Source organism: Arachis hypogaea, chromosome 7 (genome assembly GCF_003086295.3).
Source record: "Arachis hypogaea cultivar Tifrunner chromosome 7, arahy.Tifrunner.gnm2.J5K5, whole genome shotgun sequence".
NCBI classification, from domain to species: Eukaryota; Viridiplantae; Streptophyta; class Magnoliopsida; order Fabales; family Fabaceae; genus Arachis; species Arachis hypogaea.
This window is the reverse complement of record NC_092042.1, coordinates 67,944,020-68,016,108: the sequence shown is the minus strand read 5'-3', so window position 1 is coordinate 68,016,108 and position 72,089 is coordinate 67,944,020. Positions and strand designations below refer to the sequence as shown.

General features: G+C 34.3%; 2 protein-coding genes and 2 long non-coding RNA genes across 13 annotated transcripts in view; 1 reads left to right on the top strand and 3 right to left on the bottom strand.

Annotated features, from left to right (window-relative positions):
- Positions 1–2,823, bottom strand: part of LOC112703335 (uncharacterized) — a 3,444-nt gene extending 621 nt beyond the window's left edge. For 2 of the 3 annotated variants that reach the window (XR_003154566.3, XR_011864108.1), the window contains exons 1-2: positions 2,352–2,823; positions 1–2,127 (exon numbers count right to left, since the gene is read on the bottom strand). The exon at positions 1–2,127 is cut by the window's left edge and continues 88 nt beyond it. This is a non-coding gene — a long non-coding RNA (uncharacterized lncRNA). Of the gene's footprint in view, positions 2,128–2,339 lie in introns of all 3 variants that reach the window. The other variant, XR_011864107.1, reaches the window with a different exon arrangement.
- Positions 2,824–31,064: 28,241 nt separating this feature from the next.
- Positions 31,065–45,269, top strand: LOC112703334 (uncharacterized). 8 transcript variants are annotated; one of them, XR_011864106.1, is made up of 21 exons: positions 31,188–31,343; positions 31,822–32,658; positions 32,816–33,022; positions 33,181–33,242; positions 33,496–33,952; positions 34,429–34,629; positions 35,730–35,985; positions 36,757–36,997; positions 37,090–37,259; positions 37,344–37,907; positions 38,574–38,743; positions 39,430–39,646; positions 39,725–39,925; positions 40,556–40,672; positions 40,905–41,147; positions 41,280–41,484; positions 41,860–41,918; positions 42,017–42,228; positions 42,876–43,027; positions 43,807–44,053; positions 44,598–45,269. XR_011864106.1 is itself a non-coding variant. In XM_025754736.3 (20 exons), exons 2-20 carry the CDS (start codon positions 31,841–31,843, stop codon positions 44,850–44,852), a joined length of 4,995 nt encoding a protein of 1,664 aa, XP_025610521.1. In that variant the 5' UTR covers positions 31,065–31,369; positions 31,822–31,840; the 3' UTR covers positions 44,853–45,269. The 8 variants fall into 8 exon arrangements, 6 of the variants coding, with proteins under 6 accessions (XP_025610521.1, XP_025610523.1, XP_072055644.1 ...); XR_011864105.1 differs by having other exon boundaries at positions 31,208–31,369; XM_025754736.3 differs by lacking the exon at positions 41,860–41,918 and having other exon boundaries at positions 31,065–31,369.
- A 3,169-nt stretch (positions 45,270–48,438) lies between these two features.
- On the bottom strand, positions 48,439–49,308 carry LOC112704120 (uncharacterized). Its single transcript, XR_003154787.2, has 2 exons — positions 48,987–49,308; positions 48,439–48,762 (listed from the first exon to the last, which is right to left on the bottom strand). It is a non-coding gene; the product is annotated as an uncharacterized lncRNA (long non-coding RNA).
- Positions 49,309–67,534: 18,226 nt separating this feature from the next.
- Positions 67,535–71,476, bottom strand: LOC112703333 (rhodanese-like domain-containing protein 7). The gene is made up of 5 exons (XM_025754735.3): positions 70,908–71,476; positions 69,976–70,227; positions 69,750–69,848; positions 68,972–69,259; positions 67,535–68,072 (listed from the first exon to the last, which is right to left on the bottom strand). Exons 1-5 carry the CDS (start codon positions 71,325–71,327, stop codon positions 67,695–67,697), a joined length of 1,437 nt encoding a protein of 478 aa, XP_025610520.1. The 5' UTR covers positions 71,328–71,476; the 3' UTR covers positions 67,535–67,694.
- Between the last annotated feature and the right edge of the window lie 613 nt (positions 71,477–72,089).

The window sequence follows — 72,089 nt, the reverse complement described above, 5'->3', positions numbered from 1 at the left end:
AGAATCCCCCTCTTCTGCGCAGACCCCCTGCTCTGAGACGACCTTGAGCTCTCTGACGCCATTGCTGCGCTCGAACCCTAGCCCTAGCAGACGTGTTATGCTTCTCTTTTGGGGGTGACATTTTTTATTTACAATAAAACTTATTTTTCTATATCATTATGTAGGTAAATTACCAGTAACAACCTCAGGGGCAATTGTGTCCAAAAAATTTTGTAATTGGGGGGGAGGACGATTTTAATGTGTTTGTAAAGATTTAGGATGATTTTAATAAAAAAAACTTTTGGGACGAAATTGATTTCGACCCCAGACCTTGGGGACGAAAAAAGTACTTATCCCTATTACAAAATTAAAATTTATACACCTCAACAATATTTATTTTCGTAGGCTAAGCCCTACAAACAAGAATCACCTACCCCAAATCCACTTTCCTAACTTGAGAAGAGAAACACTTTTCTTCGCTACTGTTAATGTCCAATGAGACGGTCTCTAAAACATCAATAACCTATCTCTTTTAATGCTTGATTGCTTGATAAAACGTCTTTTTTGCCTAATTGTAGTACACCTAAATTAGAACCCTCCATTTTGTGGGTGCCAGACCAAACATGCCTAATTCGCATGCATCGTCATTGACATAGCCTGTCATCACAACTTTTTTATTTCATGTGGACTAGGGTAGAAATGGCTTCCATTTCGTGGCTACTATCAAAGAAATGGCTATGCCAGGCCTGACTCTCATTTTGTAGTCGGTGTTGTGAGTTGGAGGCCAAATCTATTTTGCAGGGGTTTCATGAGAATGGCACTGCGTATTTTCATCAATCTTTCTTACAGTACGTATTTAACGAATTCAAATATTTTTTTATATTTATTTAAATAAAAAGCTGCTTTTTCTCTAGAGAGAATTAATATTATTTTTTAGACATTGATTTATTTAACTACTTACTTTAATTATTCATATCAAATGATAAATATTTTCCCTTGTTTTACATTTAAAATAAGATTCGCATCAAATTTAAAGTATTTTAGTATAACCTTAAAAATATTTTCTCTCAATAATAATAGAAAAACGGTTGAAAATATAACTATAATGGCTACATAACTTTTTTCTATTTTGTGCGAAAAAAACCTCCTTCTTTTTTGTTACACAAAACAAAGCAAAACATGACTATTCAAGGAATTCAAATTCACAGAAAGTGTTCGACTGTTAATTACTTATTTTTTGCGGATGACTCCATTCTTTTCTATAAGGCTATTGAAGAAGTGTGCTCCAATACTTTGGGTTTATTCAATGACTATGAGAGTTTCAGCAGTCAAAAGGTAAATCTTAATAAATCTTTAGTTTTCTTCAACCAAAATAACCCCTTTCTTTCAGACACCAACTAGCAGAAAGTCTCAACATTATTGATACTAGGGCTCAGGACAAATATTTAGACCTATAATTTGTTGTGCATAAATTGAAAAAGACTAATTTTAGGACTATTAAGGATAAAGTTTAGAAGAAGGTATAAGCTTGGAAACAGAACTTCTTCTCAACTACTGGGAGATATGTGTTAATTAAAGCAGTGGATGAGGCGATACCGGTGTATACTTTATCATGTTTTAAGCTATCAGACTCATTAGTGGATGATATTCACAGAATCCTAATGCAGTTCTGGTGGGACAATGAGGTAAAGAACGAATGATGGCATGGATCAACTGGGATAATATGACGAGGCTTAAGAAGGAGGATGGACTTGGTTTCAACGATTTGAAAGCCTAGAATCTAATGCTAATGGATAAACAATTTTGGAGGATAACAATTAAATCGAATTCACTACTCTCACATCTTCTTAAGGGAAAATACTTTCGATATAACTCTCCTATCTCAGCAAAAAGGATTTTCAATCATCCTGGGGTTGGTAAATTTTATTAGAAGGGAGAAAAGTAGTGAAAAAAGATGGGTGACAGTGTCTAAATTTGGCGAGATTCTTGGCTCTCGCCCCCAAACCCATTCTACCTCAATCCAGATAGCAACATATTTATATGTTTCAATCGAGTTAAAGAGTTACTGAAAGAAAACGTATCCAGAACTAGGAGTTAATTGAAACGTCCTTCCCCCCAGGCATGGTAGCCTGTATCCTGAGTGTCCCCCTGAATGAACAAAGATGGAGTAGATAAGCTAATTTGGACCTAGAACAAGAGCAAATAATATGATGTCATTTTTTGGTACAGAATAGCATACACCTTCTATCATCCTCCAATAGAACAATATCCCCAAGTGATGCAAAACACACTAATTTGAAAAAGGGTATGGAGCTTAAAAATTCCAACAAAAGTCAAACTCTTTCTCTGGCAAGCCTTACATGACAAATTACCTATGTTGGTCAACATCCACCACCGGTTTCCCTCAACTCCTTCTTTGTGTTCAAGATGTGGCTCTGAAGATGAAACCACCAACCATTTCCTCCAGATATGTAGTCTGGTTGGAGAAATTTGGAGTACTTTACCATTAGTCTTCCTTTCCAATCATAATGAACCAGAATCATTTGTAGATTGGTGGCTAGAAATCTAAACACTGGCCAGAAATGGGATTGATAGGGATTAGAAGATGCGCTTGTTCGCAGCTATTTGTTGGGGTTTACGGAGGGCCTAAAGTGCAAAAATCTTTGAAGGGAGAAAAGATCAAGCTTAGAATGTTTTTTATCTAGCAAGGAAGCTTACCATGGAGATTTGTGGTGGATTAGGATAGATGGGTCTGTGTTCTACTCTTCCCTAAGATATTTTCTTTGTTTATCTTAGATCAATAGCTCTGTTTGTTGAAGACAAATGGCGTCTAGTGATATGTGCACTGTATGCAGTTCTTTTTGAGTCTTTATTTTACATTCTTTGCTATCGTAAGATTGCTCATAAGATATGGAAGAGCATTTACAATAGTTTGAGCTCAGATAATATTTTCATAATTTCCCTCATCCCTTGATTATTGGTGAATTTATCTTCTTAGTTTCTCATTAAAGGCATTTCTTAGCCCCCACTATTTGCAAGTATTTTAAATTACTTATGGTTTTGACTCAACAAATATATATTTGAGAGAGATAAAGCTATTGATGAAGACAAGATTCATGACTTTGCTATGCATTTGACAAAAGATTACTACATGGCCAAGAAGGAGTGTCAATAATTTTATGGTAAAATAGGTTCATTGGATTCCTACTAAGCATTTATTTGTTAAACAAAATTCAGATGGTTCAATTTGTAAAGACGATAAAACAGCCTGTGATGGCATACTTAGAGACTATAATGGTAGATTCTTAGCATGCTTCAGTGCAAACCAAGGTAGCTGTACTATTATTATGGAATTTCTATGGTGCTGAAGGAAGATACCTTCCTCACTTGTTGAACATGCGTATCAAAGCTAAGAAGTTTTACACGTGTATCCTGCAATGAAAAGGTCACCTGAACCTTGGTCAATGACACTCAATAGTTACAGAAGTCGGACCCACAATACATAGTTTTTGTCTAATAATTAACAGTGGAGGAAATATAATCATCCCATTAAGATGTTTGAAAAAGTACTGATATTAAATAATTTTTTAATATTGATATGATATTTTTGTTGTATTTAGCCCATGATTTAGGATACACAATTTTTTGACATGTAGTTATTTTGGACTACATACAATGTAAAAAAATGATAGAATGTGTTAAGAAATAAAATTTTCAAAAAGTATATAAGAGGGTCTAGAGTAAAAAAAGAAAAGACTTACATTCACTTAGATCTATTATGGTAGATATCCACCATACAGATAAGGTCCATTCCAACTAATGTGCGTGACACCCATTTATTATTTTTAGTGTGCTATACGTATGTAGCGAATGGAATAAGCAATGATATTTACGTCTCCCGATTATGTTGTTGAAGTTGACCCGATTATTTATAATAATTTTTATTTTACATTGGAGAATGCATATGAAATGTTTGTTATCATGTGGTAAATTTAATTTGTTATGGGTAGTAGGGTTGTTGAATTCATGAAACAAACTTATGTAAAAGATTAAATTTTTATAATTATATAGTTTAGGATAGTATAAATCTGGATTTAGGTTGTATGATTACCTAATATTCTATTTTATTATTTAGGATGTCAGCTTTAGTTATCAGGGAGTAATTTTTTAAGTTTATGGTAAAAGATTTAATGAATAGTTATTTAGGTTTAGGGTTTTGATTTTATGATTTAGAGTTTAGGATTTTGGTTGTTTAGTTCATGGTTTAAGAGTTATTATGTAGGGTTTAAAGTGATAGCATTTTTTTGTTGAATATGTAGGGTTTTTGAGCTCTAGGGTTTAGGTAGGGCTGGAAGTGAGTCGAGCTGAGTCAAACTAGACCAAGTTCAAGTTCGTCTCACGAAAATTGAGCTTGCCTCATGGCTCGACTCACTAACAATCAAGCCTATTTCTTAAGCTCAAGTTCAATTCACCAAAAGCTCACAAGCTGACTCGAATTCATGAGCTGATTCAAATGACAAGAACATAATCTATAATTCTATATCAATAAATTATAACTTCTATATATTAAAAAATATTAGTTTTATATATTGTCTATTTATCAATTATAAATTCTTTATTTATATTCTACATAAAAAATATAGATTAAATGTATATAAGATATGTGTATTAATAATTTAATATATATATGTGGCAAAACGGGTCGAACCCCACCAGGTCAAATTGCCAAAAAAGGCGGGTCGGGGCAAGATTTTGGACCCGTCAATCTTTAAAAATCTGCCAAGCCCGCACCGTCAAATCACAGGCTTTGGCAGAGCAAGGCGGGCGAGCCCGGCAGGCATATAACTCTTTTTTTAGGTTATTTTAGTAATTTTTTAGCATGATATAAATTCAAAAATTTGGGATTGGATTTTCAGTTTCACAATCTCTCTCGCAGCCCCCTCACTCTTGAATTCCCTCTCTCGAAGCAGACAAGTGGTGCACAGAGCCTTTGGCCTCTAGATCAGAACACCGACGGTAACCATCCTTCCCTCTTCACTCTTGTCTCTCACTCTATCGCATTCCATCTCTCTCTCACATAGTGGCAGCAGTGTAGAGCACCAGCGATGACAACGACTTAGAGCATTGGCGTCCCTGGCTCAAAGCTCTCCTTCTCACTAGCTCAGCGTCCCTCGCACCAGTAGCAGCTCAGAGCACCGATGTCACTAGGAATCTCCTTCTCGTTCCTGGTGCTATCTCCCTTACATCTATGAAGGCGCTCATCTCTCCTCTCTCAGGTCTACGCTTGTCTCTCCTCTTCAACGAGAGGTTCTCTAGTAGCAACGGCGATGTGAAGCTTCAACAGCGGCGAGCCTACCGCACCTTCTCCAGCCCTACTATTTTCTTATCTATTTCAATTCTTAATTTTTAGGTCATAAATATATTTCAAAGTTTGAGTGTGATTTTGATTTTGAAAGTTTATTATTTGTTTTATTTTTTATTTTGTTGATCTATTATGATATGTTGCTGACTTGTTGCTAGATCTGTTGTTAACTTGCTTCTTTTTTCTCATTTTCTAATCTATTTGATATGAATTCTGATTATTAATTTATTATTAATTTATTTAATTAATGAAATGAGAAACTTTGAATATGCTGTGAATCAGCTTCATGGTTTGTGATTTGGAGGGATTTTTTTGTCATAATTTTGGGTTTGAGTTAAAAAAAAAAAGAAGGTGGGATGTCCACCCTTTGGCGTGGCAGAATAGCAAGTTTAGCCCATATCACTTTGGTGGGGCGGGCATTTATGGTAGATTTTGGCGGGACGGGACAGACTGGCCCGCTTTGCCACCCCTATAAAGAAATGGGGTATAAAGGGTATAAAGTTCCCTAGAATTTCTACTATTTAGTTTTCTTTTGTTTTGGGGCCTTTGGCTCCGGTACCATCAAAATATATATATATATATATATATATATATATATATATATATATATATATATATATTATATATATATATATATATATATAATCAAACTAACTTACGAGTTAATAAACTGAGCTTATCCAAGCTCAAGTTCAACTCATTTAATTTATGAGCTCAATTTTAGGTTCAAGTTTGGCTCACCAGCTCACGAATTCAACTTATCGAGTTATTAACGAGTCAAACTTGAACAGACTCATGAGTTAACTTGACTTACTTCCAGCCTTAAATATAGGATTGATAGTTTACAGATTATGATTATGTATTTATGATTTGTTGCTTTTAAAGATTTAGATGTTTGTTTGGTGGGATTTTTATATACATCCCAAACAACAAAACTATACTAAAAGAGTTTTCAAGTTTTAATTCAAATATCCAATTTTCCAATTATAATAAAAGAACCCAAGAAGAATTAGTTTACCTTTCGATCCATTAATTCGAATGAAGAACAAATAACTCAATCATGAAATAGATTAATGTAAGACCTCAAAATAAAATGAACATAAATTAATTATCCATAGAAAACATAAACAGAGCTCCTAACCCTTTGATAGAGAATTAGTTATCCATGAAAAAGTAAGAAAAAAAAGAAGAAGAGAAGTAGTCTGAGGACTTGATGCCCTTCTCTGTGAGCTATGCTCACTTATTTATAGCCTAAATTCTAGAATTCAAATTCAAAACTTAAATTAATCTTATCCGTCGGAGAGGAAGATAAGATAACTAACCTAATCTTATCTTTTGGAAAAAAAGATAAGCTATAGACTTCCATTTTAAATTCAAAATGAAAACTCAATCAAATTTGAAATGACCAAATCTCTTATGCTTATAGAAAGAATAAAAAACTAATCTTCTAGATCTTCAAGTCTTCTAAGAGCCCGTTCAGGAAGGAGCAAAAGCTACTTTATTTTTATTTACTTTTGGATTATGAAAAGTTATATTACGCGTGTTTGGCACCATTTTTTAGAAACGCTTTTAACTTCCCGAGAAGTTAATTGAGAGCTTTTGAAGAAATAGAAAAATATGACTTTCCTTCTCAGAAGTTATTTTATCACTCCCATTCACAAAGGATACCAATATTGTGCTACTTTCATTCTTGGCTATGTGAAAAAATATTTTCTATTTCTGCTGGAAATATTGGCCCTCCACCGCTATTTTCACGCAATAGTCCATCTGCTAGAAGTACTGACCTTCTACAATTTTCATGCAATATTTTATCTGTTGAAAGAACTGGGCTTCTACCACCATTTCACACAATATTCCATCTGAGCCACCTGCTACATATGTCCCTTCCAAGTATTCTTTTATTATTAAATTTATATTTAACATTGTGTGTGGTATGAAATCTCAATTTCAATTCTATTTTTTTTACATGTGGTTTTGTTTTTATATAATTTGCTATTTTTTTCAATAGAGTCATTTTTTATTTTGCAATATCTCTCTATTCTTTTACGTATCTCTTAATGTACGAAATATTTGTTTGATTTTTTTATCTTCTTCCTCAACAAGTTCATAAAAGCGGCAAGTCCGGAAGAAAATTTAAAGTTGATTGGAATGAACGAAATACTATTATATTCATGAAAATATGTAAAGAAGAGATGGTAGCTGAAAATAGACCTGGAACACATTTTAACAAAGTTGGTTGGGAAATTTTGAAAACAAAGTTCTTGAAACAGACTGGTTTGAGTTATGAGTATAAACAACTTAAAAATGAGTGGAAAGCTGTAAAAAAAAAACAGTGGAGACTATGGGCTAAACAAAAAGGAAAGGAGATCGGTCTTGGTTGGAATCCTACTAAGAAGACCACACAAGCAAGTGATGATTGGTGGAAGGCTAAGATTCAGGTATGTTACATTTTTCAGAATATCAATTCTACTGAGACAGATTTTTAATTACTATTTTATCATCTTATAGAAAAATCTTGATGTGTCAAAATTTAGAAAGAAAGGTCCACAACTTCTTGATGAAATGGAGTTCCTTTTTGAAGATGTTGTAGCTACTGGTATAGGTGCATGGACACCCTTTCAAGATATAAATGATACTTATAATGATAGAGATAACGAGGAAGATAATGATGATGAGGAAAAAAGTTTAAAGAATGAGTTAAATGATGAATCAACACCTTCTAGTGCAATGAGACAAAAGAGAAGAAAGGTTGGGAGGGGCGAAAAAAGATTGGGAGCCTCTCAACTTTCAACTCAACTAGAACGTATAATTAATGTGTTTGAAGAACAAAAGGTCAACGAAATAGCTCATAGAAATAATGTAACAAGTATATCAACTTGTTTAACTACTCTCAAATAATTGTCTGAGCTAGAAGTGGGGAGTGATATATTCTTTATAGCTACAAGACTAATTGCAAAAAGGACAAATAGAAAGATTTTTCTGAGGCTTGAAGACTCTGCCTTAAAACTTGGTTGGTTAAAGACTCATAATTTAGCAGATGTGTCTGGTTCTTAAAGTTTTTTGGCTAGAATGTCTCTCTTAAATATGTTTATGTGATGTTCAAAAAATATTTTCATAATTATGTTTTTTTATTGCTTCATATGGTTGTTTGTTATTTTATATTTAAGATGTGAACTAGTGTTTATTTAAAAATTGTGGTTTTCTTACAGGTGTGGTTAGTGTTTATTATTTGATATTAATTTAAAATATTTGTATGACAGGATATCTAATAGCTCAACTGAAAGTTTATCAACTGAAAGTTTGATATCAAGTACAATTATGTCAGATGAAGAATTTGAAAGCAAACAAAAAGTCACAGCCAAACATAAGAAGAAGACGGTGACTTTAATAACAATCGCGACTTGTGTTGATTATTTTCTAATGTATGTTTTCAAAAATCCACAAAGAACTTCAAGGTTGACAGGAAATAGTTAGGTATATTAACTTTTAAATGGGCATCATATTCGTTGCTACCAACAATTTAGGATGAAAAAGCATGTATTCCTTCATCGCTGGATGTTTTACAAAATACTTACAATCTGAGAATAATAAAAGGTATTGGAATTTATGAACAAGTAGGTATATTTTAATATATCATTGGACAACCAGGTTCAATACGTAATGCAGAAGAGAGATTCAAACATTTAGGAGAAACCATTTCTAGATAATTTTATTATGTATTGGATATTGTTTGCAAGCTTGCTCAACATATTATTCAATCGACTGATCCAAAATTCATAAATACTCCAGTAGAAATTAGAAATGATAAAAGATATTATCCATATTTTAAAAATTGCATTGGTGCAATAGATGGAACTCATATACCTATTGTTGTTTCTACCGATAAGAAAATTTCATACATTGGTAGAAAGGGGATCACAACTACAAATGTGATAGCAATATGTGATTTTAATATGTATTTCACATTTGTATGGGTAGGTTGGGAGGGATCTGCACATGATACTAAAATTTTCAATCAAGCCGTGCGTAAATCAAGTCTTCATTTCCCTCTTCCTCCTGAAGGTTCGCACATTTGAGACTACTATTATGTATATTAGATTAAACTCTTTATTTTTATTAATTGATTTTGTGGTGCACTAAATTTTTGCTAGGCAAATACTACTTGGTAGATTCTGACTATCCATGTCTTATGGGTTTCGTAGGTCCTTATAAAGGTCACAGATACCATCTTCTGCACTTTAGATTGGATCCAAGAGCAAGAGAAAGAAATGAAGTGTTCAACTACTATCATTCTAGTCTTAGATGTACAATTGAACGCTTATTTGGATATTGCAAAGCAAGATGAAAAATATTATGTGCCATGCCATCATTTTCCTTGGAAACACAAGTTAGAATCATTGGCGCTTGTATGGCTTTACACAATTTTATTCGACGAAATGACACAAGTGATAAACAGTTTAAAGAATTTCATAAAAATTTTAATCTTATGGGTGAAGGTGAAGAAGAAGAATCAATTTCTAATGATATTACGTGAGAAGAACCAAATGCTGAAAGCGTTAGAAAAATTAAACTAATAAGAGAGCAAATAAAGAATCAATTACCTAAAAGGTTTAGGAATTTTTACCTAATATTTTGTTGGGAGTTGTTTTTGAGAAATAATAATTAAATATAGTAAAAAAATATTCAATGACAATGCAAATTATAGATGAAAAATTAAATTTTAAATATTATTTTATTACAATTGTATTTTATTCCTGTATAAAGCCTCTGCATGGAAGACATTTTGAAAAGTCAGAGTGATAAAGAGTTGCACCCATAAAAAATGGGAGAAAATGTTTCTATGCTGGGAAGAGGGGCCGTCGGCCAGGTATCTACACTAACTAGGATAACGGGAAGCGTCAAGTGTATGGGTTTAATGACAACGAATACAAAGGTTTCTGTTACAACAGTGATGCGAAGGCTTGGCTAGGTCAAATCTAGGAAGATTTGAATAATGAAGAACAGAAGCCACGCAGTCCAGATTTGGGGCCAAATGGTTTGGCTGTTCTACATCAGAGTCTGAAAATGGGTAAGGTGTTGTCACTCAGGATAGCAATGAGTGAGCTGTAACCCAACACAATGCGAAAGGCGTTGGCTTTATATCTGTTGATGATTTTTGTTTGTTGTTATTAAAACTAATAAAATAATTTATTTATTAATAATTTAAATTACCTCAGCTGAGTATTGAATATGATAATCACTTTGTAGACAAAGTAAATCTATACATGGATGTCATATGGGTTTAATGGTGGGCCTCTTGTTGAAACGGCCCTTATAAATAGAAAAGCCTACCTCGTATCGTTTCATCAAAGCATGAGAGTCATTGCATCTCATATTTCCACCCTAGAGCAATACTGAAAACTCACGCTGCAATGCCAATGGACCACCACCCACAAGGTGTAGAAAAGGTGATGGAAAAGTTGAAGGCAAAAATTGCTGAAGCTGCTAATGTCAATGCCTCTATAGCCGAGTATAATACCTGATTATTTTCACATTCCACTTATCTTGCTTCATTTGAGATGGTTCAAATGAAAGTAACAGTTTCATTTTGTTTTGTCTTATTCGGTTGCAGCGAGGTTGCGAAAGAGATTGATAGGGGTGAACGTAGAATCATAGAGGACCACGTGCTGAGCGTGCTAAGTAAGATTCAGGAGGTAAGTCTGGAAGTGTTTATGTAACACTAAAAAAATATAGGAAAAGTGTGTGTGTTCTTTTTTTAAAAGAGAATGTTAACTTTTTTTATTTTTCGACACAGTATATTCTTAAGGATAACGAGACCACTAAGGCAATTCAGGATCTTATCAAAGTAGTTACCACATCTACTGAGACAACAGCCTTGGCGACTAAACCAATGCCAACTAATGTAACTGTGGCCAAGGGTGAGACCTCAAAGCCAAAAAGAGAAAAGAAGGGTGCCAAGGGGTCGAGAACACATAAATGCAACCGAGACATAACGCTGTCGAAGAGAAAGGCAAAAACCACTTTGTCACGTTAAAGGCAGAGCTAGAAAATGCTTTCCGTAGAGGGTTCAACATCCCCGACCTTAAAGGTATTCCAACAACCACTTTGTCACGTTAAAGGCAGAGCTAGAAAAAGCTTTTTGTAGAGGGTTCAACATCCTTAGCCTTAAAGGTATTCCAATAACCTTCTGTGTGAATGTTTTATTATGGATTAGGAAGGTGTGAAAGTGTTTTGACGAGTTCTTATCCTATTTCTTCCTTTTCCTGGCAAGCACAAGCTTACATTTGATGAGCATGAGACCTTCTCTCAAGTTGGCACCAACATCAGACATATTGAACATGGGTTGCCATTCATGTACCACACCCATGATCCCAGTCATGTAGTTAAAAGATGCCTCAAGTGACCTTTGTAACTCGTTCAAAACTTGCAATGCAACAATTGACTTTCTACATAGATTTTTTTGTGAGTTGACTTTTTCAAAATATTTTTGCTTGACTAGTGCTTGGACCTCAACTTCCGACCACTAGAAGGGATGAATTTCAGAAGCTTGGAGTTCGCTGTTGCGATGTACATCTTTGCCATAGGCCTCAATGAAAGGTAAGAGATCGACCCCTTTGCTTTTGTGTTTCTGTACTGATGCTTGTCTCGTTTAGGGTTAACGGTTTTATACTTTTTTGTCAAGCCTATTTTCAGTGAGATTCTTGTTAGCAATGACCATTTAAGGGGGGATCGGCAAACCTTTGAACCTTATGTCTTAGAGTTGAGGTTTATGATGATGTATGATATATATGTGTTTTTTTATTTCCTATCATTGTGTATATTTAGTTTATGTTGGAAGATGCATTCATAGAAGATAAGTTTTGTAACGTGTGATTCCATGTTAGGTGATAAATTTGGTTGCTCCAATACTTACTCATGAAAATAAATCTCAGAGGTGGTTTCTATCCACAACCTTCGCGGTATCCATTTTTAGTATCTAAAGTATGATATTTCTAACATGTTTGAACATGTTGGCTCTCAACTCAACTAATTTTTTCTTTCCACTATCACAACAAATTGCTTTCAGTCCTGTGAACCACAACATCAATATATTTGAATTCATTTAAACTCGATTCATGGGATTCACTGATGAGTTGATGTGGGTATGTCTATCAACCGTTGTCATTCATACCATATGCCTACCAATAATATGGATAGGGATACCATTGCTATTACTTGGCTTCATTCACTCTTCTTTCTTGATTGGCAGATATTAATGAGCAAAAATTGAAGATCATGGATACAAGCAAGTACACCGAATTGCATAAGTAATATCACAGTGAGTGGATCTTGTTCCCACAAAAATTAAACGATTGAACAATCAAAGGATAGATTAAATACCTAATTAGATTAATAAAACCTGATTGATGATCGGAAAGGGTAAGAGAGTATCTTACTGGGAGTCTTGAGACTCTTGAATGCTGAATGCTTGGATGCCACGGTTAGGGAGCTTGAATGATGAATCGAGAGAAGATACTGATGATAAGAGTCAAGGGCTTTAGAGATGCTTACGCTCTTAGGAAAACAATCTTGTTTATCATTTTGAAGTTTGCAAAGATCTTTCTTGACAAAACATTTAGTAACTGGTTTTCAATTCATTGGCTCCTCAGTTTCTCAAGCATTAATTAGGTGTCAATTAATTAATCAACAGATTAAGTACAGAAACTGATTTTAAATTCAAATAAGATTTAAAAGTAGTCTTTAGGTCGAATTATATGTCAGGTATTCAAGCTAGTCTTGTCTAGTTAAATCTTAAAATAAAACATAATTTTCGAAAGTTGTTCTAATTTGAATTATGTTATTTATTCAAAATTAGAGTGATTGAAAATCATGTATGTGTCACACACTAATTGAACAACTATTCCTAGCCAAATTCAAATAGCCATGTGAAAGAGTTTTCTAGCTTTAATTCAAATATCCAATTTTCCCATTATAATAAAAGAACCCAAGAAGAATTAGCTTACCTTTCAATCCATTAATCCGAATGAAGAATGAATAACTCAATCATGAAATAGATCAATGCAAGACCTTAAAATAAATTAAACATAGATTAATTATCCATAGAAAATAGAAACAAAACTCCTAACCCTTTGATAGAGAATTAGTTACCCATGAAGAAGTAAGAAAAATAAGAAGAAGAGAAGTAGTCTGAGGACTTGATGCCCTTCTCTATGAGCTATGCTCACTTATTTATATCCCAAATTCTAGAATTCAAATTCAAAACTTAAATTAATCTTATCCGTTGGAGAGGAAGATAATATAACTACCCTAATCATATCTTTCGGAAAAAAAAAGAAGATAAGCTACAAACTTCCATTTTAAATTCAAAATGAAAACCCAACAAATCTGAAATGACCAAATCTCTTATGCTTCTAGAAAGAATAAAAAACTAATCATCTAGATCTTCAAGTCTTCTAAGAGCCCGTTTGGAAAGGAGCAAAAGCTACTCTTTTTTTTTTTTTTACTTTTAGATTATGAAAAGTTATATTACGCGTGTTTGGTACCATTTTTTAGAAATGCTTTTAACTTTCCGAGAAGTTAATTGAGAACTTTTGAAGAAGTAGAAAAATATAACTTCTTCTTACTCAGAAGTTATTTTATCACTCCCATTCACAAAAGATTCCAATATTGTGCTACTTTCATTCTTGGCTCTATGAAAAAATATTTCCTGTTTCTGCTGGAAATATTGGCCCTCCATCACCATTTTCATGCAATAGTTCATTTGCTAGAAGTACTGACCTTCTACCATTTTCATACAATACTTCATCTGTTGAAAGTACTTGGCCTCTACCACCATTTCACACAATGTTCCATCTGAGCCACTTGCTATATATGTCCCTTTCAGTTATTTTTTTTATCATTCTACCACTCTATTTTTATTAGTAAATTTATATTTAACATTGTGTGTGGTATGAAATCTTAATTTCAATTCTATATTTTTCACATGTGGTTTTGTTTTTATATAATTTGCTATTTTTTTCTGAATAGAGTCATTTTCTTGTTTTGCAATATTTCTCTATTTTTTTATGTATCTCTTTATGTACAAAATATTTTTTTATTTTTTTTATGTTCTTCCACAACAAGTTCATGAAAGTGGCAAGTTCGGAAGAAAATTTAAAACTAATTGGAATGAACGAAATACTATTATATTCATGAAAATATGTAAAGAAGATATGGTAGCTGGAAATAGACCTGGAACACATTTTAACAAAGCTGGATGGGAAAATTTGAAAACAAAGTTCATGAAACAGACTGATTTGAGTTATGAGTATAAACAATTTAAAAATAAGTGAGAAGCTATAAAAAGAGAGTGGAGACTATGGGCTAAACTAAAAGGAAAGGAGACCGATCTTGGTTGGGATCCTATTAAGAAGACCATACAAACAAGTGATGATTGGTGGAAGGCTAATATTCAGGTATGTTACATTCTTTTAAACTATTTCAGAAATATCAATTCTACTGAAAGAGATTTTTAATTGCTATTTTATAGTCTCATAGAAAAATCCTGATGTGGCAAAATTTAGAGAGAAAGGTCCAAAACATCTTGATGAAATAGAGTTCCTTTTTGAAGATATTGTAGCTGCTGGTATAGGTGCATGGGCACCCTCTCAAGATAAAAATGATAGTTATAACGATAGAGATAATGAAGAAGATAATGATGATGAGGAAGAAAGTTTAAAGAATGAGTTAAATGATGAATCAACATCTTCTAGTGCAATGAGATAAAAGAGAAGAAAGATTGGGGGGGCGATAAAAGATTGGGAACCTCTCAACTTTCAACTCAACTAGAAGGTATAATTAATGTGTTTGAAGAAGAAAAGGCCAACAAAATAGCTCATAGAAATAATGTAACAAGTATATCAACTTGTTTAACTACTCTCAAACAATTGTTTGGGCTAGAAGTGGGGAGTGATATATTCTTTATAGCTACAAGACTAATGGCAAAAAACACAAATAGAAAGATTTTTCTAAGACTTGAAGACTCTGCCTTACAACTTGGTTAGTTAAGGACTCATAGTTTAGCAGATGTGTCTCGTTCTTAAAGTTTTTTGGCTAGAATGTCTCTCTTAAATATGTTTATGTGATGTTCAAAAAATATTTTCATAATTATGTTTCTTTATTGCTTCCTATGGTTGTTTGTTATTTTATATTTAAGATGTGAACTAGTGTTTATTTAGAAATTCTGATTTTCTTACAGGTGTGGTTAGTGTTTATTATTTTATATTAGTTTAAAATATTTGTATGATAGGATATCTAATAGCTCAACTGAAAGTATAGTTATCAAAACCGAACCGGCAATCGACCCGATAAAGTTATTGGGTCACTGAGTTAGTGGTTCAACCGATGGCTCAGTGGTCGAACTGTTTAACCCGGTAATAATTAAATAAATATATAAAATTATAATACAATATTTATTGAAAAATAAAAATTAGTGTTTAATATTTCATATTATTTAAATTTAAATAAATTTTATATCAATTTCATTAGCTTATTATTTTAATATGATATATATATATATAATTTATATAAATTTTTAGTCTTTAATTTAATGGGTCTAATCTAATTAAAAGTTACATATAAATAAAATTAATATTACACATATGAACTAGAGTATGGTTGTAGATTTAGAGCATTTTCATGTAAACTTTATTATTATATGGAAAAGTCTAGGGGGCCAGCAACTTTTATATTTTTTGGCCAGCACTTAACCATCAAAAGAAAATTGAGTGATTTGTCACCATTGGATGTAATCTCACACCATTAAAAATACTATTGATGGCCAATTAATGGTTATAAGATACCAAAGTTGTTGGCCCCTAGCATTCCTCTTATTATATATTTTATTATTAGCCTATAATTTTCAAAGAAGAGTGTCTTGGTTAGTGGCAAGGGTGGTGACCTAGTTCGAGTCCCAGGTGCTGCGTTTTTGTGAATTAATTTACAAGGTACTTCTACTGTGATCCAGCATGCCTGCCGGTGCACCGTAGAGACGCGCGGGTCATGCGCCTGAGCCGCATCGGTTCGTGTTGAACTGTCCGGTTTTCAATGGATTTGACCACCGTTGACCAGGTTAATTGCAGAAACAGTCTGCATTGTAAATCGAACTGGCCAGACCACCGGTTTACTGGGTTTTCGGTCGAACCGGCTAGTCCGATCCGGTTTTAATAACTATGACTGAAAGTTTACCAACTGAAAATTTCATATCAAATACAATTGTGCCAATTTTCAAAAATCCACGAAGAACTTCAAGGTTGACAGGAAATAGTTAGGTAAATTAACTTTTAAATGGGCATCTTATTCGTTGCTACCAACAATTTAGGATGAAAAAGCATGTATTCCTTCATCGCTGGATGTTTTACAAAATACTTACAATCTAAGGACAATAAAGGGTATTGAAATTGATGAACAAGTAGGTATATTTTTATATATCATTGCACAACCAGGTTCAATACGTAATGTAGAAGAAAGATTCAAACATTTAGGAGAAACCATTTCTAGATAATTTCATTGTGTATTGGATATTATTTGGAAGCTTGCCCAACATATTATTCAATCAACTGATCCACAATTCATAAATACTCCAATGGAAATTAGAAATGATAAAAGATATTATCCATATTTTAAAAATTGTATTGGTGCAATAGATGAAACTCATATACCTGTTGTTGTTCCTACCGATAAGAAAATTCCATATATTGGTAGAAAGGAGATCACAACTACAAATGTGATAGCAATATATGATTTTAACATGTATTTCACATTTGTATGGGCAGGTTGGGAGGGATCTGCACGTGATACTAAAATTTTCAATCAAACCGTGCGTAAATCAAGTCTTCATTTCCCTCTTCCTCCTGAAGGTTCGCACATTTGAGACTACTATTATGTATATTCGATTAAATTCTTTATTTTTATTAATTGATTTTGTGGTGTACTAAATTTTTGCTAAGCAAATACTACTTGGTAGATTCTGACTATCCGTGTTTTATGGGTTTCTTAGGTCCTTATAAAGGTCACATATACCATCTTCCGCACTTTAGATTGGGTCAAGAGCAAGAGGAAGAAATGAAGTGTTCAACTACTATCATTCTAGTATTAGATGTAAAATTGAACGTTTATTTGGATGTTGCAAAGCAAGATGAAAAATCTTGTGTGCCATGCCATCATTTTTCTTGGAAACATAAGTTAGAATCATTGGCGCTTGTATGGCTTTACACAATTTTATTCAACAGAATGACACAAGTGATAAACATTTTAAAGAATTCCATGAAAATTTTGATCTTATGGGTGAAAGTTAAGTAGAAGAACCAGTTTCTAATGATATTACGTGGGAAGAACCAAATGTTGAAAGTGCTAGAAAAATTAAACTAATAAGAGAGCAAATAAAGAATCAATTACATAATCGATTGTAATCTTGGTGATAGTTAACATTCAATATTGAAAATGTATGAGTTATCATTGTTATTTAAATACTATTTTCTTGTGTACAAAAAATTGTATTTTTTTGAGTCATTTATCCAAACACTACAAATTTAAAATAAGCACTTCTATAACTAAAATCCAATCACGAAATAACTTATTCATAAGCTGCTAGTAATAAAAGTTCTTATATTTTAAGTTTTTTTTTTTCAAAAGAGCTTATTTAAGAAGCTTAGGCAAACTGGGCCTAAATGTGATTAAGGCTTTTGATGTTATGGATCATTAAGTTTGGGCCTCAATTGTTGAATCTTGGGAGTTGTATTTGTGTTTAATCTAGGCTTGTATTAGAGAATTTGAGCAAAGAGCCCAACATTCACACTTGCAAAGGAGCAGGTCCGTCAGGCGTGGGCTTCATCCGCCGAGAGTGGGAGAGGAAACAAAGGGGGCTCCGCCAGGTGTGATGTGTGGGCCGTTGGGCGTGGGGAGCGTTCGCCAAGCGTGTTGCTTTGCGTGAATGGAGTTCTCCAACGTGCGTTACTTTCTTTTTCTTTAAATTATTTATTAACTTGAGAAATCTTTCTTTAATTATTATATTATATTATAATTTTTCTTATTAGAATATAAGAATTTTTATATTTTTAATTATATTATATATTATATAACGGAGAAAATGTGAAAAACAGGACAAAGATTCTTTACAATGACACAAGAAACAAATTGAAGACTCGCTTTCGCTATGGCTTCGGTGGTTTTTCTTAACCAAGCCACTACCTATGAGTCACCGGCTCATTCTTCAACAGGCACGTGGTTAGAGCTTTGGACTGGGATCTTCTCATTGCTTGGAAGCTTACAGTTTTATGTTCATTCACTCCTTTCATTGCTACAAATATGAATTATTAAAAAAGACATGTATTTGAATATTTTCCTGCAACTTAAAACTTAATATAATTAACGTCTTACTTTTTTATTTGACATACATGAATAGGCTTTAAAGCAAAGACAATTTATTAATATTGTTCCGAAAAAAAAAATTTTCGAGAAAAAAATAAAAGATATCTTGTTTTACCATAGAAAATTTGTTTTTTAATTTCAAGAATTTAAAGTTATAATAACCCGAATTTTTGAAACTTTTATTATAAATTATTTATGACATATTTTATTAGTTTGAATTATTTATTTCAAAATTATTTTATTAGACATAATTAAATTAATTTTATAATTATTTGAGTTTGATTTAATTAGGATTTTTGTATATAATTTTATTTTAATGAAATATTTTATACAATTAAAATTAGAATTTCAGTCATTTATAAATAATAAAAAAAACTATATGATTTAAATTGAGTAACAGATGGCTTGAATTTTAAATTTTTATTTTATAAAAAGATGGTTAATTTAGTTATTACAATTCTTAAAATTAATTGTTTGAATTTATTGATATGTTAATAAATTAAATTTTATATATTCCCAAAATAATTTCTGGTATCATGATTAAATTCTAAATTATTATTTTTAACTTAAACATTTTGTAAATTTTTTATACTATTAGCATGCATTTTTCTAAACATAGAATTAGCTACACACTCACTAATTATACTTAGCCTCAGTAAAAACACGCATTCTTTTCTCCTCCCCATCACCATGACTCACTCCCAGTGACACTTGTCCCTCACCCCCTCAACCACGCTCAACCTCTCCTCACCACTCATTGACCACCGCCATTCCTCCTTTGCCTTTACGCACACCCTATACACAGACACACACGCACACTTTTGATACAAAACACAACACATCCACACCAGAGAAAGAAAGGGAAAAAGAGAGCAGAGGGGATCAGAGAAGAAGGAAGGGAGGGGGAAGCTCCACTATGCCGCCAGCTCGCCACCAACACGCCCACGAATAGCCGTCGTTGGATAAGCTTCGTGCTGGTCACCATGCTTCTTGGTCACCGTTGAGCAGAGCCGCAAGAGGAGAGAAGGTCGTGCGGAGGAGGAAGGGACCGCTGGGTGCCGTCGTGCCTTGCTTCCGTCACCACCACCATCACCGTCGCTAGGATTACCGCTGCCACCACTATTAAAGACGAACCAAGTCATGCCCTAGCTATCGGAACTAATCAAGTTAGTATTGTTGCCATAGCCATGACCATTCTTGCTTATGATTTCTGATCTTTTGATTGTTGGAGGTTGCTACGGTGGGAGCCGTTGCTAGGAGGTGTTGCTGTGCCAGAAGCCAACAATAGGGCGGCTGCTGCTGCTGCCATAGATTTAAAAGAAAAAAGGGACTATCGCATTTAAATTCTGTAGTTTTGACTAACTGAGGTAGGGGGTTTTATTTTAAAATCAACCATTTTCAATTAAGAATGCCCAAAAATATAGTAGATAATTGCAAATATGTTAATAATTATAATGTTATTGAGTTTGGATTTTTGGCTGTGAATGATTGGCTGTGACTATGATTGAATTCTTGGTCATGAATATTGGTAAATTTGGTGTTGCTTGTTAAATTGAAACATGAAATGAGTTTTACGTAGTCAGTTTGAAAACTGGGTATTCTCGTGTACGCATGCATCATTCGTATGCATGTTTCCAAAATTTAGCCAAACTTGTGTATGCGTCCACCCCATGCGTACATGAAGGTGTTGAAACATAAGGAATTCTCGCGTACGCATGCCCTGTATTGTTCAAAAAAGCTGCTAAGTCTCCAGAAATCACTTTTGCACACCAACTTTCAACGCGCATAACTTTTTTGTTAAAAATCATTTTTAGTCCATTCTTTAAACGGCATAAACTTCACGAACTCAATTTTCATTTGAAACAAGTTTGAAAAAATTTGAGGGTCCAGAAGCCAAATTATGGCCCGCCGAAGTTTGGTAAAAAATTAAGTTTTACCAGAAATACCAAACCTCTATTTTTACCAAAACTTCCATTTTAAAAACCAATGAATTACACCACAAAACAACACCAATTGAGTTCTAAACACTTCTATATTCATTCCATCTCTTTCACATATACCAATTACTCAATTATATTCCCTTCCATTCTAAACAATCCAAAATCAAAACAAGATGACTCATTATTCATCAAACTATCATCATCGTAACTCATTGTTATCATCAAACATCACAATCATCATTGTTCAACACATTCTCATAATCAATTTCATCATTTCACCAAAGTCACTAAACTTTCATAAGTCCTCATAGTTTAACTTAACCTATGGTCAACTAGCCTACGTTTTTACGTTACATTACACATTATCTACGAGAAAATAAAATCATACCTTGGCCAATTCCTCCCTAAGTTCGGAACACTTCAAATATCCACAATTCACAAGCTCTAAGCCTCCACCAAATGGACTTCCAGCTCCCAATACTCAATTTAAGTCTCCAACTTCATCAATTTGGTTACAATCTACATAATTCAATCTAGTTCAACATAAACATCACCAAAATCAACATAGGGAGTGCTATTTCAACAATTTTACAAGGGTTAGAGGTTTCTTACCGTTCTCATGGATGTTCGAAGTAAAAACCCAATAATTCCTTACTATTGGAGCACACCTAACATCATTAAAACACAAAATCTCAATACCTATGAACCCAACATTTTCAAAATTGGGAAGGGAAAGGCTAGGTGAGAAATATCAAATTTTTTACCACTTTTTTCTGATGGATTTGTAAAGAAATCCAAGATGAACGCGTGACTACAAACGGTTCATCACTTGGAGCTTTGGATTGAAAGATATGAAGAATTGAAATTGGAAGAGGAATGGGGGTTAGGGTTCATGGCTCTTCTCTCCCTCAGCAGTATGATTCATATGATTTGGGGAAGATAAGGCTGAGTTCTTGTTATATATATGTTGGGCCTTAGGCCCAGTCCAATCGGCTTGACCCTTTTTTTTGCCAAAATCTTTAAAATTAGTGTTAAAATTCGTATTTTAATTATTTCTACTTCCCTAAATTATAAAATTTAATTTTCTAATTTTTTTAATAATAATTAATTTATTAACTAATTAATCATTAATTACTCAAATTTATATAGTGGACCTAGTCTGCTATAGATTGGTGTATCTTGACTCTGCAAAAAGCACCTTAGATCATGGTGCGGTGATTACACAAATAAAATATGTGGTAACTATTTTCATTATGGTTAACGCTTTGTATCATTCGAATAAATCATATGGGAGTGATATTTACAATTTGTGAGTCCATTCACAAACCTTTTTTTATAGAGACTATGCTAAATGAGAAGCACTTTTGGCAAAATCTTGACCATCTAAAACCGCATCCGTCCACATACGATGTGGAAGAGTCTACAGTTGGGCAGCGGAGCTATGGTAGTAATGACTACAATGTGTGGGTAGCTTAATGGATGATGCAGTCGTAGTTGTATCATGGTTTCATACTAGAGGTAACTGTGCTACATCTTCAATGCTTCTTCCCTTATTTTGTTACTATAAAAGTTCTTTCTTTCTCAAATTAGACATGATTTATCTGAACCAGGATGACAATGACCAAACTAGGGTGAGGTTAGTTCTAGACTTAGTGATAGGGCATCATAATCCAATAGCTCATGCAATATCTTGCAAAGCCAATGGCTCATTGGGATCGTATCATGTCTTGCTCTAATAGGAAACAAAAGAATGATGAGGAAGAATCTGCAAAGACACCCTCACCAAATGGCAGCCTCACTTTTTGATCCTAAAAATTGCATTATAGTTGGGGAGCACACACTCTTTTGCTTATTTCTCTTTATTGTTGTATGGATGATGAGCGGATAATTTATACGCTTTTTGGCACTGTTTTTAGTATGTTTTTAGTACATTTTAATTAGTTTTTAGTATGTTTTTATTAGTTTTTATTTAAAATTCACTTTTCTAGGTTTTACTATGAGTTTTTTGTGTTTTTCTGTGATTTCAGGTAATTTCTGGCTGAAATTGAGGGACTTGAGCAAAAATCTGATTCAGAGACTAAAAAAGGACTGCAGATGCTGTTAGATTCTGACCTTCCTGCACTCGAAGTGGATTGTTTGGAGCTACAGAAGCCCAATTGGCGCGCTCTCAATTGCGTTGGAAAGTAGACATTCTGGGCTTTCCAGCAATGTATAATAGTACATACTTTGTCTGAGATTTGATGGCCCAAACCGGCGTTGCAAACCAGCCTCAGAATTGCCAGCGTTTAACGCCGGAACTGGCACAAAAATTGGAGTTAAACGCCCAAACTGGCACAAAAGTTGGCGTTTAACTCCAGGAAAAGTCTCTACACGTGAAAGCTTCAATGCTCAGCCCAAGCACACACCAAGTGGACCCCGGAAGTGGATTTTTACGTCATTTACTCATTTCTGTATAGCCTAGGTTACTAGTTCACTATAAATAGGATATTTTGACATTGTATATGTACCTCATGACACATTATACGTTTCTTATTGTATCTTCTACGACATGAGTCTCTAAACCCCATGGTTGGGGGTGAGGAGCTCTGTTGTGTCTTGATGGATTAATGCAATTACTACTGTTTTTCATTCAATCACGCTTGCTTCTATTCTAAGATATCACTTGTTCCTCAACTTGATGAATGTGATAATCCGTGACACTCATCATCATTCTCACTTATGAACGTGTGCCTGACAACCACCTCCGTTCTATTTTAGTTTGAGTGAATATCTCTTGGATTCCTTAATCAGAATCTTCATGGTATAAGCTATAATTGATGGCGGCATTCAAGAGAATCCGGAAGGTCTAAACCTTGTCTGTGGTATTCTGAGTAGGATTCAAGGATTGAATGACTGTGACGAGCTTCAAACTCCTGAGGGCTGGGCGTTAGTGACAGACACAAAAGAATCACTGGATTCTATTCCAACATGATTGAGAACCAACAGATGATTAGCCATGCTGTGACAGAGCGCGTTGAACATTTTCACTGAGAGGATGGGAGGTAGCCATTGACAACGGTGAAACCCTACATACAGCTTGCCATGGAAGGAGCCTTGCGTGTATGAAGAAGAAGACAGTAGGAAAGCAGAGGTTCAGAAGATAGAGCATCTCCAAAATCTCAACCTGTTCCCCATTACTGCAAAACAAGTATCTATTTCATGTTCTTTTACTTTTCGCAATTAAACCTGAGAATTATTGATATCCTGACTAAGAGTTACAAGATAACCATAGCTTGCTTTAAGCCGACAATCTCCGTGGGATCGACCCTTACTCACGTAAGGTATTACTTGGACGACCCAGTGCACTTGCTGGTTAGTTGTGCGGAAATGCAAAAGTGTGATTGCAATTTCGTGCACCAATGGATTGTGTTTTGAATATATCTATATTTCTGATTTATGGGTGTAATGTTTGTTGTCTAATGTAGCGGCATAGTAGTCTAATGCATTATTAGGTGCAACAATATATTTTGGAGATGCCTTAGTGGGTTTAGGGCGGTTAAATATGTATAACAAAGAGAAGCTGCTACTACCAACGCTTTCCAACGAGTATGTATTTTGGTTCTAAACCCAAATATAAGACACAAATGCCTCGTTTAATTTAAGTTTCTCTTTTGCTAGCCGAATTTTATCTTCAATCATGAAATGAAATTCATTTTATGGTTATTAACTATAGTATAATCCTTCACGTAAATTCTTCATGAGGAAAAAATAACAGTTGCCCAAGATTTTCACAATATAAGCTTAGCATGGAAGACATGATCTAGGCAACATAATGTTCCTATTTTCCATATTTAACCAATCACAATTAACCTAATATTTAACTCTTAAGCAAGTGTATTGACAAAAAAGACCATGCAGTTAAAGCAACAAAGAAAAAAAAAGTAAAATTAATGTTTTCGGGCAGAATGCTATCTTAAACGCACATAAAGATCAAGCACGTACACCATCATGCACAACAAGGTCATTGTGTTTGATTGACTATCCAATATATCTGAAATTTGTGCCATTTATGTTGGAACCTTACTAAACTTGACATAGCAACTCCATAAATTGCATGAGTAGCAACAAGAATCAACGTCAACTTAGATGCAGCAATATAGGAAACACAATTCAAACTCAATCAATCAGACACAACTTAGATGCAGCAATATGCAAAATACAATTCAAATTTAACAGCAATACATGACAATTGATTCAACTCACCTCTTGCTCCCAATCCGTTTTGGGAGATGTCTCCGCTTTCTTCTCACTTAAATGTAGGTCATCTTTGATTGAGGTCACAGCTTGAAGGTTGACAATGTCTATTGTCCATTGCCTCTTACATGTTTTTGTGACGCATATGCCTCATCAGGCCTATATATCAAAACTTAACAATAGTTGCACAAAAAAATCACAATGACAGATATGTCACCCATAATTGAATTGAAATATGATCAAGTAAATAAATTAGTGAACATTGTGTAATTATATTTCTGAATAATAAATGCACTAACATTCAACTCAACCTGTGTTACAACCCCATCTACCTCTATTTACGAAGGATCCACACATTTGTTCTAAGCTTGAGGGTTCTTTCTGACCCTTCTTTCGGGACATTTTCTTTTTGTGTGTTCAGTGTGTTTATAATAGGTGCAATCCCTACCCTTCCCATGCATATGCTTTGGTATCTTAGATGCTCCCTTTGATTTAGCCACCTATGGGTCCTTAACAACAGTTTTTACACCCTTTATCCCATTTTCTAATGTGCAACCCTTACAATCTACTTCTAGCATTCCACACAGGCTAAGTATTCCATCCATTGCCTTGTGGAACATCGCTAAGTTATGAGCCCCAAGAAAAAATAGCCATTATGATGTAAAATATAGGACATCATGACGTAGTAAATAACCCCTCTTGCTTGACTTATCCCAATTCTCAACATATTTGTCAGGAAACTTTGCATCCAATCTCTATTACTTTAGAACTAAGCAATCTGGAATCTCTGCAAGATGCTCAACTATCATCATGAAAAATATACGCCTACAAGGATAACCATTTTTATGCCAAAAGTTACACTGGCATTCGAGTTTCCTCGAATCGCTACCAAAAGATGCCATTATGTGCGTGTCTGACTTCTTGTATTCCTTTAAAGTATACACCATTGTATTGAGACACTTCCTTTTCATCACAAGATTAATTGTTCCAGCTCTTTATATCTCTTTCTTCACATTCGAAAACACTTCCTTCGTACACACCTTTGCTGCAGCCGACTCAATTGATCTAAGACAAGTGGTCATCACAGGCACCATTTATATCGAGTTGAACTGGAAGATCATTTCCTTATTTTTATATTCCCTCACAACTAGTTCTAAGTTCTAGATCATCTTAGATATACTGTGGGTTGACTTGTAGAACTTGTTGACGAATGCATTAATTCCCTCATAATGTGATGTCGTTCGAAATCCAGCACAAAATTTATTGCACAGGTACTCTGCCCACATTTTTCTCTTCTCATGCATTTGGTTGGCCAACAAACTATGCTTCAACCCAAACTCCTCAATCGCCTCCTCTCAATCTGCCTCAAATTTCTCAATCTCCATGTCTGAGTACAACCATCTCTTGAACAAGGTGTTCAAATTTTCATCGTTCACATTATAGGTCACATTCTTCTCCACATACCACACACACAACCGATGTGACACTTCAAGTAATACTTTCTTGACAGCTTAATCACCACTTTATCTCCATTAGTAACAATTACCAATGGCTTCTTCTGGCACATCACCTCTAAACGATTCTCTAACATCTAACGATACGATGAAACACTTTTGTCGATCAACAAGCCAAACCCGAAAATTATCGTCTAGTTGTGGTTATTTTCACTTGAAAAAATAACGAGCCTATTGTACTTGTTTTTTCTATAAGTAAAGTCAAAGGCTAACACATTGCTAAAGTATTGGTAGTCTGATTGACCTGATTTGTCAGCTCATATCAAATTTTCCAGCCTTTTATCGGCAATCATGCTGCATCTAGCAACTAACATCGGGGTCAGAACCAGCCTTTCCTTCAAGATATACTAGGGTTGTATTCGCATTACCATCTGCTATTTTCGCCCACCTCGCATTGTCAATACAGTTGTACATATCCTTCTTCAAGAACCCAAACAAAGAGTACGCTCCATTGTAATCTTTGTCAAAATCACCCTTTCGCACCTCCAAATTCATGACATCTTCCATATCTGCAGTAAACTTTATAGGCATCATTAACACTATCCTAAACCTGCTTTAATAAATCAACCACACTTAAACTGGCAACTTCTCCATATTGAATCATTTCATCCTCATTAACATCCTCAAAGCTATTATCATCGTCAGTAAATTTCACTTTTGAATTGCCATATGTTCCACCAGCATCGCCCCCACCTTCTCCAACTGCTTCGCCACGACTATCATCCATATGGATATCTATAAACACACAAATAAGATAACAACATAATACAATTTTTCCAACCAAATTCAACACTAAACTGCAGTTCTAATATAACATACAATTATATTAAATTACCACAATTCATATAACTTAAAGTTTTAGCCCTTCCTGTTGTTATGTATCCTTGGAATAAAAAGCACGCAACTCTAATGCTTTTCATGCACAATTCAAAGCTACTCAACTCTACTTATTTCACTTTCACACAAAACAATTCTAAATCCTAAAACGTAACTTTTCCCCACCCCCTTAGCAGAGCAAGCCCCAACCACCCCACAATTAGTACCACTACTTCGCCCTTTACCTATTTTTTACTAACTTTTTTCTAATGGCGTCAACTACCGGGCGGCTCCAACATATTTGACAACACTACAATAGAAAGGGAACAAAAGCTTACACAACAATATAGACTGAACAATTACCTCATAATTGGTGTCCTTCACAATCCCCAAACATAGAAAATCAAGTCTAGGAGTAGCATTTACATCCGTCGATATCACACCACTTTGGTTGATGATAGCTAAAGCCTTTAACGATGAACCCCAATGCCCCTCCACTCACACCTACCACCAAGGTTGCGAGAATCGAACTGGTCAGTGAACCTTTCAAGTGGTTAGTTCAATGGTTTAATTGGGATCGAACAGTAGTTGAACCGGTTGAGTTAAATATAAAATAAAATTATAAAAAATGCAATATATAATTTCAAATATTTAAATTCAATGGTTTTTAGACTAATAAAATTCAAAATTTTACAATTTCATCTAATAATTTGTCTAAAATTTAAAATTAAAAGTTCACAAACAAGTTCAAACATAATGACAAACACACTAATTAACTTTTAAAATAGTAAACACACTAAACTATCCCATGAATGATGATGTGTATAATCCTTTTATGTTTGGAAAATAAACATTAAAAAGTCATTCCATCTTCATTGTGTTTGAAAATTCGATTCCGATAACTTCACATAAACTTAAATCCAATGTCAAATTTCAAATTTCAAAACAAAATAAATAAATGTAAAGAGATATATAATATAAACGAAGACTTGGTGAAGCATCACTTCCCGTAAATCATGATGTGTATAATTCTAAGCTAGCCCTAAGAATAATTTTAAGGAAGGATTTAAACTCCTGTTAACTCAAAAAACACATTAAACTTAGAAAAATTTACAATAATCAACACTAATTAATTTAGAAATTTATAATAATTTAGAGCAAAATCAACAATTAACATTAAATCAGAAAATTAACATTAACTCAGGAGTCAGAACAAAATTAACATTAACTAAGAAGCAACGAAAGGCTATGAATGATGAGAGAGAGTGAGCTTAAAAAGAGAGAGAGAGAGAGAGAGAGAGAGAGAGAGAGAGAGAGACAACGACGGCAAGACGACTGAGCGCAAGCAGAGACGTTTGTGGTGAGAGATTGTGAGATTAGATAGAGAGAGAGAAAGAGAGATTTCGAGGAGAGAACAAACTATCACTATGTTGAGAAGAAGATTCTAATGGAGAAACGAAGAGCACTAGTGAAAAAGCGGATGATGGGAGCGACGTGAGAGGTGGGAGAAAATGAAAGACAGGAGAAGCGGGAGGTTCGGTTAAAGCTAGGCCGACGGCAATGACACCCTCTAGCTGATAGAGAGTAGCTTAGTGATGAAGAAGTTGGGGCATGGGGTTGAGTGGTTGCTAGGGTTTAGATCTCTCTTCTTTGATGTGCTGTTGAAAATGGGTGATAGACTCAAAAGTGAGAATGTGTGAGAGACTTCGGGAGAATGACTTTCCTTTCTTTACACTGTTCATACCTATGATCTTATGTGAAAAGTTTTTTTTTCCGTTCTATCATATGCAAAATATTTTGGTCACTTCACCCCATATAAATCAAGGCCACTTGTAAGTAAAACTACTCCAACATAAAGCCAAACTCACGCACTTAAAAATCCATAACTATTCTAAACATATTAAATAATATTTGTGATTACAAGGTCTTAACACCAAGATTAGTTTCGGTTCACCATAAATTGTTAGACAAAATTTGTTACGATTTGGACTGATCTCTGTACCGTCTCTCTCACACCAAGAGTTGAGAATGCATCATTGCTCCAACTCTTGGTCTCGATGATTAGAAACTGTTTCAACAAATTTATCATTTGGACTTCTATCATGAATTCAAAGAAGTTAATGCTTGTAATGATAGATTAGCCTTATATGATAATTATGGTTGCCATAGTTTTCTCTTGTTATCTTTTTGTATTTTTTTCTTAGATCAAGATTTTTTTTTCTAAATTGAACTGATAAAGTAAGTAAAAAAATTAATTATTATTAAATTAAAATAATAAAATTTACATATAATAAAAATTATAAATTTAATAGTAATTAATCTTTTAATTTATTATTTTACTAATTTTTTCACTTTAAAATATCTAAATTATTTTTTTTTTGTTTTTTGACAAATATTACTGGTATTTGTTTTCCTAGGATATTAATTGGGTAGCGTGGACAGTTAGCCCATATACTTATAAAAAAATAAAGAAAATACTAAAGAGTAAACTACCATTTTTATCTACGAAAGTTGAAAACGCTAACACATCTACCCATAAAATCGGAAATTATCATTTGTACTCATAAAACATGAGTTCCATATAACAAAATTATCCAAACACTAAAAAATAACATAAAATCTCCAAATTACCCTTATCATCATCCGCATCATCCACCCCTCCTTCTCTCCTTCCCTGTCTCCTCCTCGCCTGAGCCAAACTTTGAGTTCAAAAGCACCACCACCTCATTTCCTTCATCACTACCATAACCACCACCACCACCATTATACCTCCATTATCATCTTCTTCACATAAAGCAATAACAACAATAACAATAGAAAAAGCAAATTGTCTCAGACCACCGCACCACCACCGGCGACCACCAAGCTGTTGCCCCCTCACCCGATTTCCTATCTTCTTCCTCTCTCTCGCCCCTTATCACCCCTGTTTCTTTCTCTGCTCCTCTGCGTAACCACCGTCGTGGCACTCAACAGTCGCTGGCACCATCAAGTCCTACCCAACCTCCACTCGCTGCCGCCGCGTCCTTTTCCCATTCTTTCCTCCTCCACCCTTTTCCTCTCTCTTTCTTCTTCTTCCCCTCGCCTCACCTCCGCGAGCCTAGAACCACCGTCGCCTTCTATTTTCGCCGCCTTTCGCAAACCTAGAGCCGCCGTCGCTGCCTGATCGCTACCGCTGTCTCAACCCGTTCCAGTTAGTCCTCCATCTCTCGCTGACACAGAACTCCAATCCAGTCCCTGTCCAATTCGCAGTTTCACCCGCTCTTTCCCAATCTGCAAACCCAGAGACCAGTGAACCTACATCACACAACCATTTGAAGAAGTAGAAGAGAGCGAAGCAAAACACAGAAGGGAAGAGAGAGAAAGAGAGAGAGGAAGGAGTTGACAGAGTTGACGGACTCTGGCGGTGGCGACAAGCTCCGAAAATGGAAGGAGAAAGAGAGGATGGGGTTAGTGGTAGTGGTGGTGGTGGAGGAAAAAGGATGATGCAGATGATGATAAAGGTAATTTGGGATTTTTATGTGATTTTTTAGTGTTTGGATAATTTTGTTATATGAAACTCATGTTTTATGGGTACAAATGGTAATTTTCTTTTTTTTATCAGTAAATGTGTCAACATTTTCAACTTTCGTGGATATAAATAGTAGTTTACTCGATGTTAAATAACTTAAAAATATAGAATAATCAATTTGAATTGATTTAATAATTTATTTACTAATCCATTTAAATTTAAATAAATATTTGAAATCTCACTTTGTGAGCTATCCACAAGCAACAAACTGTTAAATAAAATTCGGCGATGGATTTATCCCTGCCAACTTAGAAACGTAGAACCGAATGAGGACCGTTGGATTTGTTCCCTTCGACGAAGAAATCACTTGGTGGAATTATCGTACGGGTGTAGTAGCCATCGATCATTAACCTTAACTCCTCGTGCGGTAAACAGCTTCTTAGAGACTTGTTAAGTGCATTGCTCCGCCCTATCTATTCTCATCTACTACGAAGATCCCAAACCCCGTTTCGGGCAGTCGCAAAACTCGCGCGTACAACTCACTCCCCAGCTTCACACTCCCTCTTCTTCTCGAATTCATTCAGGTTCCAATTCAAATTCACGAATTCAGGTGCCACATTCATACCTGTTTTTATTCCTGAACGAAACTGAAAGAAAATGTTTGGAGGTTTTGATTTTGTTCATTCTCCAATTTCTTTAATTTTGTTTGTTTCCATTCTATGTCTTTTTTGTCCTACTTTTTGGTTCAATTCTGTTAATTTTCATGTTGAATTCGTAAACCATTTGAACTTTTATTCATTAAGTCTTTACCTTTTTTTAGTTCATGTTATTCATTACTTATTAGTGTTAGTTTTTGTTCTTAAATTGTAGTGTTATGTGGTTTTATGGTGTTTCATTTGGTTTGGTGCTTGTGCTGTTTGGAATTGAAGTTAAATGCTGCGTATATGTAGTTTAGTGTATGTTGAGCTTCTGTATCAGTTTTGTTAATTTTTAAGGAGTCTTAATGTCTAGTATATGTAGTTTAGTGTATTAACTTGTTTATCTTATTTGTTCATTTGCTAGTGGTAACTATTCGCAAGTGATGGGGAGGAAAAAAAGTAAACCTCATCGATCAGGGGGGTTAATAGTTGAAACAAATTCTACTGCTGAAGCAGAATTGGATAAGCAGAATGTTGAAGGGACAAGTAAAGGAGGAAATGATGATTTTGTTGAAGTTGATATACCCTATTTTGTTGAAGTTGATCGGTCTGGTTGGTTGTCAGGTGAGCACCTTGATGTTTCTGAGGTTGTCTTGAGGGATTTAAATTTGAGAGAAGGGTTTTCTGGTTTTGAACTGTGTGAGGATTTTTACCAGGATCCACGGTACTTGTTGAGATTTCGAGTGTCTAATGTCAATAATGTTCTTAGTCGAATCAAGTTAGGTCATTGGCCCGTGTTACCCTATACTGATATTCATCTAGAGTTTGTGAAAAGGGATGCAATAGACAATTTGGAACAATGTACCGTGCTGTTGTCTGGGATTTTTGATGGAACGGATGAAGGTGTTTCTGGCCTTGTTCACTTGGCAAGTTTGAAATTTTTCACATTGAGGCCAGTTCTTGGGATTAGGATTTCGGAAGATATTTCTTCTCTCAGGGTAAGAGTTGAAATACTAAAGTGTGCCTTTGATGCTTGTGAGTCACTTCTTGATGTGTCTAGGCAACTATGGAAAAGGAGTATGATGAATGTCATGTCTTGGCTACGTCCAGAAATAGTAACTTCAGAAGTTAGGTATGGATTTGGTAGCTGTATGAAAATGGAAGTTGATCCACAGGCAGAGACCGGAAATAACACATCCAGCAACAGAAAACACACAAGATTTGATCCTGCTGGTTTTTATGAAGCCATTAAGCCTTCAAAGTAAGTTAAGCATTTTCTTTGATCTGGTTCTCATAGCAATGCCGATTATAATGATCCAATAGCACTTGACTTGATATGACAATCAATTTATAGGCAATTTCTATGCCTGAATTTTAGTTTGAGCTTATTATTTGTATATTGTATGTATGTGTATAAGATCTGAGCCAATGCTTGAAGATGACATACCTGAGTTACTTCCTGAACTGAGGCCTTATCAACGACGTGCAGCTTTCTGGATGGTTGAACGGGAGAAACAAATGGAAGAAAGTCAGCGTGAAAGAGAAAGAATTCAGTTTCATTCTCCATTATGCATGCATTTGGATTTTCTGGATACAAGTACTAAAATGTTTTTCAATCCATTCAGGCAAGGTTTATTGACCCTTTTTTCTTAATATAATCATATTTATTGCATACTATTTCCTGGTAGTCTCACTATGGGTCGCTTCCCCCCTTTTCCAACTCTGTTATGATTTTAATTTTATTCTTTCTTCCTTATGCTTATTTGAGTTACAATGGCTTCAGTGGGAATATTTCTTTGTGCCCGGAGACATCTTCGCCTTATGTATTTGGAGGCATTCTTGCTGGTAGGTCCCAAGCTATGTTGCATATATAATTAGTTTTTCATATAACCATATGGAGTTAATAGGTCCCAAAGTATGGTTATGGTAGGCTTGTATGATAGGTCAAATGAGTCCTACGCTGATGAAATTTCTGTCCATGCTTCTTTATTTTTATGAATGATTCTTTGGCCTCTGTCTAAGGCTTTTAGAGAGTGGATGCATGACCAAGCAGTTAAGTGATAGTTCTCCACTTTGACTCAATTTTGTAATGCAACAGATGAGATGGGCTTGGGAAAAACTGTTGAATTACTTGCTTGCATCTTTGCTCACCGGAGATCAGCATCTGAAAGTGATATACTAGTTGAACCAGTGCCTCAAGTTAATGAAGACCAAAATGTCACTTTAAAAAGACTCAAAAGGGAGCGTGTGGAGTGTATATGTGGATCTGTGAGTGAAAGTCTCAAATATGAAGGACTATGGGTTCAATGTGACATTTGTGATGCTTGGCAGCATGCTGATTGTGTTGGTTATTCAGCTAGAGGAAAATCACTGAAATCAAGACATGGATGTGAAGGCAAGACATATAAAACCACAATAGCTGTAAGGGATGGTGAATATGTATGTCAGATGTGCTCTGAACTAATACAAGTGACTGAATCTCCCATTGCATCGGGTGCCACTCTTATTGTCTGCCCAGCTCCTATTTTGCCCCAGTGGCATAATGAAATTATACGGTACAGGCTCCTCACTCCTCCCGCTGTTTTTAATGAATCGTTTGGTAGGGATCTTAAATAGTATGGATGCCCAAAGTGAGTATTTGAGAGTATCAAAGAATATTCTTTAATGATCTCTTGGAATTGATTTTCTTATTTACTTCTTTTTCTTATTTCTTAATTTATTTTGTTAGTTGATTAGTATTAAGATTAGGAAATATATTGTAGTATTATTGTTAGCATTAATCAAATTCTGAGTGTTTTATTTTGTGGTGCTTTTAGGGGGATTCCTAATCCCTTATCTCTGTTTGTGTTATATGTTATACGTCTGGGGGGTTTCTGGTCTCTCTCCATGCTTCAATAACTCTCTCTCTCTCTCTCTCTCTCTCTCTCTCTCTCTCTATATATATATATATATATATATATATATATATATATATATATATATATATAACTGTTTTTATCATTGTCAAATTGATGATAAGCTATCATTGTAGCCATACGCGCTCGGGATCCTTGAAAACTTGTATTTATGAAGGCGTGCGGGAGACTTCTTTATCCAACACATCTATAATGGATATCAGTGAACTCGCCACTGCTGACATTGTGTTAACTACCTATGATGTGCTTAAAGAGGATTTATCCCATGATTCTGATAGACATGAAGGTGATCGACACTTTTTGAGATTTCAAAAGAGGTTGGTTCCATAGAATGTCATATTTCCATTGTTATTATCATGTTCATAGGCAGGATATTTTACCCATCCATATGAGAATGATGCGAGTTTATACTGAATGTCACATGCTTTTTCTGCAACATATTCTGATTCTGTCTCGCTGAAGGCACTATATGGTGTGAGAAAATGTTTTCTGTTTCAGGATTAATTACAAGGATGCTTCCTTATTTTGTCCTAACTCCTGTTGATTTTGTAAAGAAAACATTGAAAACTACCAACGTTTCATAAAATCCTCAAACAGGAAACAAAATAAAATCAAGGTGGAATTTTATAATTAATTTTGAAAACAACAAATTGAATAACAAATGTTTTTTTTTTTTTTTTTTTCAGAAATCAAACTCTCTTATGCTAAAAGAAAAGCCTGTCCAACATGAACTCTCTCTTTCATAAGCATAAGCTGTCAAGGGAAGACACATAAACGACTTCATATCTAATATGTCCCCTTGCACATAAGCCCATTGGGCATGAACATGAAGTCTATGGAATGCAAAGAACATACTGAAATTTAACTCTAAGCTGTTCGGTCATAGAGGCTGTGGTTTTTTGTTGAATTCCACATCAAGTCATACAGCCAAAATAACATTTATAACACATGACATGAGCAAGCATATCCTTTCTGCTAACTTTTGGCTGGAGTTCAGCAAAGAATCTAGAGATGATAATATGATATCACATCTTGTATTAGGCTTTATGCTGGGCCACTTGCAGATGTTCAATCTTGCAAAGTTCACACTCTAAATCTACATGTCTACTATTAGACATATAGAGTGTTGAGTCCCACATAAGCTAATAGTGCAATCTAGATAGCTTCTATGAACACTTATGGTACTCTCTCCCTCTAAGCTAGCTTTTGGAAAGGAGTTGGACACTTAAGACCAAAAATCTTAATAGATACCATGTCATGAACCAGTGCTCCTCCAAAGCTCAAGTCTTTAGGGAGAGGATGCATGGTCTAGCAATAACAGTTTCCTCATGATTAATCAAATTATTTGTCGGAGAAACTTTAGATTTCATATCTCCTTTATGATCCCAAGTGTTTTAGTAATATTCTTCCCTTGTAGGTACCCAGTTGTCCCAACTCTTCTCACCAGGATATATTGGTGGAGGGTTTGTTTGGACGAGGCTCAAATGGTGGAAAGTAATACTGCTGCTGCCACTGAAATGGCTCTAAGACTCCATTCTAAGCATCATTGGTGCATAACAGGAACCCCAATTCAGCGCAAGCTTGATGATTTATATGGGCTGCTAAGGTTTCTTAAAGCTAGCCCTTTCAATACATACAAGTGGTGGACTGAAGTTATTCAAGATCCTTATGAGGTATTTCTTTGATACTTTAATGTTTGACTTGGTTGTTGTTAATCAAACTTTGTTGCTGCTTTGTTTCTCTTTTATGAGAAAAAAAGGAATATCGTAAGATAAGTTTTAGGGCCGGTCTAGTAAAGTTTTTACTTTTCGAAAGTACCTTTATTGGCTTTTGAAAGATGGTTTTCTATGAGTTGTAGCTCCTATGTTACGCAAATCAAACTAAAAATGACTCTCAATAAATACAAGTAACAATAATTGTATTTGGCAAAATAACTTTTAAAATTTAGAAGGACCATAATAGACATAAATAATTAAATACAAGGATAAATTTGGATATTCATTAATATATGAGGTTATATTAGATTTTTTATTTTTGATAAGCACAAGCTAACTTTGTAAAGCACCTCTTTAGGTGCTTTCAAAAGTACCCCTAACTTCTAAAAGTTGCAAGCACCAGCATATGATTTTTTCTGATGCACCAAGCACAAGCACCTTTCCAAAAACTTTATCAAATCAAATCTTAGTTATATTAACTTTTGGCCACCAATAGTCAAAGACAACATAAGGAGTCTGAATATCTATTTTCTAATTACATTCTTTTACGGCATTCTATAAGCCTTGTGCATTCAGAGGCATTTAGTAACTTCTCTTTAGCATGATGTCAGTTAGTTTTCTCTAATATGTTGTGCCCATGTTCTCAATCAATTCTTCTTATATGAGATTCATATAGTTTGCACCATGCATATTTCCTGTATTCTTATATGTTTTTATATTCTTCTGCAGAAGGGAGATATGGGAGCTATGGAATTTACACACAGAGTTTTCAAACAAATCATGTGGCGTTCTTCTAAAGAACATGTTGCAGATGAATTGGACCTTCCCTCTCAGGAGGAGTGTCTCTCTTGGCTTACACTCTCACCAGTAGAAGAGCACTTTTATCAGAGGCAACATGAAACCTGTGTCATAGATGCCCACGAAGTTATTGAAAGTTTGAGAAATGATATCCTTAATAGAAAAGGCCCAGGTTTCTGGCGTTTTAATTTCATTTTATAAGTTGTTTGAAACCAATGTTTATCTGGAATAATTTTTGACATGAATATTTCATGTGGATTCCAGGTTCTGCATCTTTAAATAGTTTGTCAGATTCTTTAATCACTCACTCAGAGGCAGGGAAGCTACTGAATGCTCTGCTGAAACTTCGTCAGGCTTGTTGTCACCCGCAAGTTGGGAGTTCTGGTCTGCGTTCCCTCCAGCAGTCACCTATGACCATGGAGGAAATACTAATGGTATGATCATTTAAGAATCTTCAGTGTGAGATTTTACATGCAGCGTGCATTGGTCTATTGATTGACATGGATCTTAATCTGTAGGTTCTTATAAGCAAGACTAAGGTAGAAGGTGAGGAAGCTCTTAGAAGGTTAGTTGTTGCTCTGAACGGGCTTGCAGCAATAGCAACAATACAAAACGAATTATCTCAAGCTGCATTGCTGTACCACGAAGCTCTGACGTTGGCTGAAGAGCATTCTGAGGATTTCCGCTTGGATCCTTTGTTGAATATCCACGTTCATCATAATCTTGCCGAAATGCTCCCACAGGCTGCAGACCTTGCCCTGAGAGTGTCCTCTAAAGAAAAGCAGTTCTCTCGAACATCCAGAAAGCATTTTATTGACAAGGTTGATCATTGTCTTTTGAAGAGGCAAAAAGTAAGTGGCTGTGATGACACAAAATTTTCGGCGGCTTCGGTAGAACTATCCAATTCTGCATCCAGCCTTTCAGAAGATGACTTAAATGAGAATCAGGATGTTGATGATGTAGCTGTCTGCACTGTCGAATCTCTGACAGCAGAATGTGAAGATTTGAAGCAGAAATACTTATCCGTGTTCAGTACAAAGCTGTGTGCAGCTGAACAGGAGTTTCAAAACTCATACATGCAGGTAAATATCCTTAGTGGATCTAAAGGAAATTTTGTTTTTATTTCTTTATTTGTTTCAAACTTTTGACACTTTATGATGAGTCATTTTAAAAGCCTGTGAAGATAAGTTGATCTTTCCTGGTGAATGCCAAAGAACTATAAGAGGTCTGGGTGCGTAAGACTAAGATATTAACCCAAACTATTTCTTAATATGTTGTTCCTGGTACACAGTTGATATCATCATTAATCTAAGTTTGAACAACGAATTTTATGATCATTTAGGTGATCTATTTGAACTCAACAACCATTGTTCTTCTCTTAAAATTCAGCGATGATTAATTTCAGGCTTCTGAAGGATTTTGTAGGACCACCATACATAATGATTTAAGTCAGTTTAATTGCATTCGAAATGAGCTATTGCACCAATGTCTTCTTTTTGTTTGCAAAAGTCAAAAGGTAGGAAAAGCGTCATTATACAGGCGAAAAGAAGATGATATGTCGCTTCTATGTTGTTTCATTTAACATTCTATCTTTAAATAGTTTATTTTATTTTATTAAGTTTTGGAGAGGTGAAAGTAATCAGGAACCTTATATTCTTTCATGACATTTATTTATTTATTTTGATTGTTATTTTTTACTCCTTCACACTCTTGTATTTTCTGTAAATGACATTTCAACTTTTATGAAGGTTAGTAATGGATTTAGTGACAGCAAAGCAGATCAAAAAATGTTTTGGTGGCTAGAAGCACTTCATCATGCTGAACAGAACAAGGATTTCTCAGCCGAGTTGTCTAGAAAGATTGAAGAAGCAATCTCAGCAGCTGCAAATAGTTCAAAGTCATCAAAAATAGCTGCTCGGTTAGTGATGCTTTCAGTTTGCAAGATATATGTCACATAGTGAATGAAGTTTGGTGGTAAACAGTATCCCTAACAAGTTGTGCTTTTATTGAATTTATAGAATTTCAACAAGAAATCGCTGAGTGCTAATACCATTTGAATGACTAACTATCTCCATATATGTTTCATTTGTCTATTTTCAAAATGATATTTTAAAATTCAGCAATTATTAAAGGACCAATTTTGTGGCGAAGCATGTTGATGCATGTGGGTGAATGTGGGTTTGGACCTAGCAGTGAGAAATTTGAACTCTTTTTTCTTATATCAGGCATGAAACATTGAAAAAAAGAAATTGAGAAAGTGATAGGGCCTAGTTCTTGAGAAGTCTGAGATGGGTCATGAACATTAAAGAAAACATATTTGCTGTCTTTGCCAACATGTCACTGCATTATGAACGAAAAGTGTTTATGGCAAATAATATATAGAACACCGGGATGATCTCAAGGCTGGATAAAATAGGATGGCTGTGTTGACAACGAACATCTGAATCTCTTTGAATGTGGATATACTCTTTGTGAAAATGAAAAAAGATTTGAGAATCCAATGCTAAGTCTGAGAAATTCTGTGAAATTGACTCTTTTTTTTTTTAATATAAAAAAAACACACATGTGAAAGGTCTAGTTCTTATATTTGTTATTCTAATTCAGTTTTCGGAGCATATCATCTCTGAAGTATCAAATTCAGACAGGCTTGGATCAGTTAGAGACCTCTCGGAAAGGTCTATTAGATCGACTGCTAGAAATTGACCAAACAATGGAAAAACCAAATGAAGAAGATATTGACCGTATGGGTAAATGTCAAACTTGCCAACCTAATTGTGATGGTCCCCCATGCATTCTGTGTGAACTAGATGAACTCTTCCAGGTTTGCAGCTGAAATTCTCTCTCAAATTGATTCCTCTTGTACAACTAACTAATCTCAAGGTTTATCTTATCTGTTCAGGATTATGAAGCAAGACTATTTGTTCTTAAGAATGAACGTGGCGGAATAATTTCATCCGCTGAGGAGGCAGTAGATCTTCAGAAGAAGAATTTCGCATTGAATCATTTCCTCTCAAAGCTATCAAAATCTAATCACAGAGCAACAGCATCTCAAATTGATAATGAAGAATCAAAGAAAAGGAATGTTGGACAGAGAGTTGTGGTTAGTTACTGCATGTTATCAACTTTTGCTTTGGGTCCATAGGCTGATTTAGATTCTTCTATTTGGATTTATTCTTTTGGATAAAAGAACAACTTTTTTGAGATAAATATAGAATTTTACAAGAGCGACTAGAGATTATCAATAGAAGCACAAAAACAAATACTCCAAATCCCAAAACCGTAGAAACTTGTCAACAGGAACTGATTTAAGGTGAATATGTCAAAGATATGTGACGGAGCTTTCCATAAAACTTCAACCTCGGAGTACAAAAATATGTTTTCTAATTTTTTTTCATGTCCAAGCACTCATTTACTATTGAAATAGAGTGCAAAATTGTTAAGAAAAATGACCCATGCAGAAATGAAAAGGAAAGAGTCTTGCAATGTATTTAAATTAAATCAATTTCATATTCTACTGCTTTTTAAAATTCTCTAGTCTTATGAATTTGTTGTATATAATTTCACCATGGCCTATCTCTATCCCATATTGTCTTAAAAGTCTAGACACCTGGACTCCACATAAAATCAGATATGGATTTGACCATAAAAGATGCTAGCCTCATTTTTCATTTAAGTGATCAGTTGGATTCTTGAAATACATATTTCATATTAGTTATGTTGTGGTATTTAGGTTTCAAGATCAGCATCTGAATTGGAGCTTATTCTCGGTGTTATAAAGAACTATTGCAAGGGTCGATTGGGAAGGGACATTGTCACAGCAGCAACCAAGCATTTACATGTTTTTGAGGTATGGGTTGATGCAATATTTTCCATTTTATTAGCGTAACCTTTTAGGGAAATTAACCTAAACAACGTTTCTGTTTGGAAGTTATACTTCCCTTCTCTTAGAAAGCAAAAAATCATGTAATAGAAGCATTTGAGGTTAGGTTGATTCTGCTCGAGTCGTTTTCAGCAGCTGATGTTATCTACTGACACCCTGGATTCTCTGAATTCTGATCAGTTGTTCTTGACTTTGACAGGGAATGAGGAAGGAGTTTGGCTATGCGAGATCTTTAGCTCTAGCTCAAGCTCAGTACCTACGGGCCCATGATGAAATAAAGATGGCTGTTTCCCGTTTGCACTTAAGGGCAAATGAGGATGATAAATCTCTTGATGCTTTAGGTGAAGATGAGCTATTTGCAGCTAGCTCAAACTTTTCGCATGATAAGTTTATGTCGTTGAACATGTTGTCACAGATAAAAGGAAAGCTCCGCTACTTAAAGGTAAGGGAACAAGCCTTAGAAACTTGTTTATATCGAGATTCATTTAGTTTTTATATGTATTTTGTCACTATGCGCGCATTGGTATTTGCTTTGCTTTTTTGAATCTGTAACCTCAGATGAACCGTTTTTCAGGGTTTGGTAGAATCTAAGCAAAAGCTGCCATTGGGAAGTCCAGATAGTTCTTCATTAACTCAAGAGATAACTGCATTGCCAAACTCTACAGAAGAGAGGGGTGCAGTCATATTTAAAGCTGATGAAGAAACATGTCCAATTTGCCAAGAAAAGCTTGGCAGTCAGAAAATGGTATTTCAATGTGGGCATGTTACGTGCTGCAAATGTAAGTAATTATATGACAGCTTAATGTCCCATTCATTTGTTGTTCCATTCTACAATGATGGACCTAGATAATTCATTATTCATTGTTGGTGAATATATAGTTGGTGCTGCATAAAATAGTTGATCTCTTATTATACTTCCCCACCTAAAAGTGAATACTAAATTAGTCCTCTATAATGTTCAGCAACATCCAATTTGTTCTCTGGATTTTGAATATCAAAATAGACATCAATTTAGCTCTTCAATGTATATTTAGACATCTGTTTGGTGCTTAAATTGATAGTTATTCAATATTATAAGTTATAAAAGATAAAATGGTATAAGAAGCTTTTAAGGATTAATTTAATGTCTCTTGTATTACTTTTTTTTTATTCAGTGCTCAGAAACAATGGTTCCCATTGATGTGTTTTTCACCGTTTAAAACACCTAGCATAGGTACTCTACTTTCATCCATCTGTGCTCAACAGGTGAATTGTTAGGCGACTTTTTACCTTGATAATATATGAAACATTACTGTCATCTGTTTCTTACAGGTTTATTTGCTATGACTGAGAATAGGCTTCAACATAGCAAGATTCACAATTGGGTTATGTGCCCAACATGTCGACAGCATACAGATTTTGGAAGCATTGCTTATGCTGTTGATGCACAGAAGGAATCTTCTAATTCTGTAACACCTAATACACTTGACAACTGTGAAAAAAGTGAAGCATCCATGACTGTCAAAGGCTCATATGGAACTAAGGTGTTTTCCTTTACAGCTTATATTCTTTTGACGTGCTCAGTATAAATAAAGATATCCTATATTTATGCATAAAACCCTGTGGAATCCGCACGTGATGTTCTTAGGTCTGAATTGTCATGGTTTATAATATACTGCATGGCAGTGCAACATTAAAATGGTTATTTTGCAGATTCTTTTCATCAATTTGATCCCCCATTTATAAGATAACCATAATTTACTGAGAAATTCATATCTGCATGTACAACGAAGGACTACAAATAGAATTGCATTTCAAACAATAGGATAAAATTGATGCTTAGAATCTTTAGAGGACTAACTTTGTTCTGCAAAATCTCGGGGGGACTGATGTGAACTTAAAAAACTGTCATTTGAGTGCTGTGTGATTGAATATGAACTTCAAAATGTGTTGGCTGCATTTTTCAGTGTGTTATTGTGTAATTTGTACTTTTAGTTGCCCCAGTGATTTCTGAGAAACAACCCTTCACTACGTAAATTAGTAGTGTAGTATGATTCTATAAGAAAACAAATTCATAATGCATTTATTTCAAGAACAAGTTTTGTATTGTTACTCTATTGATTAACTTGTTAAGGACATTGAATTTCATTTTGTGTAACTGTTTTCTCTTTGTGATTTGGGTGCTTTCAAGATTGAAGCTATCACTAGAAGAATCTTGTGGGTAAAGGCTACAGATCAAAAAGCAAAAGTTCTTGTGTTTTCTAGTTGGAATGACGTACTTGATGTATTGGAGCATGCCTTTGCTGCAAATGACATTACATTCATCCGCATGAAAGGAGGCAGGTAAGAAGATAATGTACCCAATAACTCTATTTGTAAACTGAAGCTGGACTAGGAGAAGAGATTTGGATAAAAATAAAAGGAAATAGGATACACTGGAAAAAAATAGTTTTGATTACATTGGTAGATATAAAGCTGCTGATGGGCCTCTAGTTGATAGCTTATATTTTTAGGAGATATGGTTTATAATGCGAGAGCCTCTGTGACCAAATGATTTAAATTTGATGTTTGTTTGCTCTTTTTCTTCTGAAATAAAATAAATTTGGTTTCAACACAGCGGCTAAAAGAGTGATGGTCCATGACCCATAAAATAGGATTCCAATGACCTTGAGTAGGTCAGGACAGAATGTTGCTATATCAAATATGCATAGATGACCATAATGTGAAGGAATACTTGCAATCAAATGAAATTCTTTAGCTGGAAATGCAAGTAAAATATCTTATCGGTTCAGAGTTAAAAACTTAAGGGAAAAAGTTAAAAAACATCATTAGATATTATATGAGACAGGGTTTCTTCTTTCTTTCTTTTTCTTTTTCTTTTTTCCTTCTTTATTTTTAACTTAAGGTTCTTGCTGTAGTGGTTTGGTTCTGAATGAAATAAATACAGGTTTAGGTAGGTTATTCCAGTTTCCAATGACAGTCTATAATGTCATTCTCCAACACAATTGTGAGGGTTATTGTATCAACTGTGTGTGACTATTGGTGATCCCATGTTTCACAATAGTATACATCTGCCACTCCATTATGCTCAATTTACTTTGGTTATGAATTTGTGGGTTCAGGAAAGCACAAGTTGCTATCAGTCAATTTAGAGGACACGAGAGTGGCAAGAAAGGTGAGAGGCCAGTGTCAAAATCTATTCAGGTGTTATTGCTTTTAATCCAACATGGAGCCAATGGCCTCAATCTCTTGGAAGCACAGCATGTGGTCCTTGTAGAGCCATTACTCAATCCGGCTGCTGAAGCACAAGCGATCAGTCGTGTACATCGTATCGGCCAAAAGAACAAGACCCTCATTCATCGTTTCATTGTAAGTTACCAGAAGGCATTAATGTATGCTGTTACATTGTTCTGTTTCTCCCCATCTCACGCACCAACAAACTTGTCATTTATTTTTTTATATTCAACAAGTTATCAAACTCAATAGTGCACCTAAACTTTTGGAGTTTAGATGAATCCAACAGAGAAAAGGACAAATAAATCCCTGATCTTTTATCACTAAGACAAATAAATTCCTCACTAAATTTAAATTGCAAATAAGTCATTGACTTTTGTAAATGAGTGATACATAAATTCCTCTAGCAATGGTTTGAATCCGGTAAAGAGGGACCTATATGTCTCCCGTTTACAAATGTCAGAGACCTATTTGTAATTAAATTTGGTGACTTGAGTGTTTGATAACCTTGATTCGCAATGGTCTGAGAGGATTTCCAAAATGGACCTGTTCCCGGTGAGCAAAAATTGTTTACTTATTCTTCAATCACTTATGTATCCCCCTCTGCACTTGTTTCTTGCTTTTGGATGAAGGTTTGTGTTGCATATGAGTTCTTATGCTTGTTCCTGAACGTGTTTAGGTCAAAGACACTGTAGAAGAGAGCATATACAAGCTAAACAGAGGTAGGAGCAATCATTCATTCATTAGTGGGAACACAAAAAATCAAGATCAACCTGTTTTGACTCTGAAGGATGTGGAATCCTTACTATCAAGAGCCCCACTAATAATGCCAGAAGCTGATGAAAATGGCAACACAAATTCAAATCTAAGGCATTTGCCGCCATCAATGGCTGCCGCGATTGCCGCTGAGAGAAGAGTCAATGAGCAAACATGATTTTTGCCTCTCTTCACTCAAAATGATGACGTGTTGGTGTTGTGTTACATTCCAAAGATGCACCTTTACATAGCAGAATAAATTCATGGCAGTGTCAAGTGGCAAGAGGTGTTGCAATTCAATAGACTTCCAACCGTAGATTCCTTCTAACCAATATTTCATTTTCTCTCTGTTAGTTAATTTGTTCTTGTAAATATTAGATATCTATGACTTGCCCTTTCTAATTTAAGTCATTCTCTGTAATTATGTATAATATTAATAGATATTAGTCATCGTAATGAGGTCTAATAATTCTCTCTCCTCCACCCTCCTTCCAGTTTGAGATGGGCAAGATGGGCATGATACTCAACCATAAAAGACTGGATATTTATTATTAGATTTTCTCCCCCTAATGATTTATTTGATTTTATTGCTACACTAAGATTCTAGTTTGGCTTTATGCTGTTTGTTTAAGTAAATGAACCAGCCGTGTTGGTTTGCTTTCCAAAATTATGTTTGGAACACATTAGTCTATGTTCCTACAACAACAACAACAAAGTCTTGTCTCACTAGGTGGGGTCGGTTACATGAATCAAATGACGTCATTGAACTCTGTCATGTATCATGTCTGCAAAGAGATCATTTACATGTAGATCTCGTTTGATAATTTCAAGGATGATCTTCTTAAGTCTTCCTCTGCCTTTTATCCTTTGTTCATCTGCCGTCTCATCTACCCTCCTAATTGAGTGTTTTGTCGGTTTTTTTCTTATATGTCCAAACCACCTGAGACGTGATTCTACCATTTTTTCACAATGGGTGCTACTCCAACTCTCTCCTTTATATTTTCATTTCTTATTTTATCCAATCGCATATGACCATCCATTTATTTCAACATTTTCATCTCTGCCACATTTAACTTATGTTCGTGCTTCTCTTTGACCGCCCAACACTCCGTACCATAAAAGCATAGTCGGTTTTATAGCAGGGCAATATAATTTACCTTTAAGTATTAAAGGTACTTTTTGTCACATATAAAATCAGATGCACTTTGTCATTTTGACCAACTTGCTTGGATCTTATGATTTACATTCTGTTCGATCTCTCCATTATTCTGTATGATGCACCCAAGATACATAAAACTTTTAACTTTTCGTAGGATGTTTTCTCCAATTTTCACCTCTATATTAGGGTTTTTCCTTCTTAAACTGAACTTACATTCCATATATTCCGTCTTACTACGGCTTATGCACAGACTTTACACTTCTAGAGCTTCTTTCCATAAGTCCAACTTCTTATTTTGGTCTTTCATTTGACTCTCCCATAAGGACGATATCATCGACAAAAAGCATGCACCATGGCACAGGCTCTTGGATGTGCTCTGTGAGTACTTCCAAGACTAATGTGAAAAGGTATAGACTTAATGATGATCCCTGGTGTAATCCTATACCAATAGAAAATTCCTCTATCACCTCACCTTGAGTCTTCATACTAGTTGTGACTCCATCATACATTTTTTTAATTATACGAATATATGCGATCCTTACTATCTTCTTTTTTAAAACCTTCGATAAGACCTTCCTTCTATAGTTTTCGTAACTTTGTATATCCCCCTTATTCTTGTAGATAGGTACCAAGGTGCTCTTTTTCCATTCATCAGCCATCTTCTTTAACCTTAAAATCTCATTAAAAAGTTTGGTTAACCAATTGATGTCTTTTCCTTCAAGGCCCTTCCAAACCTCCATCGGGATATTACTGCCTTGCCATTTTTCATCTGCTTTAGAGTCTCTTTTACCTCGAATTCTTTGATAGTATTCAAAGTTTTGATCTTCCTCCCTTGTGCATAACCGAACAAGGCTCGGAAGAGTCTTATGTCCTTCATTAAATAACTCGTAGAAGTAGCTATTCCACCTTTTATTAATCTTCTCCTCTTGAGCCAGTACCTCTTTATCTTTATCCTTTATGTACTTAACTTGATCCAAATCTCTTGTTCTTCTTTCACGACTCTTTGTGATTCTATATATACCTTTTTCTCTTTTTTTCGTGCCCAAAAACTAGTAGAGACCCTTATATGATCTTGTTTTTACTTTACTTATAGCCACTTTTGTCTCTTTCTTAGCTACCTTATATTTTTTCCAATTATCTGCATTGTGACATAGAGACCACTCTTTAAAGCACTCACTTTTCATCTTTATCTTTTCTTATACACTCGCATTCCACTACCAGGACTACTTGTCTCTTGGTCCTATCCCTTTAGATTCACCAAAACTTTCATTTGCTGTTCTTCTAATAACTTTGCCATCTTCCTTCACATTTCTTCCGCGCTTCCATTCCCATCCCACTTTGCCTCTTCTCCTACCCGTCTTAGGAAGCTTCTTTGTTCCTCACCTTTCGTCCGAACTCACTTCCGGTGCATAGGCACTAATCACATGAAAAATGCGTCCCTCCACCACAAGTTTGATAGAGATGATTCGATCTCCCACCCTCTTGACATCTACTATGTCCTTTTTCCACTATTTATCCACAATAATACCAACCTCATTCCTATTCTTTAGCTTTCCTATATGCCAAAATTTGAATTCGGAAGTATCCGACTCCCTAACCTTCGCACCAACTCATTTTGTGTCTTGTAGGCACATGTTAATCTTCCTCCTTATCATGGTGTTCACCACCTCCACGGATTTTTTGGTTAGAGTACGTATGTTCCATGTCCCAAATCTCAACCTTTATCGCTCCGACCTTTACTTTTTACTTTGTAAACTAGTTTATGTACTCTCGTCCGTTCACGAAAACCCAGAGACTCTTGCTCATTTAACATTACATCTAGGCACCGTTGCAACGACTCTTGCTCATTTAACATTGTACTCGAACCATATAGCTCGTTGCTTCCGAACAACGACCTCGCTTTAGCGCAATAACGTATTTGATTCATTTCATGAAAATTCGACTAAGGTTTTATGTTAGTTGTCGAAAATCTAACACATCCTCCTTCTTTTATCCGGACTTGAGATCGACTATATACCACAAGTGTAACATAAGCGGAATTCATTAGTCTATACTCTTAATACATTAAAAGGATTCCTTGGCTATGTTTAGGGCCTAAAGAAGCGATATCACTCCATCCAGGCATCCATGGCGCGAATTAGGGATATTTTAATGGAATTGGATTAAATCATGTAAGATATTTTCCAGCGCAATTGTACACACAAAATTTAACCAAAATATTAATTACTGAATTAATTATTATGCACTTATATTTAAATGTATATTATTTAATTTATTTTTGATATATATTAAATAAATAACTGATTTTATGAGATCTTCTAAAATAAAAAAATTTGATAAATCGATAAAAATAAAAATTCATTACTCTTAAATTAAAATAATATAACACACAAAATTAATGATAATTAATTTATTATTTTACTATTTTATTAATTTTTTTATTTTTATTTTAGAAGACCTAAATTCTAAAGGATTTTTGTAAAATTATTATGTCAAGTCGTTAAAAAATTGTGATTAACTAAAACGTCTATAAGTCCTAAAAAAAATTGTAACACCATCCGTAAATTTTTAATGAAACAAAAAGGCCGAGAAAAAAAAAAAAAACTTAAAAAGTGCAACTTTTTTTAGATTAAACTCGATCTTGAACCGAATTTGATTTCAGACAACTATAAATCTATTACAATCTTTTTACAAACTTGTTTTGATTTTAATTTTTCGGGATATCCACGAGTACAACGCAAAATGTTTCTAGAACCATAATCTCACAGAAAAGGTGTAAGAACTAAGCACAAATATTATATTATTCAACTATTTCAATAACCTAGACCATACTCTACCTTCTCTACAGATCGATCGCATATCAACTCATTTCTGCTCAGATTCTTGTTCTTTGTTTCTCCAAGAAGGTCCTCCTCAACCAGTCCCATGGCTGCAAATCATTAACGTAATAATAATTACTAAAACATCATTAGACAGTATTCACTAATCACCAAGAAAAACATGACTACGGACATGAATATATATACTTGTTCCTCAACAATATGATCATATATGTATGCATTAGCATTACCATGCTTTAATCATGCAGTTAACCAACGTGACATACATAGGAACGGTGTATAATCTCATGAATCAGCATCGAGAAAAGAATACCTGAATAAGGTAGAGAGAGCCGGTGGTGGCGGCCACCCCCCACGTGAAGACGGCTTTTACGTCTTCCGGTTGGACACGACGCAGCAACGCTGGTAAACGAGCCATTTTTTTTTTAATTATTTTTGCAGCCTCCAATTTTCAATTCTGTAGTGAATGGTGATGAGAATCAGAGGACCTCTGCTCGCTTTATTTATATAATTCAGCTTTTCTTTTTTCTTTTACCTTTTAAAATTCTCAAATCGAAGGCCAAGAATTTTCATTTTTTGACTTTTGGAATGAGCTAGAAAGAGCTGGACCTTCCTCCATTCGGTCGAGACAAAAAGATTCTTTTAAAATCAGAGTAAGGACTTTTATATGTTCAAATTAGGCAAGGTCTCCATGTGGATGTGAAAAGAAACATCCACATTTATGGACATCTGGTTCAAGTCTCTCAGTGACATCTGGGGCTGCTATCACTGTTTTCTCCCAAATTTGCAGTGTTAACTTAATATTGGAAAGATTTGTCGATAAAAATTTTTTTAAAACATATTATCAACAACACAAATTTAAATAATTTAAAAATATGATAAAAAATAATTAATAATTATAATTTTTATAAGTAATAAAAAGGTTTTTATTTAACAAAATTTATTTATTTAATTTAAATTTTATGATAATTTTTGAATAAATATTTAGAAGTTATAAAAAAAATTGAAACAAAATTTGATCTTTAAATTTTTTATTTTTTAAAAAATATGATAATTTATAATAAAAAAATTTTTAAAAAATTTTACTTCACACAAAATTATTAAATTTTAAGAATGAAAATATTTTATTTTTCTAGTAATAATTACAAAAATTTATATTAAAATCTAATTTCTAAAATTTTTTTAGAATATATATTTAATATGTAATTTTTTTGTTATGTTTTAAAATCTTTTAAAAACTTATTTATCATTAACATTTTGAGATTTTTTTGTTAGTGATGCAAATTTTTTAATATTATTTTAATAATGAATAAAATTCTACATTCAAGTAAAATATTTAACAAAGTCTAACCAAGTTGTTATAACAACTTTTTAAATCACAGCCCACCACCACCTCCTCCTCCTCCTCCTCCTCCTCCTCCTCCTCCTCCTCCTCCTCCTCCTCCTCCTCCTCCTCCTCCTCCTCCTCCTCCTCCTCCTCCCAAATTCGTGCATGTAGGTTCTTCTTCTTCCTTCCTCTTCCTCCTCATCTTCTTTCTTCTTCAATGTTGTGTCTTCTTCTTTTTCTTTTTGTTATCATCATCACCAATAATACCAACATTTTGTGAACATCTTTATTAGTTCTGATTTTTTCTGCTGCCATCATTAAATACTTTCGCTTTGTTTGTGTGTTACTTGAGGTTCACTTAATACTGCTGATAAGTATTGACTAAATTTTTTATTCCTTAAATATTTCAGTTTATTTCTTAGTTTAATTGAGACTCATCTAGATCTAGAAATGATTCAATATGTTTTTGTTAATGATTGAGTTTTTTTTAGTAAAAAAGAATAAAATAATTTATTATCACTTTATTCAATTGTATTAGATTTCATTCCATTCCATTCCATTTATCTTGAAAGCCATTCCAACCATTGTGACAAATTATTCATCGAGAACACACCTGGACTACGAATGAACCAAAATTATTATTAAAGCGAAATTATTGTATAATACCAAATGAATCGAACACCATTTATGAATCTTACCCAACCATACTCTGGATTCCACAAATTTTAAACAAACTTGAAAAAAAATTGAAAATGAATGTGTAGAAAACTGATGCCAAATTAAATGACCTGTTAATAATATTAGTTTGGTTTAATTACTCTGTTAGTCCTTATAGTTTCGCGAAATTTTCAATTAGGTCCCTATACTTTTTTTCCTTTTAATTGGGTCCTTGCACTAATTTTTTTTCAATTGAGTCCCTATACTTTTTTTTCTTTTATTTGAGTCCCTGCATCAATTTTTTTTAGTTGGGTCCCTATACAATTAAGTCAATTACTACTAAGAGGGACCTAATTGAAAAAAAAAAATTTAGTGCAGGGACCCAATTAAAAAAAAGTATAGAGACCTAATTGAAATTTTTCCGAAACTATAGGGACTAACAGAATAATTAAACCTATTAGTTTCTGCATAGCAAGTTATACACTAATAATAACTATAACTATAATTAATATCAGCAATCAAGATTTTGTTTCCCAACTCCTTGCTTCTTATTTTTCAAGTCATGCATGGTTTTAATTGTAGTATAAAATGAGAGAATATGTAAGTAACCTTACTCTATCGTGATCATAAATAAAACCAACTATTGTTCTATAAACATTGTTTTTTTCTTTATTTTTATTGGATATTTATGTTATTTCTTATATAAATTCGAATTTAGAAATAGCTGCATCAAGAATGAACTAAAAATATTATCAAAGCGAAACTATTGTATAATACCAAATGAATCGAACATGTGTCCATTATATAAATTCGAATTTAGAAACATCTGCATCTCTAGAATGAACCGAAAATATTATCAAAGCGAAATCACTGTATAATACTAAATGAACCGAACATTGTCCATTATATAAATTCAAATTCAATTCAAAATGTTGGTTTTTGTTAGCAAAATATTGGTGTTGTTGGTTATTACGATAACGAAAGAAGAAGAACATATGTGCACGAATTTAAAAGAAGGAGGAGGAGGAGGAGGAGGAGGAGTAGTAGTAGGAGGAGGAGGGGAAACGGAAAAATAGAAGGAGAAGACGAAGATAAAGAAGTTGCGTTATTGAAATGCGCATGTTGAAAGGTGGTTTTGTTGAGTTTGGCCCAATTTGATTGGACTTAGATACAAAAATGCTTGGATGTGTAATTGGAGTGTTTAATAATTTACTCAAATTTGAGCTTTCTTGATTGAGTTTTTTTTTTAAAAACAATATTTCAAGGATATTTTTTAAGGCATATCTATCAAATTTTTTCAAGAATATTTTGTTGTATATGTAACAATTCATTAATTAACAACAAACTTTTAAATAGAATTTAGATTTACGATAAATTAATTCTTATCCTGACAGATTAAAAAATATCGTAGACAACATAAAAACAAAACAATATATAAATCACACATCAATATCATTTTAAAGATATATTAAAATAAGAGTAATACCCCAAATAGGTTTTCAATGATTTGGCGGTCCGACAGATTTGTCTTCCAGAAAAATTAATTAGGTCCCGAGTCCCCAAGATTACTAGATATATGCCATATAGGTCCCCAAGCCAGGTTGAACCGGTTAACACGACACTCTCTCTCCTACGTGGAGGTTATAGATGTGACGTGTCAGGTAAAGCAACATGTGTCGTGTTCAGGACACATTAGTCCCCGAACACGTGGCTAAAATGACGTCGTTTTAGGACAACGCTAAACGACGCCATTTTGAGGGGACAGATTCGTCCACACCTTTGTTCTTTGGTTCTCGAAAATTCGAAAATTCGACGTTCTAAAGTCAAATAGGTCCCCTAAAATTTTTGTTATAAGTCAAAAAGGTTCCTGAATTTATAGTATATATGTCAAATTGATCCCCTCGAATTAAGTAACTAGAATCATAATTAAAATCAAATCATGATGAAATTATCCAAAGTATGTCAAAATTTGCAGTCTCAAACACATGAAATGACAGATCTCAAGTATAATTACAGTCAAACAACTAGAATTCGTCAGTATCCTCATTTAACATCTTATTCTTTTGCAGAACTTTGATCTCTTTATCTTTATTAATTGGGTGAATACTAGATTCCAAGTTAGCAGAAGTGAGATCATACTAATACATTGCCTTGTGGTCGTGGTATCCAAGAAAAATTTTTATAGATAAAAAACAGATCAAGACATTGTTCATTGGGAGAAATTTTTTGACTTCTCCATTGATGTACACAAGCACCCCTTTGTTATCTCTAACAAAACTTTCACCACGATGTGAAATATAAATACTATATCTTTACTCATCTAAATACCAAAAAATAAAATTTTGTCAAAAGTTAACCAAGCAACTAACACAATACAACATCATAATAGAATAAAAAATTTAAATACCTACATTGTTTTTGTTATTATCAAATATCTATTTATAACCCCTTTACAACTCTCATTTAAGCTACACCTATAACATACTGTCTTTGATCTATCCTAAACATACATCACATACACGTTTACCATATTTCACTCTTTACTGCCAATTTAATATAGCAAAAATTAACTTAACTTATCTCGAACAATGACAATATGTACGACACACCATCACCAGGCAGTTTTGGTACACACTGTCAAAGCACCATTACGAATTTGGATAAACACTAATGGGAGTGAAGGATATGAAGGGTTAGGTCGTAAAATCTAGGTGAGGGTTTGGGATACTTGTAATTTTACAAAAAGAAAGGGAGAGGATGTGTTTTTTCATATAAGGTACTTACTTAAATTCAGGGACCTTTTTGACTTGTAACAAAAATTTTATTAAAGGACCTATTTGACTTTAGAACATCGAAGTTCCGAGAACCAGAGAATAAAGGAGGGGACAAATCTGTCCCCTCAAAATAGCGTCGTTTGGCATTGTCCCAAAACGACGTCGTTTTAGCCACGTGTCCATGGACTAATGTGTCCTGAGCGTGACACACGTGTCTAGGGACTAATGCGTCGTGATACGTCACACATAAAACCTCCACGTAGGAAAGAGAGTGTCATGTTAACCGGTTCAACCTGGTTTAAATATCTATATAACATATATCTAGTAATCTTGAGAACTCAAAACTTAGTTAATTTAGCAAATCTATAAATCGCCAAATTTTTAAAGACTTATTTGAGGTATTACTCTTAAAAACAATATGTTTCGCATGATTTGCCTAAATCCCACCAACTAGGCTAAAATTGTTAAGACCCTCAACAATTTATATAGATTCTTTCAATCAAGCTAAATCGTGTTGGTAATCAATTATTTATTTAGAATCCTTGAACTAAGCTAAACTATTGAAATCTCAAACAATTTACTAAAATGATATTGACCTCTCATATTTTATCTATAAAAGTATAATTCGTTTAAACCAAAACAAGAGATCACATAGAGACAAACATAAAAAATTTACAGACAGAATCAGACCAAGTAAAACTTAAAGACACACCAATCATCCCTTCTTAGTCGATACTGCTTACTACTTATCCTTCAATCAACTTTATTAGCTTTACTCCTCATTTCCTTCTCCCATTTCATACCGTCAACATTAATCTCCTTGCTTTGAAAAATCTTTTTTTTTTCCTTGAATTTTATATGTACCACATGATAGCAAAAAATATCAATTAAGACGAAAATGTAATCATTTCTCCTTTAGAACATTTGTCAAATATTATGAAACAGACTTGTGAAATTGTGATCTTCTGTTTTGCCACTCTTTTTTAACTACTTTGTTAGCTACAAATACATCCCCAGCCTAGATATGTCCCTCTTATAACCACTCCACTCATGTTTACTTAATAACCACATCATTAAGGTGGGTAGCTGTCTTCAGATCAGTTTTTGATCTATTTTCAATTTGATCAAAAAATAAGTACAAAACAATTCTTTAAGAGTTTAAAAAAATTTAAAACAATTCTAAAAAATTTCAAAAATTTTAAAACAGTCATTTTGATAAAAATAATCAAATTAAAAGAAACTGTATTGTCTATTAAGGATAAATATTAAAAACTCTTGTATATTTTAAAAGTGAGAATTAAAATATTCAATTTAAAAAATTTTAAAAATTAATTTAGATAATTATTCTAATTTTTTTAATCATTTTTTTACATGAATTTAAAATAAAAAATTAAAAGAAATATATCTAATAGATATAATATTTCACACATTTCGTGTGGATAATTTTATATGTGTTTCGAAAATATTTTGTACACCATAATATTATTTTAGATGTATTACAAACTCCCGTAATTAATTAATTTTTAAATTCGATTATCTAAAAGTCTTATAAATGCATGAATTTAATAAAATGACTATGAAAAAGTTTCTATCTGTAGTGTATCAATATTTATATATGTATAAAAATCACAAAATAAAATATAAATATTATAAATAGGAAAAGTATTGGGTACCAAGAGTCAATCTGTTAATTTTTAACAATTCAATTAATAATTAATAATTTTAAATTATTTTAATAAATTTAAATTTCAAAAATGACATTAGTGAGAAATTTGAATAATAAGGATTGTGTTGAGTAACCGCTCACAAGGTCACCGTGATCAGTGTCCGTCTTTCTCCTAGACCCATGATCGCAACCCACTCCTCTTTAGGTGCTGTCGTTACCGTAGTACTTGTGTAGTTGCCGTATCACCGAAGATCCAATACAAAAAAGACACCTCCATAACCACATAAGACACAGACACATCCAAAAAAGACACCTCCAAAAAAGACACAGTCGTCAGAAGACACAACAATAGAGGGGGAAGAACCTGTACGACGCATCTTGGAGAGTGGAGACGGTGTTGGTTGCGGCTGTGCTGACGTGTGGTGCGCGGCGCAGCGATGGACCACTTGGAATGGTTCGCGGGGTGGGTAACGTTGTCTCCAACGGAGAGGAGTTGCGGCCGATGGCTTCGTCGTCTTCCTTGCATGGTGACTCAGATTGTCGTCGCCAGCGTCTTGTAGCGGATGGATGCTCGGGTCGAGATTGCCGGTGCGATTGTGCAAAGGTTGATGGCGCATAAAACTCTATTCAGTGATGGTTCTGGTTGTCGTCTCCAGCATCTTGTCGCGGGGGGACATTCGTCAGCACTGGTAGGGGACGGTGACGCAACTGTTTCGGATTTGTGAGCACTGTGAGTAAGATGGGAGAAGAGAGGGAGAGGAAAAGGGGGCTGCAGCGTAGCCTGCTTAGGTTAAGATTAAGTTGGGTAATTTTTTTTATATTAGTGGGTTTTGGACCTAGTCCAACAGAAATTGATAGAAATTAGCAAATTTTATATTAGTTACCTAGCGAAATCGAATAAATAAAACAAAAGTCTCTACTTAAAAATATTCTAACATATATTTCAAAATGCTTCCTCTCTGAAAACATGAAATAGTGGGGAGGTGGTTACAAGTACTAATAAGTATTATAATTAAATAAAATTGGTAGTGATTTCTCCAAAATGGCAAAATAAAAAACGTAAATAGTTAAAAAAAATAATATAATAAAATGGTTAAATTTAAAAGTTGTATAGAGAATTATCATCCGATGAGTAACATTTTTTTGTTTTTTTAACAAGCATAATTTGAATTCTTTTTAAAAAATGTTTATTATAAAAAAAATTTACTGTTTTTATATTTTTTTTTAATTTCTTTAGAGCCTTAAGCACCTTAATATTCTTTCCCACCAAAGAGCCTCACATCAATGTGATTTTTTTATAAATATGATATTTATCTAATCTAATATATTTTTTCATTAAATTTCTTTTAACATAATAATCACTCATTTAATTGTTAATGAAGTAAAAGTCTCGTCAAAGTTACAAATAAAAAAATTGATAAAATACTAATGCTAATCAGAAAAATCATCAAAATTTTTTATATAGAATTGAGTTATTAAGTTGTAACTAGTAACTAATAATATATTATTTCGCTGTTATTTTTTAGATAGAATTTTGTTACAATTAACTATGTTGAGTAATCACGTTATCAGTACTCTAAATTAGTTAGAATATATTATGAGCTAACAATTATTTTTTGCATACAAGCCAATTTTTATACAAATTTTTATAAGTCATTTATATTTATGCACACACATTCTTTTTCGTACCGCTGTTACACATTTTTCTTCTCTTTTATTATCGTCGTTACCAACACCATCTCTTCCTCTTCCTTTTTTTTATTAGAATTTCTTCTCTTCCATCATTTTTCTCATTCTTCTTTATCATCTTCATCATCATGATCATCATCATTATAGTCATCATCGTCGTCTTCTTTTTATACGTATCGTTGTTATTGTTATCGTAGAATTTTTGTCATATTGATGGCATTGCCTGATTTAAAATTAAAGAAAATATTTTTGTGCATTTGTAGCAAAATTTCGATGTAGGAGTTTTGAATCTAAATTGTTATTGTGATGAATTTGTTCCATTCTCGTTTCGATATTTTTTGAAAACTTGCAGTGTATTTTGAAAATATTTCGGTATATTTTTATTCTAATAAGTTTTGCATAATTCAAAACTCTCTCTTCCTCCTCTTCATCTTCTACTGCTGTTTCTTTTTTTTCATTATCATCATCATCATCTTTCTTTTTTCTTATTCATTTTTTTGTTTTACCATCTCAAGTTTCTTTTGTTTTACTCTCTTAACAAGAATAAAAATAAAAAAATAAACAAAGAAGAAGAAAAAATACATAATGCTGCAAAATTACTTGAAAGAGGATGAACCTACATTCATTTAACTAAAAGAAAGAAAGAAATATGGAAAAAAAAAGAAGAAGAAAAGAATGCATCAAAGAAGAAGAAGCTGCTGAAGATGAAGAGGAAAAAGAGGAATAGTTTTGAATATGCAGAACTTATCAGTACACATACACCGAAAATTCTTTAACGATACACATAAATATCTTAGTTTTACACCGAAATTTTCTGTAAATACATAAAAATATTTTCTTTAATACTGCATTTTTTTTCTTATTTCTTTCTTTTAGTTGAATGAATGTAAGTTCATCCTCTTCCAAGTAATTTTGCAGTATTATGTGTTTCTTTTTTTTTTGTTTGATTTTTTTGTTTTTATTCATGTTAAAAGAGTAAAACAAGAAGAAATTTGAGAAGGTAAAACAAGAAGAAAAAGATAAATAAGAAAAAAAGAAGAAGAAGAAGCAGCAGAAGATGAGAAAGAGGGAGAAGAAGATTTTTTAATTATGCAGAACTTATCAGTACATATATACCAAAAATTCTTAAACAATACACATAAATATCTTAGTTTTACACCGAAATTTGCTGCAAATGCACAAAAATATTTTCTTTAATGTAGAACTCCTACATTATATTCAATTCAAACCATCAACGATGAACATCAATTTTCACAAACAAAAACAACATTATTCACTTACAGCATAAACAACTAAAGAAAACATTAACTAGAATCGAACCACACCTTAGCCACTTGATTGGATTCAAAACAATAATCCACTTCGTTCTGATTCAATTGACAATTTGAACTTGAGTCATTTATTATCTTCAACAATGAGATAACTGTTCAAAACTGATTTCAGAGCTTGATTTCATCATCTTCTTTTTTTTCTTATTCAACTTTTCTTCTTGTTTTACCTTCTCAAGTTTCTTCTTGTTATATTCTCTTAACAAGAATAAAAACAAAAGAAATCAAACAAAGAAGAAGAAGAAAAAATACATAATGCTTTAAAATTACTTGGAAGAGAATGAACACACATTCATTCAACTAAAAGAAAGAAAGAAATAAGAAAAAAAGAGGAAAAAAATATGCATTAAAGAAAATATTTTTGTGCATTTGTAGCAAAATTTTCATGTAGGAGTTATGAATCTCAATTATTATTGTGATTGATCTGTTTCATTCTCGTTTCGGTGTATTTTTATTCTTATATGTTCTACATAATTCAAAACTCTTCATCTTCCTCCTCTTTATCTTCTGCAACTGCTTCTTCTTCATCTTCTTATTTCATATTCTTATAATTCTTCTTGGAAGGAAAAAATCAAACAAAAAATATATAATGTTGCAAAATTAATAGAAACAGGAGGAGGAAAAAAATGCAGCAACAACAGTAATAAAAAGAATGACGATGAGAATGAAACACGCGAAGAAGAAGAAGAAGAAGAAGAAGAAGAAGAAGAAGAAGAAGAAGAAGAAGAAGAAGAAGAAGAAGAAACACGCGAAGAAGAAGGAGGAGGAGGAGGAGGAGGAGGAGGAGGAGGGGAGGAACGCGTGATACAAACGTTGGAGGAGGAACGGTGTGATTTCACGCGCGCATTATGTAAGTGGATTATGTTGGGTTAGGGTTAACTTGTATGAACTTCAGAACTTGTATGTCGAAAATGCTTGTATGTGTAGCGGGACTGATGAGTTAATTAGGTAGTGATATAAATAATTAGTGGCAACTATACAGTAATAGCTTCCTTCATTTTTCTATTTTTTGCATCTCAGTGAAAAATGAAACTTTCTGCTTAATTTCTCTGAACCTCATTTTCTCCTTTTTTGCTTTTGTTATCGATAAGATCACGATCACAATTTTCTCATGGTGTAGTGCATGTGGAGATCAAGATCCAAAGGAAATGTAGAGGTTTTTGATGCAAACAGAAGTGTGACCTAGCTACAATGGCAGACTCCTCCATTACAGACATTCAAGCGAGTCTGGACCTAGCTGCTGCAGAATTAAGAACCATGGCTCGTATTGTCAAGAGGCTCAAAGATCTGCAATCTGGTGAAGCAAGATCGAGCTTGACCTATTTGACAGATCTAGCTAGCATCTACTACTTATCCCCCAGTGAGATCCTGGAATCTCCATCGTTTCTATTATTTTGAATACTCAGAATTATGACTCTTAGTCTAGATCTATGATGCGAGCTTTGAAATAAAAAAACAAGTTAGGATTCATTGATGGAACTGCACAAAAACCAAATAGAAAGGAACCAAAATTTGTTGCGTGGGAGAAGTGTAATACAATTGTTGTATCTTGTCTTAATTTGTCCTTGAGTAGCGATATCGCACAGAGTGTGGCTTAGAATGAACTAGCGGTGGATCTATGGGAGGATTTGAAACACAAGTACTACCGTGGAGATGGATTTCGCATCGCTGAGTTAGAAGAAGAATTATATGCCATGAAACAAGGTGACTTGAGCATTACCAGATATTACACTAAGTTGAAAGCTGTGTGGAAAGAGATAGAAGAGTTCCAACCAATCCCAACATATGTGATATGTGAAGAAAAGTGTTAATGTGGTCTTGGCATGGTTAGGGACTATCGAAGAAGGACCTATGCAATGCGATTTCTGAGGGGACTAAATGAGCAATATAGCGCAGTTCGTTCGCACTTCGCAGATAATGCTCATGAAGCCCATCCCAACTATTAATGAATTTTTTCCATTAGTCACTCAACAAAAGAGGAAACTTACCATTTTCGATTTGAAGGTGTGGAGTTTTACTGCTTTGACAAATTCAATTCACAATTTCAATGACTCTGCTCCTAGAGGCAAGGGACATGGAGGTCGAGGAAGAAGTGGAAAAGGATATCAAAAGCATGGCTATCCACCTCAATTGCAAAATTTAAAGATGCCACGCAAATTGAGCAATGGCTAACAATATCACTGCCTCACTGGTGATGGTGATAAGAATGGCAGCAGCTCTCTAGAGTTGGACAAAGAGACTGATGTTCAAGTAGTGACCAATCAGAGCTTGAGATATTAAATCTATCTACTAATTCAGCTTAAAATAGAAGTAACAAGGTTTTCAATCAGTCCACACAAGATGATCCAATCTAATAATAATATGAAGATGTTGTCTCACAGATTGTTATTCATTTTAATATATATTCACTTCTATCTCCTTTCTTGAATTTTATATGGTATCAAAGCTCCTTTGAGTTCTACTGGTATTCGTGGTGAAGACTGCTGATTTAAATCGTCAGTCATCCTCTTCTCCATCTTCTTCTTCTTTCATGGAGGATCAGTCTCTTAACTTAGCATAAAACCCGATCAATTTCTACTATATTCATCTCAGTGAAAATGCCACTTCTGTTTTGGTATCCCTTATTCTTATAGGAAATAATTATCATTCTTGGTGTCGATCTTTTTTCAGGGCCATTTTCTCTAAAAATAAACACGGATTCCTTACTGATACCATCCATCCTCCATTACCGGATGAACCTCTTTATCCGATTTGAGAACGCTGCAATAATCTGATTCTATTTTGGTTCTTTCATTCACTATCACCTTTAATTATACAGAGCGTTATTTACTTCAATACAGCCTCTGCTATTTGGAATGATCTCAAAGAATGCTTTTTTCACAGTGACTTGCTTAGAGTTGTAGAGTGACAGAAAAAGGTGTATGAACTCAAACAAGAAAATATCATAGTTACAGACTTCACATTTCATTGAAAATACTTTGAGAAGAGCTTGACAATTCGCAGTCACTTCCAATATGTGCTTGTCCGAAGAAAAGTCATCGATCCCAGAACTTCATTATCTAATTTTTCAAAGTCTTGAGAAAAGATACTCTGTTGTTCGATTGCAAGTTCTCCTTCTAGATCCTCTGCCACCGGTGACTTGCGTGTTTGCATTGGTTATTCAACACGAATGCCAACTGCAAGCTTTGTCTGGAATCTTGAACGAACCGCGTGCAGTGGCTACTGCTATTGAATTGCGCCGTCCTCCATCTGGCCACGACGGTGGTCCTCCGTCATTTTTCTCCAGTGCAGGTAATGGTAGCGCTGTCTCTCCCTCCAAATAATGTTCCTATTGTGGCCAGAATGGCCACACAGTGGATGTTTGCTATTGTAAACATAGGTACCTACCAGGTCACCCACGTTTTCCAGGGAAGCCGCGCTTCAATAGTCACTCATCCTCCTCTGTGAACATCGCAGCCACTTTTTTGCTTCCTAATACAGTTTTAGCGCCGCTACCTTCACAGAATGCCCTAGTTCTAGAAGATAGGGCAACCTAGCAATAACACTCAGATGCAGAATAAGGTTATGTGCCTCTTTCCAACCCAAAATTATTCCCTCGTGAATTTCTTAAAGAGGGCCGAAGCTTCAACTTTAGAATGCAAGGGCAGTGTTAGATCATCTCAAAGCCTAAATTTGGGTATTCCTTGTTTGTGCTTTTCATACATTTTTTCTATTCTAAATAATTTTTCAAATCAACATATTTTTCTTGACACTTGGATCATTGATTCAAGTGTCACAGATTACATTACCTCAAAATTATCTTGTTTTTATTCTTATTTTAAAATTAGCCCATACTTGTCTCTATGCCAAATGATTCATAAGTTATTGCTTCACATAAAAAAATTGTAAAACTTTCAAATTCATTAGTTCTTCTTGGTGTTTTTTATCTTTCAAACTTTAGTTTCTATATTATTTCCATTTCAAAAGTAACTTCCATGTTGAAATGTGAACTCATTTTTTCATGTTCATCATGTAAATTACAGAACAACAATTTGAGGATGATTGGTTTAGGTAGTCTGATAGAGGGGTTATATATCCTTGATAAGTCTTTCACAACCAATAATGCATCTCCTACACACTCCATCAACATCATACAAGCTATTCTCATTACACCTTCAAATCTATGACATTTTCGTTTAGGACATTTTTCTAAAGAAAGACTTAATTTTTTACATAAAAAAATTTTCTTTATTTCTACATATTGTGATCAAGTTTGTAATATTTATCATCTTTTCAAGCAAAAGAATTTTTTTTCACAAAGTTTAAACAAAGCTAATCATGTCTTTGATTTATTACATCTTGATATATGGGATCTTTTTCGTCAAAATTCTATTCATAATCATAAATATTTTTTAATTATTGTTGATAATTTTAGTCATTTTACATAGGTAATTCTTCTAAAATCAAAAGGAGAAGTCCAAAATCATGTCAAAAATTTTATTGGGTTAGTTAAAACATAATTAATTTCAAAGTCAAATGTATTCGTTCTGACATTAGTCTTTAATTTATAATGGAATTATCCATCAATGGAGTTATATAAAAACTCCACAACAAAATAGACGGATGAAACGTAAACATCAACATATTTTAAATATAGCTTGTGCCTCATGTTTCAATCAAAATTACTTACTTTATTTTGGTGCTATGCCATTAATCATGCTGTCTATTTAATTAATAGGTCCTTCTTCTATCATAGAATTTAAAATACCTTTTGAAATTTTATTTTAACATTCACCAAATTATCATGGCATTAAAATTCTAGGTGTTTATTTTATGTTTCTACTTTCATAACAAATAGATCAAAATTTGATCCAAAGACTAAAAGGATCATTTTTATTGTTTTTAAAAATGATTTTAAAAGGTATATTATTTATAGTTTAAATGACAAAAGGATTGAAAATTTTAGAAATATTATCTTTCATGAAATGATAATGCATTAGTCCAAACACATTCCACTCTTACTCTATCTAGTCAAATAACCATTAATATTTCATACAACAATAACTCAAACACTACACAACCCATTAGCTTACCTATTAGGCCTCACCCACTTCCTATTGACCCAAACTCCTTTTTCACACTCTACGATACTTTTGTGTCTCCTTCAACGTCAAGAACGCATACTCTGCAGTTGAGGCCTAGGTCAAATTGCAACTTTGTTTGTCTCACTTGGAGCTACACCAGGTTCAAATCCTCATAGAGAAATATAAAACCATGCTAATAGAGTAATAATAGAGGTGGGTGTGTGAGTTGGTGTGTGTTGTGTAAGACAAAAAAAAAAATAGAGCGCATCCTTCTTTACCTACAACCTACCACTTCTGATACCATGTCTTCAATAACAACACATAGTACTACCTCTCCCACCACACTACCTTCTCCTTTATCACCTTTGTCTTTTCACCTATCACCCACAATAGTGTCCATACCTCTTCGCCGTAGTCACTGAGATCGACGACAACCCTCACATTTTTTCTGATTACATCTGTGGCTCCTCCCTTACTTGTACAAATTCTTCATCCTCAATGTGTTGATATCCTTTATCCTCTGTTATGTCTCTATCATCTCTTTCTCCTTCTTACTAAAAATTTACTGTATCACTATATTCTGAAATTAAGCTAAGGTTCTTTCAAGATGCTAATACATGCCTGCGTTGGCAAAATGCCATGAAGGACGAGCTTGGTGCTCTTGAGTTGAATAAAACCTGATCTGTTGTTGATTGTCCTGCTGGGATTAAACCAATCAGTTGCAAATAGGTATACCGTGTTAAGCGTTGACCTGATGGTATTGTCGAAAAGTACAAAGCCATCTTGTGGCAAAAGGATTTACACAAATTAAAGGGATTGATTTTCTGGAAATATTCTCTCCAATAATGAAGCCTACGACTATTATATTAGTTCTACCCTTGGCATCTATGCATAATTGGCCCCCCATCAGCTTGACATCAATAATGTCTTTTTACATAGAGACTTATAAGAGGATGTTTATATGGCCCTCTCTCCTGGTATTGCATCCAATCGCCCAAATCAGTGCTGCAAATTATTGAAATCGTTATATGGTTTACGTTAATCAAGTCGTATGTGGTGTGAGAAGTTATCTAAACTCTTACTTTCTTATGGATACCAGCAGACTATCTCTGATTATAGCTTGTTTATTAAAATTTGTGGTGCTGGCATATCTATTCTCTTGATTTATGTTGATGATATTGTTTTAATTGAAAATTCTTTATTTGAAACGGCTACAATTAAATCTATTTTACATTAACATTTTAAAATCAAAGATTTGGGGCCTTTAAAATATTTTTTAGCATTGAGGTTGCACAATTTGCTCAAAAAAAATTTTTATCTCAACGAAAATATTGTATTGATCTGTTAGAGAATTCTGGTTATTTGAGAGCCAAATCTACCTCTATTTATGGATAGTGCCACACGGTTACACCAAGATAATAGTCCCTTACTTGGTGATCCTTTTTTTTATAGACGCCTTGTTAGTCGCTTCATTTATTTTACCACCACACAGCCAGATATTATATATGCTACACAACAATTAAGTCAATTCATGGCTTCTCCTACTCAAGCACATTTTTAGGCTGCTACTCGTGTATTGCGCTATTTGAAAGCCACTTCAGGAAATGGTCTTTCCTTTCCAAGAGACTCCACCATTCAGCTTTTGGGCTTTAGCGATTCAGATTGGGCAGATTGCCCCAACACCCATCGCTCCGTGATTGGTTATTGTTTATTCTTAGAGGTCTTTGATTTCTTAAAAGACTAAGAGACAGAATACTGTTGCTCGTTCATATATAGAAATTGAGTATCATGTTCTTGCCAATACAACTTGTGGGCTTCAATGGTTAATTAACATGTTGCAATTTTTCACCTTGCACTCGAAACCTCCAATTCTTTATTGTGATGATCAGAGTGTTCTTCACATTGCAGCCAATCCCGTTTTTCATGAAAGGATAAAATATTTGAAAGTTGACTATCATTTGGTTCGATAAAAAATTCGAGTTAGAGTGATGAAACTTCTCCCTGTTTCTTCTTTAGGACAATTGACTGGCATATTCATGAAGTCATTGTCCCCTCATCCTTTTCATCTTAACCTTTTCAAATTTGGTATTTTGAATATTTTTTATCTTCAAATTTGTAGAAACATATTAAATTTATCTACTACTTCGACTCAAAATAGAAGTAACAAGATTTTCAATCAATCGACACAAGATGATCTAATCCAACAATAATATGAAGCTTCTGTCTCACAGATTGTTATTCACTTTTCTAAAAACAAATTTAATTATGATGACTCACTATTTATCAGAGTTGTTAATAGATGGATTTAGGTTGGTAGTGGTTAGATAATAATTATAATAGTGGTGTAATATTTTTATATATAGCTAGCTAGATGGTACACAGAAAAGCAAGTTAACATTAAACTTCAATATATATATATATATATATATATATATATATATATATAGTGTGAGAGATTCCTGCCAACCAACTGCAGTCTGCAGAGAAGAGAGGCATAACCTTAAAAGGCTTACACACTTTGTATGAGCTCCCATATTGCATATCTTTTGTCAATGAAAAGTTTTTTTTTTTTCAAAGTTTTAGGCATATTAGGCCCATCTTGGTCAAGTTTCCAAATGGATCACATACAACAGCAAGTGTGAGTGGAACAATGGTGTTCTCCAATACACTCTATCTTACTGATATGCTTTATTTATCCAATTTCAATTTTAATTTACTCTCTATATTTAAACTCACTAAAAACTTACACTGCAAATGTATTTTCACCGACGAATTTTGTGAGATACAGAGTCAGAGTTTCTTAAAAACAATTGGAACAGCTAGAGCCAAAAATGGATTGTACATGATGAGCTCCACCTCAAATTTGCATACATCATCATTAGAGCTAACACATTTTAAGCATTCAGGACCCATGACACCTCCCAGAAATAAAGAGAACTCCAAGAGAAATTCCAGTTTTAATTCAAATATTCAAACAGCCGATTTGCATTTACATCATCAAGAGCTTTCTCTTAGTAACTTGTGGCATTATAGGTTAGGACATATACCACAATACAGATTTGACATAGTTAAACATATTTATCCTTATGTAAAGTTTTCTAGTGTTGATCGTAATAGACCATGTGATCCTTGTCATTTTGCAAAGTAAAGGAGGTTGTCATTTCTTCTTAGTGAGTCCAGCAGCAAGAATAGTTTTGATTTGATCCATGTAGACATTTGAAGACCGTTTTGTCTATACAAGGTTTTAAGTATTTTTTAACAATTGTCGATGATAAAAGAAATTTGTGTGGGTTTATTTTATGAAATTAAAATCAGAGGCAAGCACTCTACTTCAATCTTTTGTTATTTTTGTTCACACACATTTTAATATACAAATCAAAACTATACCATGGCCATGAATTTAATCTTTCTTCCTTTTATTGTTCACATAGGATATTGCATCAAACTTTGTGTGTTGAAATCCCTCAACAAAATGGGTTGCTGAGATGAAACATCAACAACACATTCTCAATGTTGCAAGAGCATTGGTTTTTTAATCTAATTTACCAAAAAAGTTTTGGAACTTTGCAATGGGGCAAGCCGTTCATTTAATAAACTCACTGCCTACTCCCATTTTGAAAAATCAAAACCCTTATGATGTTTTATTTGAAGAATGTAGATATTAAGTACCTTAGAACTTTGGTTGTCGATTTTTATTGGATTTCAAACTGGCATAAAAGGCTACGTTCTTTATGATTTTTTTTTTTTTTTTTTCATGGATTGGACAACTCCTAATCCTAGGCATTACATCCATACACCCATGTATTACACACTCACACAACTCACTCACACACACTACATGGAAGTACACATAAATGGTTCTATATTCCTCCAGGAGGACTTGAACTCGGTGCAGCTCTATGGAAGGCACACAAAATGGCCATCATTAAGTTCTTTATGATTTATATTGTAGAGAAATATTTTTATCAAAGAATGTGGAGTTTTGAGTCTTCTTTCCTTATCATTTGCCCAAGTCCGCACTTGATGCAAATCCATCACGGGTTGTTTCTTTACCTGACCCTGTTCAAGCCTTTGTTGACCCCTTTTATGGTAGTTCTTTCTCTATTCCTAATGCATCTCATGCACCTCATGCATTTCATGCTTCTCATGATTCTCATGCATCACCATCACATGAGGCCTCCTATAATTCATCTGCCCCTGCATCTGCCGATTTAGGGGTCAGCCAACCTACTGTCCAGAATTTCACTTCACTAGTACAGCTAGTCAGCTACTATACACTGGCCGCAGTATTTCAGTTCAGCATTGATCTTCTAGAAGGAATCAAAACTGAGTTTATAATCAAATTAAAACAAAACCATAAACCAAAAAAGTTCTCTCAAATTTAATCATACTTCAAAAATTAAAACATACATCTATAGTTGGTTTCATGCACTTTGAACACATTTAAGGGAGGAAGCAAAAGGAAAACAATTAGACAGATGGCCTAAACATTCGTCCCAAAAACAATATCAAAGATCTTAGGCAGAACGTGAAAGCTGGTTTGGTTTTGCACAGCCACTGTCCGGTTTACTTGATGGCTGGCGACCCTTATCCGGACCACCTATGATTCCCCATCTCTCAAATTGTCGTTGTCGCGCACGAGCCCTCTCCTTCTCTTCTTCTGATTTTGACGAAAAGCAGTAAGGACAAGAAACTCCATATTCATACTCAGGGGATTCCATGTCAGCATCACTCACAGGCTGCTTGCAACCATAGCAGAGCTTGAAGTTTCCTGGCACCAATCCGTGCTCAACGGAGACTCGCTTGTCGAAGACAAAGCACTCACCCTCCCAGAGGCTTTGTTTCTCTGGAACTTCCTCAAGATATTTCAGGATTCCACCTTCAAGGTGATAGACCTGGGATTTTTTACGTATAAATATAACAAAATTCATATTGGATACCAATTGAAAAATATAATTAGCAAAAGCTTATACTCAAGTGAAACCAACAGATATTTACTGGGCGTTTATTTTAGTTTATTTTACAAGATCACTTTCAAAAAATAAGTTTCCACATATTTGGATAATTTTATTAAAATAATCTGAATATTTAAATAAATTGAAAAAGGTTTTCCATCTTTTTGTAGATGCTGAAAATAGTGTGCTTCAACCATACCATTTCAGAAAACCTGTTTTTCAGCTTTTCCAGATATATATAAGATTTTAGTCATAAAATTACTTTTTTTTATATAAAAAAAAATAGAAACTGAAACAAACCGTTATTATGTTTTTTTTATTTTTTTTTTAAATCATCAGTCTATGTGTTACTCTAAAATATGTGAGGTGGTTTAACTCGAGACTAGGCAAAAGAAAACTAATGCCATCCCTATGCAAAGAAAGAAAATAATGGGTGTGGGATACATGGAAACAATGGGAAGCATGTGCCTGGTGATTTTAGCCATGTTTCTTGTGTTTCAATATATCGATGATAAATGCCTCTATATGGATGATGCATAAAGGATTCGAAGTTTATATTCTGAAAACAGAATTTACAAGTACACTTGCAAGACCTGCCAAATTCCTCCCATCCTAGTATTTGAAACTATAGAGACCTAAATAATAATTAAGCGGATAAAAAATTAAAGGACATTTCTTTATTTGATAGGTCAAAGACTCTTGGCAGTGCAAGCTCAAAAATAATTGAAGAAAAAATAAACTATACCTTTCTTCCCTTTTCACAAGAAGAATAACGCAGCAAATGATTTTCTCAAAGAATCAGCTGCACAAAACAGAATAGAATATAAGCAGAGAATTACCTCTTTGAAACCTTTTCTGAGAAGTAGACTTGTTGCTTTCTCGCATCGGATACCTCCGGTGCAATACATTGCAACACGTTTTGGCATATTTTGTTTTGGATTCTCCATTTCACTTTCATCACTTTTGATTGAATTGTCTACCTCAACTTCCGGAAGCCCACATCCAGTAAGCTGGAAATGCTCCTCCACCCAAGAGGGGAATTCTCGAAATGATGAAGTACATGGATCAACTGCTCCTTTAAACTTTCCTATTCTGGTTTCGTAGTTATTCCTCACATCAATCACAACCTAAACATGAGATGTTAATCTTGATCAATAAAGCAGCAATACTATGCGAAATTGTCTTGCATACTTATCAAAAAATATTTTGACTACACTGGAGAGTTGGAGATGTGCAGTTTGCAATCCATACAAGTAGAACTGATGGTCAGATTTGCATAACCCAACACCAAATGAAAAGAAAACAAAGAGCAACCCCCATAAAAGTGATATCCCTGACATCAATACATGACGAAGAGCCAGTAAAATACAGTGCTTCAAATGTTCATTTACAAAATTTCAGAAATACAATATTTTTTTCCATTCTTTAAGCTGGAAAATCCTGGTTCTAACAAGCCAGAATGCAAAGACTTGGCACAACTTAAACATTCAATGCCATCAAGAACCCCAATCATTTAGAAAAAACTAAACATATTTAATATGCTCCTTCCACCTATAGGATCACATAAAGAGACAATCTAATACTGACAGATAATGATAAGGGAAGTTTGTTACATACCGTATCTGGATCACTAATCAAAGTATTCCACTCTTTCGGGCCAACATATTTCCCAACCTTTTCAATAGGTGATACGCTAGGCATCCCAAGAGTGACAATCTGCCAAAATGTAAATAAAACAAAAAATCATAAGAACCACGGCAGGTTGGTAAAATGCCTCAAATACATTGATATTTAATGAAGGAGTTCATTCCTTCGGCATTGCAAATTCAACGGCCAGCGCTACCTCTTTCTTCAATTTGACCCTCACATGATCCCACCGGAAAGGTGCATCTTCCCCTGCAGCAAGAGGAGAACTGGCACTGTGTCCATGGTGAATGGCTTCCTCCTCGGGACTAACAGGCGATTCAACCCGTCTTAGCCCTTTCAATCGGTCATCACTTTGTATGAATGCAAGAACTTTCTCCACCGACTCCCGAGTGCCACATATGCTGCCATTGATCCCTTCAGGCGCAAGAATAATACCGCCTGAAACACGCTGAGTATCATCAGATCAGTGAGACACGAGCATTACCACAGCATCAAGTCAACGAAAATACTAAATTAGTTCTTTTATACTTAATATTATCATATTTTATTCTTAGAAATCAGGTAGCTTGCTTAGCTAGAAATTGGTTCTTTAAGTTGCACTTTTGATATTCTCCCTTGTTAAAGCTACTTGATTAGCTTGTAGTATGCAAATTCAACAATTTATTAATCATTACATCAATGCACTCTACAAACTATGATGAAAAGAAAATATTTCAGTTACTAATATCAACAATCGAAACTTTTATACTTATGGTATGCCTTAAAACATCATCTTTGTTATAACGAACAATCTGAACAACAATAATTAATTTCGTAACATCAAGAATGATTTCTCACTTTCCCTTAGGTTGCATTTGGATACTCTCTCTAAGAGAGAAATGTAGATACAGTAGACACAAAAGTCTATTTTTTGTATCTGTCTTTGTACCTATCTCACTGTCTATGTTTTTCCCTAAATCATAAACCCTAGACAGAATACAAACCCAACCTTAGTTAATTCCAACTTCCAATTACAATTTCTAGAACCAGACTAGTCAAATTTCTAATAATGAAGTAATAGGCCCCTATACATATAACAATCACAACAACAATGGATTAAGAAAAAGTGCTAAAAGTTGTGAGTATTACAAGTTGTTGGCAAAGCTCCTTCAAGGCTTTCCTCATAGCTGCATGGTCAGAGAAATCCGCGAACTTGTAGAACGAAACCACCACCAGAGACTCATCCACGTCGGATTCGGGTTCCGGATTTTCGGTTCGGGTCATTTCCGATATGGCAATCGGTGTTGTGGTGTTCCCGGAGGAGAAGAACCACTTGGAATTGGAACGGGACATTATGCTGTGAAGTGTGTGAGAGTTCGAGGATGTGGAAGAGATAGGGAAGTGGTGGAATGAGGGCTTGGAAGGTGCGGTGGAGAGGGAGGATGGTAGCGTTGTTTTGGTGGGGGACGCGGCGGAAGGCGGCGGCGACGGCGAGAGCATTGTTAGTGGAGGTAGCAACAGTGTTGTTCTGCTCCTTAGTGTGGAGGCCACGTTTGGATGTCGCAGCATTGCATTTTTGTTTTCTTTTTTTCTTGGAAGAACTAACTTCTTTTAGGCCCAAATACACTCATATGTCATAAGGTTTCTTCAGGCCCAATACGTCTAGAAGCTCATTAAAGGAATTCGAATCCCAAAAAAAAAAAACGAATTCGAATCCCAAGCAACTCATTGACTAGTAGCAGATCCTTAAATAAAGCTCTGATCCATGACAGATTAGTCCTTACCCTGATGGATTGGGAGATATGTAGGCAACAAAAAAAAAAAGAGTATATACCCATTTTGGTCCTCAAAGAATTTCAGATTGGACATTTTTGTCCCTAATTAAAATTAATTACTCGATTGGTTCCTAACAATTAATTACGACAGTCACTTAGGTCCTTTATTCTGTTAACTCTAACGAAGGGCAAAATAGTCTCTAACAACTCTAACCAGGGACAAAATGGTCCCTGATCTCCTCTGTTCGGAAATGACACTGTTCTCTCCCAATTTCCATCATATCTCGCATAACACTAGCAGTCTAACACTGTCACTTCAAACTACACAATGCACACTCTATAACTTTAATGTTCACGAAAAAAAATCCTCAACTTGTTCTCAACCAATTCATACTCAGAAAACTAATGCCTATGTCTCTCAACTAGTTATCGTCTTTGATGGATCCCATAAATCTAGACAGCAAGTCTGATTTGTTAAGACCCGTCGTCGTCGTTGCAATATCCCTCCTCCTCTGCCCTATCATCTCCACGATCACATTGTCCACCACTCCAATCG

Excerpts from the sequence above, each read along its gene's own strand:
- LOC112703334 (XM_025754736.3), top strand. The coding sequence starts at position 31,841 with ATGGGGAGGAAAAAAAGTAAACCTCATCGATCAGGGGGGTTAATAGTT. Across the intron at positions 37,908-38,573 it reads TTCAAAACTCATACATGCAG|GTTAGTAATGGATTTAGTGA; the intron begins GTAAATATCCTT and ends ACTTTTATGAAG. Across the intron at positions 44,054-44,597 it reads CCCTCATTCATCGTTTCATT|GTCAAAGACACTGTAGAAGA; the intron begins GTAAGTTACCAG and ends GAACGTGTTTAG.
- LOC112703333 (XM_025754735.3), bottom strand. The coding sequence starts at position 71,327 with ATGCTGCGACATCCAAACGTGGCCTCCACACTAAGGAGCAGAACAACA. Across the intron at positions 69,849-69,975 it reads GGGTCAAATTGAAGAAAGAG|ATTGTCACTCTTGGGATGCC; the intron begins GTAGCGCTGGCC and ends ACATTTTGGCAG. Across the intron at positions 68,073-68,971 it reads TCAGAAAAGGTTTCAAAGAG|GTCTATCACCTTGAAGGTGG; the intron begins GTAATTCTCTGC and ends AAAAAATCCCAG.